This window comes from Mirounga leonina, unplaced genomic scaffold, assembly GCF_011800145.1.
Source record: "Mirounga leonina isolate KUSES-001 unplaced genomic scaffold, KU_Mleo_1.0 Mir_168, whole genome shotgun sequence".
Lineage (NCBI taxonomy): Eukaryota > Metazoa > Chordata > Mammalia > Carnivora > Phocidae > Mirounga > Mirounga leonina.
In genome coordinates this window covers 20156060-20226766 of record NW_023270426.1, presented here as the reverse complement: position 1 = coordinate 20226766, position 70707 = coordinate 20156060, and the positions used below count along the sequence as shown (strand labels likewise).

The window sequence follows — 70707 nt, the reverse complement described above, 5'->3', positions numbered from 1 at the left end:
TTGTTGAGTGTTTGAGTCTAAGAAGACCTCCCAGTGGGCATTGAAGATAAAAATCCAAAAGAAAAGAATAGCAAAATGAATGCAGCATTTTTTTTTTAAATGGTGATGTAGTATGACCAAATAGAACTTATTGCAGGAATGTAAGGATGGTTCAACATTTGGTAATCTATTAAAATAGTTTATCACATGAATTACTGAATAGATAAAAATCATGATCCTGATGGGAACTGAAAAGATACTTGATAAAATTCAGCTATCATTTCTAATAATTTAGTCAACTAGAAATTCAAAACTATTCCCTAATATGAAATCAATAGCAAGCATGATATTTAAATGGAAAACATTGAAAGCATCCCAGTAAAATGAAGAAAATGGCAGCAATGCTTGCTACTATTAAAAAAAAAAAAAAAAAAGGAAAGAAACAAAGAACAAAAGAAAGAAAAAAAAACAAGATATACTATTCTAAAGGAATTGATTACAGCATCAGGGATCAGCTAACTTGGGCTGGCTCCCTGGTTTTTTTTCATTTGTTTGTTTTGTTTTTTGCCTATTTTTCTTTTAAACAAAGTTTTATTGGACAAAGCCATACTCATTGAATTACATTATGTCTATAGCTACTTTCCTGCTACAACCAAAGAGTTCAGTAGTTACAAACAGACACCATATGGTCTACAAAGTTCAAAATATTTACTATTGGATATTTAAAAATATTTACTCTTGGATATATAAAAAAGTTTAAAGAGGATCATTATTTTCAAATGAAAACATCCACTTAAGGAAAAAAAACAAAGAGAATCAGCTGAAAATCATTAGAACTAATAAGAGGATTCAGTAGTTGGTGGGTATAAGATAAAGATATAATATTAATAAATCTTTTGTGTTAGATTGCATCATTTGGCCCTAATTCATCAGTCCTCCCCATAGCCAAGTTCTTTGCCATTTAACTGTTCAGTGTGCCCTCACCCTGGCAAGGTGACCTGCTTTGCTCACTGATCAGTTCTATGGCTTGCTTTGATATTGGGATGTTGGCAGAAGTGATGCCAACAGACGCTTGAGATGAAACTGAGCACTGGCCTTATTCCTCTTATACTTCCTCCACTACCATAAGCATAATGTTTCTGGATTATCTCACTGGTCTTGTGTATGTGGGAGCTGATATGCTCCAATCAATACAGCTGATATCTAGAATCTGCCTTCAGGCCTAAAACCGTACTTTCATATACTGATTGCATTGAGTGGACTTGAAATATAGTCTATGTTGTTGGGTCAGCAGAAATAGAGATCAATATATGGCATAGCAGACGAGAGCACAGACTCTGGGATTAGATAAATCCAGTTCAAGTTGCTAGCTGTGTGATTAAGGCAACCCTCTTAGCCTCTCTGAGCTTCAACATCTGTAAAGTGGGGCTAATAAAGACTGTGCAGAAGGCAGAGGGACATAATATATATAAAGTGTTTAATATATTACCTTGCATATAGTAAGGGTTCAGCAAATTCTAGTGCCTTCCCCAATGTGACCCAAAACAGGAGTTCTCATCCTTTCTTAATTAGATGTACACCAATAAATTGTCCACTGTAAGGGGTGGGAGTGGGTCCCTCAGTCTCTAAGAAACATAGGGGCAGGTTTCAGCTAATAATGGGTTGTATCAGTGGGGGAAAAAAAAGTGCATTTACAAGGATGGCCTGGATTATTATTCATTGATGGTGAGGAGAAGCAGAAGCCGAAAAGAGAGGAATGGAGCCCAGATCTTGGAGCTCTGGAAATTGCTTAGAAGCTAAACTTGGAGCAGTGCACCCCGGGTCCATGAGAACCAGAATGTGTGTCAGAGGAATGAGAGGGGAGAGGTCCAGAGCACCACCTAGAAGTCACCCTCCCTGGGGGAGAATCCCCTGCAGGGATAACAGTATCCAGTGGGGCTTGCCCCTCACAGTTGGTTGGGAAACAATGACTTAGAAATAACTATTTGATTAAGAAATTAGTGCTTGAGGATTCTCATAACTAGTTATCTCTTGGCTGTTTAAAGGAAAAGGCCAAATGGGTTTTACTTAGAAATTTTGTGTCTTTTTTGTGTGTGTCATTTCATGCTGTGGCTTCCTAGAACAAATAACCATGTTGTTTTATTCCTAGAGCAATAATCCATGACACATGGGGGTTTAATCACAAAATAAAAATGTCAAACTTTATCTTTGAAACAAAATAAATGGTTGAGTATTGTCTTTTCTCATTTATTGTAAAATATGTTATCTACACTAAATCTTGGTAAGCATCCCACTCTCCAATCTTCTTGATATTTAAAACAGGTGAGTAAGTAATTTCTCAGCTTGGTGTATTTCCTCTGAAGGAGATCATTTGCTTACTTACATTCTGGTATCACAATAAATCCTAAAAGCTAAACCTCAAAAGCTGTAGACTTTGCTAGATAAACATCTGCTGTTGTAACGGTGTTTTAAACTGCAGAGCTGCCATTTGAATATTCTTAGTTCTTTTCATTTTTATAACCGAGTGGCTGGGAAGATAGAAAAGAATTGTAAAGAATGGTCACCTCTCTCTCCCTGTTTCTTCATCTATAGAGTCAGAGTTCCCACACCTGACATGCATTCCTCAGGTAGTGACTATGAGAACTGGAAGGGAGAAGAAATTAAAAAGCTCTCCAAAGTTCTGAAGGGACTGCCCTGCAGGAGGGTGTATTTTGTTGATTGCTTCCTCACTCTTCAAATGCTTTCCTTGCTCAGGTTTTATGAATGTTATATCTGTTCTTTGTTACTGATATACTGGGAACATGTCTTGGTCATTTCATAAATAATATACATTAAATGCATTTTTACAAAATTAAAGTTATTCGTCATTCATTCACTTAACCAGCAATTCCTGAGCACTTAGTATAGACCATGCCCTGGGAATACAATAATGAACCAGACTCCAACCTCATATCCTTCTCATAGAACTCAATCCCACTTCGAGGAATAGACACAAGACAGGATCATGCAGATTGCAATGACTGTTGTGGTTATGGAGGGCATCATGGAGAAAGTGGCATTTGAGTAGAAGCCTGAAGGATGAGAGCAAGCCATACATGGAAGAGCTGAAGAAGAATATTCCAGGCAGAGCTTAGTAAGAACAAAGGCCTGGAGGCTGGAAATAGAAAGCAACCAATGTGACTATCAGGTGGGAGCTAGGAGGAAGAGCAGAATATGAGCAGAGTCTGGACCAGACCAGATCACATTTCCAAGTGGAAATGTGGTTCCCTCTTGAGGAAGCATCCCAAATTGAATACTTCTATCCTTCTATGAGGTGGGACTGAGTAATCCTTCCCGTGTGGGTGAGTGTTGGTGGTACATGGATGCTTGGAAAGGCTAGGTAACCCGCCCAAGGAGCACCCATGTCCACTGACGACATTTCCCTGCAACAGTACTTGGGGGTAGATACGAGGGTGGGTGACCCAAGGCCAGTTGGTCAGGCCAGGATTTGGCCCAGAGAGAAAGGAATGTCAGTTCACCCACTTTTCTCCTGACCGCAATATGTGGGGCTCTTCCCCTAAACTAGGACCTACCTGAGATACCGTTGATGGTAGGTACCTGGCTACACCAAGAGAAGACCTTTGGCTCATGGGGCCAGGAAGCTCACTCTACAGCCCGCTGCAGAAGATGATGGGCCTCCAACATTTCAGAGAACCTGGCAGCTTCCAGAGCTTCCCCTGCCCTCCCCTCTGTACAGAGCTCTGAGCTGAATAACCGGAAGGGCAACGGGAAAAGAGGCCCTGAGGCCACCAACTCCTAGCTCGACACTTCCGGGAGGGGAAGATCATAGATGACGTCTACTGAAAATGTGGAATGTGCCATGTGAAGTACACCAGGGGCAGGTCCTGTGTCTGTAAAAGACCAGACAGTAAGTATGTTATGCTGTTCCTTGTTAATTATTTTTCAATCAACCCTTCAAAACAATTCTTGGTTTGTAGGCCTTCCACTGCATCTGGCCAAGTGGGTTATGGTTGGTTGACGTCTACACCAGACTACATTGTCCCATCAAACATCAAACTTAAGCACTGAGGAAACATTTCTTTCACTCTTCACAAGACTCTTCTGAGGTAGGCCTTACATGACAACTGCAATCCCATCCTCCTCCCCATCCTCCACATCCACATCTTTGTTTTACAGTCAGGAAACAGAAGGATGGGAGGCCAAGCAACTTGCCCACGTCCATATGGCCAGCAAGTGACAGAAGTAACATTGGAACCCAGGCAGTCTGATCGCAGGGTCACAGGTGTTAACCACTACACTCTCCTATGCCCCGCTGGTAACTGAACAAGCCCACTTTTCCTCCATATAGCCTCCATCTGTACAGTGAGAGGGGCAGTGTAGTGTTTTCCTCCGGGTGGGAGGCACGGCTGAAGCAGTGGGAAATGACTGCCACGCCTCAAGCGCGCACGGCGTTAAATAATACTGATCTACACAATGGGAAGGTGATTGCCTTTTCAAGTCTCTTTTAGGTCTTCTAATGATGTTAGGAAAAAAAGGTTCAATCTGATGCTGACACATCTTTGACATTTCTCTAGCTCGTGCCACTTTCCGTTTTTAGAAGAGATTTCCATTTTTACTGAGCCTCAAGCCGCAGGGTCTTCCGTAGGCAATGATACCTAGCTAGAATTTAGTAGCTCCATTGTAGTTCCATTGTAACCTTCTACTGTTGCTCTCATGATCTTATTTTTCTTGTTTTTTTAAAGACTATTTCTTTCTGTAAAGTGTTTGTGTTGCAATTGCTACAATTCTCTTGTCCATTCCTGCATAGTTATGAGATGGCCTCAGAAGCTCTTGCCATCACATCCACTCTCAAATTGCAATAAGGGGGTAAAGGGCAGGTCTCAGCTACTTTTGCCTCCTGTTAACCAGAAAAGCTAATGAATTCTAGGGGCATTGCATTGATCAGAACACGTCACCTGCCCCCCTGCAGCACCGCAGCAGAGAGACTGAAAAAGTGGGTGTTCGGCTGGGTCCATTGCCACCCCGAACTAGTGAGGGTTCTATCAGCAAGAAAAGGGCATCGCTACCAGACTCTGTAATAAAAGTGTTTGCCATAGGCTGGCGGGCCTCTGTAACTTCTCCTTACTGCCTGCAGGGGACAGGCATGGAGCTCCAGGTGGGTTTGGGGAAGTTAGCAAAAAGCCAATTTCCCTTGTCTGCTACCAAGAGACCTCCCTTCGCCATCGTCCGTCACCCCTCCTAAGGAATGGCACGAACGGGAACAGCAGGAATACCACACACTCTGACAGCGCTGGTCAGAAAATCGTACGAATTTGTTCCACTCGCTAGTATGGCTCAAAGGGCTAAGCCAAAGGGTCCCCACTTTCTCAGTCTCTAGTGTGTGGAAGATACATTTTCTTAAGCCCACACACCTCCAAATACATGCTAGATGTATTTGGGAAACTAGATGGGAAACTAGAAACTAGATGGGAAACCTTATAAAATCATAGTTTTTGTGTACCTTTCTTACTATTTCAAAAACTGCTTTTCACATTAATGTTTTGATTCAACAAGCATTTAGTGATAGCCCACTGTTCCTCAGGGGCCTGCCCAGAGGCTGAGGATATAAGGGTGAACCAGACACACAGGGGGCATATATCCCGGTGGGAGAGAAAGATAACAAACACAGAGAAGCAGGAGAGCAGGATTATGAGCTGAACCTGGGAGCCAGACTTCTGGGCTTCAGTATGAAATTTGTTGCTACCTGGCTGTGTGGCTTTGGGAAAACTACTTGCGTCTCTGTGCCTCAGCTTCCCCATCTATAAAATAATGGGGGTAATCATAGTATTTATCTCATAGGGTGACAGTGAGACAACTTTCTGGCTCATAGTGATAAAAACAGCCACATCAAAGGGCCAGGAAGCTAAGATACAATGTTTTAAAAGATAAAAAATGGGCTCAGGTCATGATCTCGAGGTAGTGAGATTGAGCCCCGTGTCAGGCCCTGCACTCAGCAGGGAGTTTACTGGAGATTCTCTCTCCCTCTGTGCCTCCCCTAACTCTCTCTCTCTCTCTCAAATAAATAAATAAATCTTAAAAAAAAAAAGATAAAAAATGGGGATGACAAATTAGTATCTACCTCATTTGGTGGCTTCATGTAGTACATGGCTTAATTCCCATCAAGCTTAAAATGGTGCTTAGTAGGTAGTAAGTGCTCAATAAATGTTAGCTGTTATCCTATTTCAAGCACCTAGTGTTGACTGGATGCTGTGCAGTCCTACATAATTTCCCGAAAGATACCAAGGAATCCTCGAGGCCAATTCTAATAGCCACTGTTGCTAACATTCTTGCTGGTACAGTTGAAGAGTTCCTCTTTCAGACACCCATTTAAAGGAATACTCGCACAAAGATGCATTGGTATGAGGTGGAGGATCTGGCCCCAGATATGAAGAACACTGTTAAGATTTGAGAAGAAAGTATAGTAAGATTAAGGTTGCAATGACTTCACCAGCGTGACCTTGCAAAACCCTGACAGAGCAGCTCACAGGCATGATTTCTCATTCTCCCACCCCCTCCTGGCCCTTCATTAGAATACCCATGACTGGCTAGTATATCAGCATTTCCAATAAAGTAAAAAGGGGAAAATACAGACCTGGGCTGTCATGGAAAATATTCTAACTCTCACAACTAGAGTATCTGCCTTAAAAAAAAAATTATGGTTTTAAGATCTTTAACTTTTCCTTCAGCATCTCTGTACCCAACTTTTTGAAAAGCATCTTTTCTGGGGAATGACATTTCCTAGCACAATGTCACATAGTCTTTGCCAAGTGACTCAGTTCGATGTATACATATTTTTTCTTTCAATGTCAAGTGACCCAATCTTACATAGAAAAAGTGGGCACCTGGTATCAGTTTGATGTCAGGGTTTTTCCAGGTTTGCAAGGGAGCTTTAAATACGACTCGATTTCAAGGCATCGGCAAGCCAACTTGCACCTCCGTGTCAAAATGCTCCTGCCCTCAGTGGTGCTTGCCTCTGCCCTGCTCCTCTGCTCCGTGATGAGCCAGGGGTGTCTGATCCTTATGGGGATCAGGGATGTCACGTACCTCATTGACAAACTGCAGGTAAGCTGCAGAGGGGGGGTGCCAGTGGGGAAGGCGACATAACGTAAGAATGAAAAACTCACCACCCATTATGGGTTTTGCTTTTCTACTTACTTTAGGAACATCCAGCTTCAAAATGCACCTGCAGCAGTGCCAGTGTGAGTCAATGCTCTTTTAAGACCTTTCCAAACTTATTTCCATGTTTGCATCCGGCATCTTCACTCTGGAATTTTTCTTTTGCAGGTGACCGATTGTTTGTGTCTGCCCATCCCTTCTGTAAGTATAGTGAAACAGTATAATCTTGACGTTGTGTTCTTTAAAAGTTCTCAAGTAAAAATGAATTGCTCTATTTGATACTTTAAGTAAGAAAATGTTACTCGATTGTAATTGTTACTGCTCAGTGTTTCCTTTTAAAAGCAGGCTCCTGAAATTCTATACCATATACATCACTTTGTATTTAGTCAGCTTTATGCCCTCTCAGAGGTTTGAACACTATTCAATACTTTGAAACGAATCTTGTATGTCTTTTTAGATTAGTGGCCAGGTGCACAATTAAATCACGCCGGAGCTGAGAATATCAGAATATAGCTTATATCATATTGCTTACTGACTTATTTCCTAAAACTCTAGGGTTGCAAAACAAGTAAGTAAAAGTAACTCTTTTTCTTTCCTCTTGCATAAACTCTCCAGGTGCTATACCTTCTCTCTCCTTCCCTCCCTTCCTATCTGTCTTTTTGGCTGATTTAGGTTGTACAGTTTGAATGGGGGGAGTTTAGGATGTCTAAGGCAGAGGGAAAGTGGAAAGGGCTTCCAGAGGGTCATTCATTCCCCACATAGGCAAAGAGGAAGTGTGGCAGGAACTTTCTGGTTTAGGTGAGGAGGGAGGTGCCTCCTGCATTATTCTCCCCCCAAGCAAAGCCTGGGAGAATCTGAACTGCTCACCCTAGCTGGGGTCAGATATCACATCCCATCAGGGTACATCCCTTAGATGAGACGAGTGTGGGGTGCCTTCTGAGGACAAATCATGCATCTAAAGCCCAGGCCAGCCCCTCAGTTTACATTGCATGATTTTAGCTACTGCTGAAACACCAGCTCTATTCAACTGACACATCCCATCAGACTGGTGTGATCTCTCTACTTTGGAACTTACTGTCACAAGACATAGAACGGAGGAACATCAGGTGCAAAGGAGACTAGAACTAGTTGTTTTCCACCATCCATAGGCTTTGTGTTCCTTGGATGGAGCATCTGGAAATCTCCAAGGAGTGTCACTGAGGAAAAATGGTCTTGCCTTGAAAAGCTAAAGATCATCTCCTAGACTGGGAAGGGACCTGTCTAAATATAATACCAGTTTAGGTTACATTGGATAAATTAAAATAGTGTCTGAAAGCATTCTCTTTGCGATTCTTCTCAAAGTGGTCCTCAGAAGGTTTCTTTTAATAAATTCTTTTTATTTACCAGGACAACTGTACCACAGCATGCTTCCAGGAAGGTCTGTCCCAGATGACCAACTCCACAGTGGAAAAAAGATACCCTCTGATTTTCAATCGAGTAAAAAAAACAGTCCAAGTCCTAAAGAACAACAAGGGCCAGGTGAATTTGTTTTTATCTGTGATACACTCTACTTAGTTGTTTTCATGTGAGGGTCAATGACAACTCTATCGGAATGAAAAAGGATGGTAAAGTTGGAACTGGTAGCTCAAGGTCAATAAGAGACCTCTAAGAAATTTATTCCGAATGACAAAATTAAAGTGAGATCTGCCCCGGATAGCTCATTATTCCCTCCAGTTTTAAAAAATACTCACACCCACGTTGCCATTTTCTTCTTTCCACCCTATTGAATAAGGAAAGCATCTGTCCTGATTGTAAAAAGAAGCTGAAATCTAGAGGATCAGAGCTGTGCCTCAAATGATGCTAAATTATACGAGGGCACCTTCTCTTCTTCAGCATATGCCCTGGTCCCTGGAGGGAAAGGAGGGCGCGAACTCTTTGGGAATTAGCATCCCCCCAGGTGTCCCCAGAAGGCTGAGAGCCCTTCCCTCAGCTACTTAACTGAGCTACTTACAGTCAACAGCGTGTAGTTCTAAATGCTTAATATTTATTGCTTCATTACAATAACAACTGTTTCAGTGATCATTTATCACCCTCACTTTATGGAAGGAGGGAACATGCTCAGTGAGGTTCACCAAACTCCCTAAGTGGCAGAATTGAGATTGGAGGTCTGGTCTATCTGACCCCAAAGTCCCACTCTTAGCCATAGGGCTATTCAAAGACCTCAAAAGGATAATGAAATGTTAGGACTCGAAGAATCCCAAGAAAAGTTTTCCTCTAATGAGGAGATTTAGGACCACTTGATAGGTGTCCGTGTGTGTGTGTGTCCGTGTGTGTCTGTGCGTCGTACCCCTGAAATGGCAATACAAAGCCGCTTACACTGTCTACACAACATGCTAGCCCTGGACCTTCCTGTGCATTCGCTGTTTCAAGCCCCTGCTGCCTGCACACCCCGCCCCACCGCACCCCTACCCCACCCAGGGCTGCAAGCAGGGTGGTTCCTGGTTCACACTGTTTTCGTCACTCTGTCTTTGCTAACTTTTCTCCCCACAGTTTTTTTCCTGTGAACAGCCATGTAACCAAACTACAAGAGGCAACACACTGACGTTTCTGAAGAGTCTCCAGGAAACTTTCCAGAAACAAGGGGTGATGGGCAAAGTATGAAGATGAAATATTATTTATGCTATTTATTGAATGAAAAAGCCTCCTGTTCAAGTTGGGGCCATTAAAAAATCAAGTAGAGCCATGCTAAATCAAAATCAGTTATAATTACCTTGTTTAAAATTGTATGTCTTTATTTTGGAATAAACATATATGAAGGAAAAGAATACAATCTGGTCTCTGGGTGCTTATTCACTCCTTGCTGCTCAGAAAAAAGAAAGCTACAAACACCGTTAAGGGACTGAATAGATCAAGGACTCCTGTGATAACGAGATTCCTGATCCTGAACAGACTGGGACCACTGGCTATGCCTGGGGACACAGAGGGCACAGTTAGGAAGGGTGTGTGGGGACAGTCTGAGGGCTGCTCTTAAGGAGGCTCAGGGCACCCTACTTGTGGGTGCTGAGGGAGGGATACTCAGGGCACCATCAAGGAGTGCAGGGAACTGAGAAACCACCTGTGCACCTGAAACGGGAGAAGGCAGTGTGGTAAGCCCAGGAGGTGGGAGCCTCCCCAGGAATGTGGGCACCTACCCACAGAAGACAGCAAAGTACTTGAAGTCAAGCCAGGGGAAGACCCACAGGGGGGACCCTCTGAGTTAGAGCCACCTTGGGATCAATAGTCACCTATTCACTCCCAAAGACCTTCCGCCTGTACCTACCCCATGCCAGGCAGAGTGCCCGGCTGGGGCGCAGAGCCTAATGGGCACTCTCCCGCAGGGATCCTTGGACTAGGTTGTTGGCTTGGCGTGCTGTGGCTGTCTCTGATGGTACATTTTATATTCAGCTTGACTAGGCCACAGGGGGCCCAGATATTTAACTAAACATTGCTTCTGGGTGTGTCTGTGAGGGTGTTTCTGGACGAATTAGCATCTGAATGGGAAGACTGCGAAGCTCAGCCCAGGGTGTGTGGGCCTCCTGCAACTCCACTGAGGGCCTGAAAAGGCAAAGGAAGAATTGGCTCTCTGACAGCGTGAGCTGGGACATTCTTCTACACTTGGACTGGGACTTACACCATCAGCTCCCTGGCTCTCTGGACTCGTATTATTACCACACCAGCTGCTTTCCTGGGCCTGGAGCTTGCAGACAGCAGAGCATGGGACCTCTCAGCCTCCTTAATCACCTGAGCCAAGTCCTTATTATCTACCTGTGTATCTATCGCTCCAGCCTATGGGTTCGATTTCTCTGGAGAACCCTAAGTAATAAACTATCCATCTGACTTTAACACTCAACCTGCCACTTCCCCCAGGACCCCAGATCCTGTCTTCTGTTCCACCGTACTTACTACCTTCTAAGATGCTCTGGCATTTCTGACTTTACCACGTCTATTGCTTACTACTGTCTTTCTCTCCCTGCCCAGATGCCAGCCCCCTGAGGGCAGAGAACTTCATTAGCTCACTGGTGTAGCCCAGATGCCTGTCCTGAGTCTGTACCCCTCCTGTACCAGAGCAGAAACTCCATAAATACGGACGACTGAATGAAAGACCTTCGAGAGGCAGAAGCAGAGTATGACCTGGTCTGGAGCTCAGGAATGTGCTCACCTGGAGAAGAGAGGGCAACACACTACAGGACTCAGAGAGGTGAGGTCCCTTCCCAGAGCTCCAGGCTGGCCCCAGGCTGGGGGTTCAAATGACCTGGCCGCGTGGGAGGGGGCTGCCCGCCAGCAACTTCCTGCCGGGCCTGTCTGGCTCTGTGGGATTGGCAGGGTGGAGGCAGGGTTAAGGCGAGGGTCTTGGGGTTGGGCTGGTCTGACAATCATAATCACCCTCTCCCCCACGACCTAAAGGGTTAGAGGCTTGGGAAGAGCTTACAGGAATCTACCGTGGGGAGCGTTTTTCCAGGTACTGTCAAAATTAGGATGGCTTCCCCTCCCTATTGAGCTGGACCAGCCTTGGGTCCTTTTGATCATAATAATACAGAAAGTTCAGAGCATCAAGAATTCCTCAAGGAGCTTTGCTCGGCTTTTCTTTTTATCAGTTATGATGTCAAGCAATATCAGAACTGACCTGAACTTTATTTCATTTTTTTGAAAAAGGTTTATTTATTTATTTTAGAGAGGTTGGGGGGGACGGTGAGGGGTAAGGACAGAGGGAAAAGGAGAGAGACTCTCAAGCAGACTCTTAAGAACCAAGAGTCAGATGCTTAACCACCTGCACCACCCAGGTGCCCCAGAAGTGACCTGTCCTTTAAACAGCTCTTGGCCAAAAGTAAGATTCTTTGATAGTCTAAGTAGCCCTGATCCCCGGAGTTGTGCAGACCCTTTAGGGATGGGGTGGGCACCAGCTTGGTGCTGCACGGCAGCCAAGCCCCTCCTGCCTGGCGGAGATGGAGAAGGAGTTTTAGCGAGGAGTGCCTTGGCCAGGGGAGCCCAGGTTAACTTCTGGGGTGCAGAAATTGTGGGTCCATGGGGACATCCAATCATAATTGTTTTCATCTTAGTTTTCACAGAAAGAAACAAGTTTCTCAGTGATTTATTTACAGTGACACAAATATGAAAGGGCAAAGTCAGATTTTCTCAGTCAAGAGGCTTTCAGAAGGGGACCCATGGTTTAGCCTTTGTCCTCTCTCAGTGCCAAAGGCTGTAAGCGTTTTGTAGTGGACGCAGACTTTAAGACAAATAGATAGTCGTCACAGCCTGTTGACCCACCTGCTTCCCAAGAGAAGCGACAAGCATCATGTGGTAGTGGTGGGTGGGCAGGCCGGGGGCATAGGTTCTGCCAACGAGGATTTCTGAGCATCTCCCGTAAGAGTGGGTACCAGACTCGGTGTTCCACTATTACTGTTTATAGTAGTATATCCCAGCCTCTCCCACATGATTTCTTCCCCGACACTGGAAGTTCTGAGCACTAAGTGTCCCCCGCGCCCTCCCTCTTTCTGCACAGGGCTCCCCAAGCTGGGTCTTGCTCCTGCGAGGCACCCTGAGCACAGAATCCAGGGGTGGCTGTCTTGCCTGGCTCCCTAGCTGGTCTGGGGGTCCCAGTGCACAGGGCACTGAGGAAAAAGGTCTATCTGGCTAATACATACATTATTATCTATTCATATTAAGCATGTAATTACTAAGCACTTACTCTGTATGCCATAAGCATGCATTATCTCATTTAATCCCCTAATAAGCACAGGAGGTAGGGATTATTATTTCCATTTTATAAGTAAGGAAATCGAGGCTCTGAATGGTTAAAGACCTTCCCAAGGCCCTATACCTAGTGAGACCTAGAGCACGACCCCTGCCCCAATGTCTCATCCCAACCCTATTGCTCTCTCCACTCTGTTCTTATTTTGTGTATTTTCAGGTGTGTTTCCTCTGACTACAGTCTGAGGGTAAACAGATTCATAATAATATGGGTCCGCACTCCCTGATTCCAAAACCCGAGGACCAGATAGTTTTCAGAATTGAAACTGGCCTTCTAGAAAGGGAACACATAGCTCAGATGCCTTAAGTTACGTAAACCCCAGAGCAGAGCCTGGGGCAGGATTCTGTGATGAAATACATTAATATTCTGCAAAAAAAAAAAAAAAAAACCCACATGAGCAGTCACAGAAAGTAGTCAGGTTTTGCAGCCAAATGAGTCTCAAGAAATCTTGGGCTTGGGGTGCCTGGGTGGCTCAGTCGTTAAGCGTCTGCCTTCGGCTCAGGTCATGATCCCAGGGTCCTGGGATCGAGCCCCGCATCGGGCTCCCTGCTCCGCGGTAAGCCTGCTTCTCCCTCTCCCACTCCCCCTGCTTGTGTTCCCTCTCTTGCTGTGTCTCTCTCTGCCAAATAAATAAAATCTTAAAAAAAAAAAAAAAAAAAAAAGAAATCTTGGGCTTTCAAGACTGTTTGGATTTCAGAATTGTGATAATTCCCTACTCCTGGCCCCACTGACAGAAGGTGGGGGCACTCCCTCCCAAGGGCTTATCGGGGGCCAGGCTGGGCATCTCCAGAAGGGACCGAGGCTTCTGTAGCCCCCTGGATGGCCGCCACAGGGCCTCCAGGGTCTTGGCCACAGGGCCTTCTCTCGTCTCCTCCACTTGGGTTTTCTGAATGCCCCCCCACACACACGTTTCCCAGTGCAGTTTACAGCCTGCAACAATGGGAGCTGTCACCTCAGCAGAACTCCGCCCGCGCGGGGCTCAGAGCGAGGACAGATGCTGGTGGCTGGTGATGATTTCTGAACACAGCCTGGGAGTACAACCAGCTGCCCCAGAAGATGGGCTGGGAGATGAGCTGCAATCCACTGTCACAGATGAGTCACCGCTGTGGCCTGGTGGTTTCCCTCAGCTGTTCTGCAAAAGTCACATAACCCACAGGATACACCCCTGCAGGCCAGCTCAGCGTAGAGTTCTCAGGGCCTGTGATGAGGTGCGCAGTAATTACTTTCCCGCCTCGGTCAGGAGAGTTGAGATTTATCTCAAAAGCACCTCGGAGAAAGGAGAAGAAGGAACATGTATTGAGTGTTTACTGTGTACCAAGCGCTCTACTAAGATGTTTTATGGACTATCTAGTTGGATCTTTACAAGAACCTCATGAGGTAGAAATATAATTCTTGTATATAATTATTCCTGGTGCGCAGATGGGGAAACTGAGGCCCAGAGGGGTTGGTATACCTTGGCCAGGGCACACAACTCACAGGAAGTGAAGCCAAGGCTCGGACTCAGGTAATTGGCTCTAGAGCCACATCTTACATCCAACCAGCAGGAGGGTGGAAACTCTCAACACAGCCATCTGCCTTGTCCAGGTTACCCAGCCCCAGTCCAGGGTACACTGATGCTGACCAAAGCCAAGCCCACAGGTTACTGGCCGTGACCAGTCCCCCTCTGTCTGTCTGTCTATTTGCCCATCCATCCAATTTGAAGCAGGAAGATATGGTGAAGGCTCAAGCCTACCATTCCTTTCCGAGCCTGCTCCCCTCACCTAGTCTAGGCCAAGACCTCTCTTCTGCTGCAAAGGGAGCCCTCGGAAGAAATGTAAAGACCACCCACCCACTTCAAGGGTACAATTCAGTGGTTTTTAGTGTCATTATAGGGCTGTGTGACCATCACCGTGGTCTAAATTCCAGAACACTTTCTTCACTCCCAAAAGAAACCCTGTACTCATGAGCGGCCATTCCCTATTCTCGCTTCCCCCGGCCTTATCAACCAATAGTCTACTTTCTTCTCTATAAATTTGCCTCTTCTGGATTTTTCCTATAAATGGAATCATACATTATGTCTTTTTCTGTAACTGGCTTCTTTTACTTAGTATGATGCTTTCATTCATGTTGTAGCATGTATCAACACTTCATTCCTTTATTGCCAAATAATACTCTGTTGTGTGGATATACTGCTTTTTATTTATCCACCCATCAGTTGATAGACATTTGGGTTGATTCTACTTTTTGGCCATTATGAATAATGCTGCCATGAACATTCACGTACAGGGTTTCATGAGAACATATGTTTTCATTTCTCTTGGGTATACACCTAGGAGTAGAATTGCTGGGTCATATGGTAATTTTTGTTGTTGTTAGAGAGGAAGAGAGAGAGGGAGGGGAGTGGAGAGGAGCAGAGGGAGAGGGAGAGAGAGGATCCTAAGCAGGCTCCATGTCCAGTGCAGAGCCCAATGTGGGGCTCGATCTCAAGACCCTGAGGTCATGACCTAAGCTGAAATCAAGAGATGCTTAACTGACTGAGCCACCCAGGTGCCGCTAGGTAATATGCTAACTCTTTTTAACTTTTTGAGGAACTGCCAAACTGTTTTCCAAAGTGGCTGCACCATTTTACATTTCCACCAGCAGTGTATGACGGTTCCAATTTCTCCCCATTCTTGTCAGTCATTGATATTTTCTGTCTTTTCAATTATATCCATCCTAGCGGTTATGTGGTGGTATCTCATTGTAGCTTTGATTTGTATTTCCCTAATAACTAGTGATGCATCTTTTCTTGTGCTCATTGGCCATTTGTATATCTTCTTTGGAGAAATGTCTATTCAAATACTTTGCCTATTTTTTTACTGGGTCACTTGTCTTTTTATTGTTAAACTGTAAGAGTCCTTTATATATCCTGGATAGAAGTCCCTTATCTGATTTAAGATCTGCAAATATTTTCTCCCATTTTGTGGGTTTTCATTTTATTTTATCGATGGGATCATTTGCAGCACAAGTTTTTAACTGTGGTCCAAATGGTCTATATTTCATTTTGTCTCTTGCACTTTTTTTTTTTTGTCACTTGTGCTATTGGTATTCTAAGAAACCTCTGCCAAATGCCAGTTCATAAAGATTTATTCCTATATTTCCTTCTGTGAGTTTTATAGCTTTACCTCTTACCTCTAGGTCTATGACCCATCTTGAGTTAATTTTCATATATCGTGTGCAGTAAGGTCCCAACTTCATTCTTTTGGTATGTGGATGTACAGTTGTCCCAATACCACTTATTGGAAGGACTCTTCTTTCACCATTGAATTGTCTTGGCACCCTTGGAAAAACCAATCGGCCGTAAGTGTAAGGGTTTATTTCTGGACTCTCACTTATATCCCATTGATCTACGTATCTCTCCTAATGCCAGAACTACATTGTCTTGATTACTGTAGCCCTGTAGTAGGGAAGTGTGGGTCTTCCAATTTTATTTTTCTTTATCAAGATTTCAGCTATTCCGGATCCTTTGCATTTCCATATGAATTTTAGGATTAGCTTGTCAATTTCTGCACCCCTCTCCCCAAAGAAAAAGCCAAGTGGGATTTTGAGAGGGGTTGGATTAAATCTATAGATCAATTTGGAGAGTCTTGCCACCTTAACAATATTTAGTCTTCTGACCCATGACATAGAATACTTTTCCATTTATTTAGATCTTTAAAAGTTTCTCTCAATGAGGCTTTGTAGTTTTCAGTGTACAAGTCTTGTACTTCTGTTAAAATATGCCTAGATATTTCATTTTTCAAATGGTATTGTAAATGGAATTGTTTTCTTAATTTCATTTTTGGAATGTTCATTGCTAGGGTATAGAAATATAATTGATTTCGGTTGTTGATCTTGTATCCTGAAATCTTGCTGAATGTGTTTATTGGTTCTAATACTTTTTCAATGGGGTCCTTAGGATTTTCTATGGACAAGATCATATCATCTGCACATGAGGTGGTTTAGTTCTTCTTTTCAACCTGGATGCCTTTTATTTCATTTTATTGCCTAGTGGCCCTGGCTAGAACCTCCATGCGATGTGGAATGGAAGTGAGAGCAGCCTTCCTTGTCTTGTTCACGATCTTCGTGGGAAAGTATCTAGCCTTTCGCCACTGAGTGTGACGGTGGCTGCGGACTTTTCATAGATGCCCTGTATCAGGTTGAGAAAATTCCCTTCTCTTCTGTTTGTTGAGTGCTTTTATCACCCACGAGTATCAGACGGACGTCGGAGAGGAGAGGATGACAGCAGACACCGGTCCTGGCAGGACTCCGGGCAGGGGTGAGGACCTGAGAATGGAAGCCTTCTGGATTGCTTGTCCTGGAAGACAGCAGTCTGACACGATAACACCTCCTGCCATTAGCACATGGATACGGATACTGATGTGGTTCTTCTGATGCCTGGGATGTCTGATGAATCACGGATGCAAGCCCTTCAGGATGCTGAATGAAATCTTGCCGAATGTGTTTATTGGTTCTAATATTTTTTCAGTGGGGTCCTTAGGATTGTGGTATGGTGTGGCAAAGGGTGTGGCATAGGGAGTCCCAAAGATGTGCTTGATGTAGGCCCCTGAGTAGTTCTGATGGAGAAGCCAAGGCTTTCCCAGAGGACAGAGCGGGGCCCGGGGCTGGGCAGATATGGCTGTGCATGGACTGCGTGGCCACGACCAGACAGGAATAAAGATGCTTCCACAGGAGTCCCCACGGAGGGAAGGCTGTGCCCCAGGACGAGATGGGAAGGACGCCGGCATAGGATGGAGCACCTCCCAAGAGCCAGGAGCCTCTCCCTGTACCCCAAACCCCCCCCCCAAGTCATCCCCAGGAGAGGGAGGAGAAGGAGAAAATCCTGAACTGCCTGACTTGAAGTTTCTGGAGTTTTACCACGAAGCGGCAAAATTACTTTTTACTGCCATCAGACGGAATGGAGGCCTGAAAAAAACTAAACTTAAAGAAAAAATTTAAAAGGCTTTATTTCTTTGTTGTACCCCTGAGGGTGTGGTGGACTCATTCAGCAGACACCCGTGAAGCATGTGGTGAGTGCCAGGTGCTGGGCTCAACACACAGGTAGGATGCAGGGGTGCGTCCAGGACGTATGGGTGTGGACCCACAGGCCTAGCTGGTCCGTGCTGCTGGGACGCAGGAGGCACAGGAACTGCGGACGGGTCCTACGCCTGGCAGGGGTGACTAGTCTCAGAGCATGTTGGCCCCTCCCCACTCTTAGCCATGGGAGAGAAGCAGCGATTCTCTGGATGGTTCTTCTAGCTCCCAGGTACTCATGGGCTGGGCTTCTCTGGGGGATCAAATGTTTACAGGAAAGCCTTTCTTTGATGTCAGCCTGGCAGCAAGGGGCACTAGAAGTCAGCATCCTGAAGGGCTTGCATCCGTGATTCATCAGACATCCCAGGCATCAGAAGAACCACATCAGTATCCGTATCCACCCTACCCCGAGCGTGTTCACTGCATGTCCATTTGGAGGTCCAAAGGCCTAGGGCCCAGGCACCTGTAGTTCTTGGGGTTTCACCTGTAAAGACAAGGTCCAAGGAACACCACAGCAGCCACCCTGTGTTGCAAACAACCCAGACTCACAGAGAGGAAAGGAGGTCAAAACAAGAAACCAGAAAAATCACATAAGTGATCCCCTCCCCTGCCGTCTCAAACTCCTGCTTTTTTACTTTATAGTTTACAAAACCACGTTTACATTTGATTCTTACTAAAGCCCTAATAGGTAAATAATGGAGACCCATTGTTAAATACCCCATTTTACAGATGAGAAAACTGAGGCCCAGAGTGGGCCAAAGTTTGCCAAGCTCACGAAGGTAGCTGAGGATAGCCTGGACTGGAACACAAGGCGGAATTCTCTCTCGTCTGAGGTTCGTTCCACCACAGAGAAGTATAAGGACAACAATAAGGTAGATGGTGAGATCCCGAAAACAGGAAGAGAAGTGTCATGGGGCTCAGATACTCTCACCACGGAGGACCCTGGTCACGAGCTACCAGCTCACATCTCTGGATGGTTCCGTTGACCTCTGCTGCCACCAAGTGGTGATTCTGCAGTTCATGAGCTGAGGGAGGCCTCTGGTGACTGATTTTTTTTTTTTTTTTTTTGTACTGCAGCAGGAGGGAACAGGGAAATCAAGGAAAACAGTCTCAAAGGGGAAAGGAAAAGAATCTAAGGATATTTTCCCCACTGGGATTTAAGCTAAGAATGGCAATTAATCTATGCCAGTTCTGCTGGCTGCTGGTGGCTGCCCAGGGCCCTCCGCTGGGGATTCTCAAGTGGCATTCAGCGCGTCAGGAAAAGGCTCTATGACTGATTAGGGGCACCTGTCGTTGGCACAGAAGGGAGAGTGGCATCATGGACACATGCCACAGCACAGCCAAAGAGCAGTGGCCTTCCCATGTGGTTCTAGTGAGAGAGAAAATTCAGAATAATGAAACCATTCTGGAAACCAGACTGTGGACAAAATATTTTATTGGGCTTTGTTCTCCATGTGACCACAAGGCCCAGAGAAGGCCCATCCCAGCACGCTCAGCGCCACCGCCTCCCAAGTGCCTCATCAGCCCTTGCCACTGCTCAGATGGGGAGGCCCTCACCAGGCTTCCTCTCCTTCCGCCGCGCCCGCCCTGCCCACCTGTCGCAGCTGGGCAAAGAGAAGCCTGACTGCCATCCTTGCTTTCCTCCTCAACTGCGGGGAGGGGTTCTGTGGGCCGGCGCCACCCGCAGAGATCTAGACCGAGAGGAGGGTGCAGATCTCTGTAGAGATCGCTGTAGCGATCTAAAGAATGAGGGTGGTCAGTGTCCCTTGGAAGCCAGGCAGAAACATCTGATTCAGAAATGACCCAAAGAGGTTTTCGATGTTTTTATTTGGAAACGTGGAGACAACGGCACTCCTCTACGAACTCCCAGCGAGCCCACAGCAGGCGTGGGGGGCAAGGTCGATGTTACCCAGCTTTGGACCAGGAGCCAGTACGGGTCGGAATTAGCTGGTGCCAGTCGGCGGTCCACCGCTCCCTCCGCAGGCAGCTGCTGAGTGGCCCCAGCCAGGAGGTAAGGAACAGAGTCCTCAGATCGGGGAAAGAAGGGATTCTGCGGTCAGCGCCGATGGCCGAGTGCCCACCCGGCCCAGAGCATGGGTGGAGGGGAGGCCCTCTTTCTCTTCCGTAAATCCACTCCCATGGCTTTTCTGGATGGCCGCCTCCCGCAGTAGCCAAATGAGGCTGTGGGCAGGCGACACCCGCTCTGGCCAGGTGACGCTGGCTCTGGGGGAAAAGGATGAAAAAAATAAGGCTTTCATCTAACTGGGGTTATCAGTCAGCAAGATCTAAGGGGCAGCAACCCATTGAGAAAATCGTTTCTGTGAAGCAACCGTTGACAGAGGATCACCAGAACAGATGTGAAGTGCGAAGAGGTTGTCTGGGGTTATTCCTAAATGTTCAAAAAAAGGTATTCCAGGAAGAATGTATCTGCTTTCCTTGAAATTGGATTTCTCAGGAATTGAAAGTGGATCAGTGAGGTTTGGAGCAAGAAGGTCACAGCAGGAGGCAGGCCAGCATTACTCCGGGAAGCTTCTGGGACAGCGGATCCTGGTCGGTGGGTAGAGATGGCCCAGCTGGAATCAGGGGCTTCCAACAAGTCGAACAGCTGACACCTGACAAGGTCGGGACCCTAATTCTACCAACAAGGGTCATCTTTCTCGTGCTGAGTCTGGTATCTCCCTGTGAACAGATAAAACTAACCACATCCCAAACTACCACCTCATGCAGCATTCACTGGGTTTCACACAGCCCTTGGGTCACTCATATGTGTGATCCTGGGGGAGAAATAACTGAGAGGATGAATGAAAAGTCAGCGTTCTTCCTCCACGGAGCTGGTGGGGGTGAGGGAGGACTCTGCCCCTGCTTGCTGGAAGGAGGCTGGAGGAGTCGGGGGTTGGACTCTGCTCGCTGCAGACACCGGGAACAATCCCGTGCCTTCCCACCACCTACACCCAGGGACGAGAGAGAGTCACCCTCCCACCCCCTCGCGGGGACCGCGGGGCTCTGTGGCTCTCCGACATACATCATGTCTCACCCCGTGCCCAGTCTGGACTCCCAAGGGAGGCACAGGTGTCCACGTCTTCAGAGACCGGGTGCTCCTGCCGCCTAGAGCATGACCTGCCCATGAACTCAGAGCTACTTGGTAAATCCAAATCCAGGACTTGATAAAGGGCCTCGGAAGTTGTAACTCCTTGCATGAGACTTGTGCAGGATGAGGCTCCAGAAAAGTCACCGGGGACCCTCCTCTTCCACCGGAGAGCCACAGCCTCCAGGCCCACGCCTGCAGAGCCAAGGCCAGCACCCATCTGTGCCTCATGGCCCGTGAGAGGACTTTCAGAAAGGGGAGCTTCCGACTGGGGTGCTCACTGCTCTGAATGGCCCAATCCAGGACCATCAGAATTTGGCTTGCTAGAAACTTCTTCCTTCCTCCCGAAGTAGCCAATCGGCAGGCTGGTGACAAGTGGCTGGTGCGACATCTCAGGCAAGCATCCAGCCACTCCGGGTGCCGCCAGGCCTTGCTTGGCCCTCCAGCCACCTTGCTGCTGAGTATTTAATCACATAGACAGATGCTCCTGAACTCTTAAATGGGAAGAATGAGTAATAAGATACTGCATAAAACAGGTATTGTATTTTGTTCTGTTTATTTATATGTTCGGTTTTTTTCCCCACAGTAAAGAGGCACTGATTTTATTACAGGATTTTCTGGAAAGCCACTTTCATCTGGTTACAGGGGGGAGTGGCTGGTATCTGAGCACAGCTTTGAGAACCAGACCATTCCTCTGCCTTGCCCCGGACAAAACCCAAGGACAGTTGTGCTTCACTCAAGATGTTTAAGTATGCAAAATGTGTTACTCCTGTTTCCCTTTTGTAAGAGAGGGCCAAGAGCCAGGCGAGCCGTGAAGGTGGGTGCTTTAGTGAAGAGCTGCAGTATTTGATGTAAAAGCCGGCGTTCCAGGGCTTGCCCTGGGCTCAGTCTTGTCAGCCTGATCCATCACGCCCTTCCCGGGGTCTAGGGTCTGGCCCCATCCACACATGCCAGCAGGCCCCTGCTGCCCCAGGGGAGGCAGCAGGGCGGTTTGCTAGACCTTTCTGACGAAGACCATCCTTCTTTTTTTTTTTTTTTTAAAGATTTTATTTATTTATTCATGAGAGACAGAGAGAGAGAGAGAGGCAGAGGGAGAAGCAGGCTCCCAAGGAGCAGGGAGCCCGATGCGGGACTCGATCCCAGGACCCCGAGATCATGACCTGGGCCGAAGGCAGACGCTTAACCATCTGAGCCACCCAGGCGCCCGACCATCCTTCTTGAGAGAATTTGCAGTCACCAAGACTGAAGCGAAATGGTTTCTTTTTACCTAAAAAATTCAGTGACTCATCCCCCTTGATCTTCTCAGCTCTGCAGGTTACCAGTGTGGAGCCAGAGAAGGAGAAACAGTGGGGGAAAGAAGAGAAGGAGCTGAGAGGATACTGGAAGCTGATCGTCCATCTTCTCAACAATGTTTCTGAGTGGCCATCTCCGTGTGAGGCACCAGTGATAAAGAAGTGAAGAAACAGTCGTAGCTCTCCCGGGACCTTCACGCCAGCTGGGGAGTGAGGAAAGTCATCAGGCAGTTATGATGCAAAGGGGATGTGGTAGGAGCTGAGCAGGGGCTGTGGGGGAGAGCCTACAGCAGGCACAGCTCATCTTGGCTGAGGCATAAGGGCAGGCTTCCTGGAGGAAGAGACTTCTAGACTAAAGCCTGGATGACAAAGAGGAGTTGGTGAAGCCAAGGACAAGCGGGGGGAGGAGGGGGGGCGGTTAAAAGATGGTGTCAGGCAGGGACAGCATGTGCGAAGATCCAGAGGCAAGAGCGAGAATGTTATTTTCAGGATGCTGGTGATGTTGGGGTTGATGACTAAAGCTTTACCTAAAGGGCAATGGGGAATCACTGAGGGCATTTAACTAAGGGAGTCACTTGCTCAGATTGCTTTTCTTAGAACGCTGGGACCGCAGTGATCTTTTGCAATGAGAGAGGGACCGAGAAAGGATATGGGAGGCAGGGAACGAGGGCAAAGGCTGTCCCTTCAGGGCTTTGAGAGCCCATTGATGGCCCTCAGACTCATGCTCTGAGTCCACTAGGGAGGTGGGGAGATGGTGCCCTGTAACAGAGGGTGGGCAGTGTGCTTTAAGTCCTCATTTCTGGGCCTCAGCCACTGAATTTGTAGAGTAAAGTGAAATACACTTCTCTCCAAGGGCTGTTGAAGCTGCTGGGTGGGAAAACAGATCGGTGAGCTCACTATCTACAGGCATATTCTGTGCCGATCTCAGTTCCTGAGTACCCGGCTCACCACCAGTCACGGGTGGGCATTTCAGAAGGGCCTTCTGATGACAAGAGGGGTGGCTACTGTCGCCCCAGAAGTGACACAGATTAGATAGGAAATGAATGACAGGGACGTTTCAGAAAGTCACGATGTGTCCATGGCAAAGAAGAGGGTGTCAAGCCCCAGGGAGGTGCAGCGGGCTGGGAAGGAAGCACACTGACCTGATGCTCAGGGGCTGGTCACGGTGTGGTCCCCACGGAGCACCTGCAGCGAGAGCTCATACCCAAGGAACATGGCGGCGCTCATGGGGAAGCCGCGCAGAGTGTTCACCATGATGCCTCTGAAAAACACCTGTGACAGGAGGCAGCGTTATCAGAGGACTGACCCAGACCCTCCGCAGCGCCACCACGGAGGCGCAGAGGACGGACTGGGGATGTTGGCCACTTGTCCCAGGCTGGACTCTATAGAGCCCAAAGGACCCTTGCAAGCCTAAACCACCCCGGATGCCGCAGTCATGCCCCTGCCTCGACCCACATTCCCTGGGACTGGGCTTTTCCTCCCAGGCCTGGTGCACATACACTAAATACTGGGGGCAAACTGTTGACCATGAACACCCACATACACTTGCTTAATTGCAGCTCTTTCTCATGTACGTACCCACACGCACATGCACGCACACACAAGATTCTCTGGAACCTGGCCGTCCGAGCTCTCCACTGCACTCACTCTGCAATGGCGGACAGAGCAACCAGGTGCTTCATAGGATGTCCCCCAAGGGGCAGAGCGGGGAAGAACTCAGGCCATACTTTTAGGCATGAAGTGGAGACACAGCTTTGGCATTCAATAGCTGTGTTACTTGGGCAAGTGGCAAAGTCTCTGAAACTCAACTTCCCAACTGCAAAATGGGGTAACAATACTACTGAGCTGATATGACTGCTGAAGGAAACGAGATGATGCTTTCAAAGCTCTTACACCGGGCCTGCCATGCAGCCAGCGTTCATGAACTGCTGACGGTCCCATCACCCTCATTGTTAGCAGGAGCCATCCTTACGCCGAGTGACACTCAACCTTCGGTCATTAGTATGAGTTCCGAGGGGACTGGCCTGTATCAATGAGCTGCTTAACTCAGCCATTCATACGAGAACCCTGTATTTGTCTTCTATCCCTCCCATCACTAGGGCATATGATAAGATGCTTCACTTCCTCCTTGAGTCGTCCTGCCTAGTGCTGGGTAGAAACTGGTCAGTGTAATGTGGTTCCAGCCCTTGCCCAGTTCAAAACCTACTCGGAGGAGATAAGCCCCATGTGGGGATAATTACAATACAATCTAGAATGTGATGAGAACAGATCAGGGCTTTGGGGGAGGAGGGACCTGTCCTTACATGTCTTCCCTGGGAAGAGACAACACGTCTAAAGGAAACCCTACCCAAGCATAAACAACCCAAGAACTGTCAGGAATACGACGTACACCTGTTTGCCGACTCCTGTATATTTACTAAGTGTAATAAATAGAACCGGTAGTATAATTTTGAGGAAGTAGAAATCCAGCCCTTTTACATTTCCCCAGTTTCCTTGGTTGTGAGGCACTGTGGTGTCAGGGTAGGAAGAGGCCACTGTCGTCGGCCAGGATGTCACGGGGTCTTCAGGAGGGGCACCTGCACCTTAGAACTCCATAGCAGCCGGCAAGACACAGCCTGGTTGTGGTGGGGGGAGAATGGCCTCTGTGGGTTTGGGGGAAGCCTTACCCCTTACAGGGAAGGGAGCTGATGGACAAGGACCCCAGAGGGGAGCAAGAGGTTCAGCCAAACCCTGGAGTGACTCAGGCAAGGGGCAAGCAGGACATTTGTAACATCTAATGTCTAACCTTTCTGGAATTCCCCAGGCTCACCCAGAGTGACTGAATAACAGCAAGGAACTGGCCCAAGCTCCAAAAGGAAAATTCCACACTGGGTGCCCATAAACACTCCCCTGTGGGCCTGGGCTTGGCTCTGCTCTATGAGGTCACGCCAGGCAGGGCCCAGCTTGGAGTGTGGGCCGCCTCTCCCACAGTGCTGGGCCCTGCGGGAACCATGGAACACTCCAGACATACAGACATGACCTCCCTCCAGCAGCCCTGGCCTGATCTGCTGTGAGGTCCAAAGATGGCAAAGTGCAGACCTGCTGGCTCTTACCCTGAGCTTTTGGAACACAAAACCACCAGACCTAGTCTCTCCTCATGAAGCCTCGATGGCTCCCCACTGCCCAGGGAAGTCTACACCCTTCCCTGGCCTGCCAAGACACTTTTGCTCGGGCCCTGCACTTTCTCTGGGCAGCCTCTTACACCTGACATTCTGGGCATGTTAACAACCTGTCGTTCCTCCAGGGAGCCAGCTCTCTTCCACCACTGGGTCTCTTCTATTCCATCGGCTGGAATGTTCCCCGGCCTGGCTGCACTCTCCAGCAGTCTTCCCAGGGCCACCCCAAGCTGGACTGTGACTCGCTGTCTTCTGTGCACTCAGGATTTCTGCCATCACAGCACTTCTCACACTGTCTCTACCCACCCATCATTTGTCTGTACCCCCATTAATAACCTCAGGGCAGTGAGAGCAGGGCTGTGTGTGGTTTACCTTAGAACCCCCAGCATCTACACCTCTGAATCCCCAACATCTACACTTCAGAACCCCCAGCATCTAATGCTTTTCTTGGCCCAGTGGGCCCTTTGTAAGTCTTACTAAATGAATCAGTGGATGGATGAATGGATGGATGGAATGAACAAATTCCTTGTTGTGAAAAGGAAACAGTCTCTGAGCTGAAAGAGTCCTGCTGGTGTTAGTGGTAGTGGGGGATTCCGGGAGTGGAGGGGTGGCTCCAGTCCCCAGATGGCAGAACCAAAGGGCAACCAACTCTGCTGCCTCAGGAAACGGCTCTTCCTACAAATGTTCCTCTCCACCTCTCCTTACTGTCATTCAATCTCAAGCCACTGTCACAAACCCCCTCCCAACAGCCACCTCCATGCAGCTGAAGGATACCAAGTCCCTCCTCTGGCCTCCTCATCTCAGACAGTAACCCTCCCAGTGTGAGCAATGGCCCAAGTGGCCCATGACGAATGTCACAGCAGGCAGAGAACGGACTCACAGCAGGGAGAGAATGGACTTCTTTTTGGATTCGGGGATGCCCCCAAAGTCCTAGACTTCTAATTCCCTTTATCAAAAACGCTGCTTTCTCAGTAATCATTAAGCGGGTTACAAGGAACTGCCAAACTTGGGTACCATCACCATTATTCTACTCTTTCCCAAGTCTTCATTCCCACTGAGTTCTCCGTCCATAGTGCAGCGGGGACAGGTGGGCTTACCCTGCCTCAATGAGCCACAGTACAAACTGTTTGGGAATGATGCTCCACAGAGCCGGCCGCACAGTCAGCTGGGACGGGAGCCATCCACTGGGCCCCCAGAAAACCCATTCCTCCTGCTGCTGGGAAGGGCTATGAGACAAGCCAGCTGTCCAGGGCTATGTGGGATGTTTTCTTCATGCTGTCGTTTATGTTTACGTGCAAACACATATACAAACATACAGCACAGTCCGTGAATATTTTTGGAATATGTTATAAGAAACTCACAACAGTGATTGCCTTTGAGAGAAGACTGAAGACCAAGGAGGGACAATTAGACAGTATATCCTCTTATATCTTTTGAAACTTCCTATGTTCATGTATTATCTATTTTTAAAACCAACTAATAAAAAAATTAAAAATGACTTTCAGTCAGTGAGTGGTTAATCCAAGCTGAATACTGCTGCCATTATTTAAAACCTGTCTCTGGGGCGCCTGGGTGGCTCAGTTGGTTAAGCGACTGCCTTCGGCTCAGGTCATGATCCTGGAGTCCCTGGATCGAGTCCCACATCGGGCTCCCTGCTCGGCGGGGAGTCTGCTTCTCCCTCTGACCCTCCTCCCTCTCATGCTCTCTCTCATTCTCTCTCAAATAAATAAATAAAATCTTTAAAAAATAAATAAATAAAAAATAAAATAAAAAATAAAACCTGTCTCTGAATATAAACTATGGACCAACGCTACTGAGATTAAAAAATCAATCCTCTGACTTCAGTTGCCTTCCAAGACTTTGTTTTTAACAGAGCACAGTAATTTTTGGAGGAAATAATATCAGCAAAATATTTAGCCTCTATAGACTTTATAGAATTAGGACACATTAATATTTTGACATTAATTTGAATAACTTGACACATTAGTATTTTAATTAATAGTAGACAAGAATATCTCAAATAAAATAGCATCTTTTTTGAATCTTTCTTATGTGTCCCTCTGTGCTTGTTGGTTGAATCACAGTGCTCCTGCTAAAACAATAAAAAAGACAAGTGAGGTGAGGATTCTAGAAATGTGGCAGAATGGGAAATGCCAGCAATCTGTTTCCTTACCTAGATAAAAACTGTGCTGACGGAATCTGTCTGATGTAACTATTTTGGAATTCTGGGGTTTATTGAATGCTTACAACTTCAAGGAGAAGGTTTGGACAGTAAATCTGGTTAATTTCAATCCATTTTAGCTCTTAGCAAGGTAGCAGCTACCCATCCTCCACCCCCAGACCTGTGGCAGGCAGGTAGGTGCACAGACGCTCTGGGAGCAACCTGCACACACAGCTTGTGGAAGCCAGAGTTGGCAATGAGGACCCTGTCTTGCAAATACTGGAGATCTGTGTTTTGATCACTGATTGCTGTTTCTGATCACAGAGGTGCAAAGAGGAAGTTAGGCTCTGCTTCTTCCTCTACCCCACTGATGCAAGTCCTTCCTCCTCTGGCCAATGCCCCTTTCCCCCTTCATTTTTCTCTTTTTCTCTTTTTCCCGTCTTGGGAGCTAGATGTTAAAGACTAGGACATTCAAAAGCAACGGCATGTATGGGGAAAGTTGGAAAGTAACCATGCATGTGCAGAGAAAGGCTCAGAAAAGACCTGAGAAGACCTTAAGTTTACACTTCAGGCTGATCTTTGGCATAGAGACAGCCTACAACAATCAAAAAAGTGAAGCAATAAACAGTAACAAAAGACACTAGACACTGGGGAAGGAGGGGAGAAATCTGATTTCCAGAGTTACCACATAATTCAATTTAAAAGTCTAATTTTCAATAAAAAATAACAAAGCACAAAAAGAAACAAGAAAGTATGGTCCATTCAAAGAAAAAATAAATCAAGAGAAACTATCCCTGAAAAAGACCTGATAGCAGATCTACCTAACAAAGACATTCGAACTGTCTTAAAGATGCTTGAAGAACTAAAGGAAGATATGGAGAAAGTCAAGAAAATGATACATGAACAAAATGAAAACATGAATATGAAATAGAAAATCCAAAAAGAAACCGAACAAAAATTCTGCCACTGAAAAGTACAATAACTCGAGTGAAATATTCACTACAAGAATTCAAAGGTATATTTGAACAGGCAGGAAAAAAAAAAAAAAGAGCAAACTTAAGAATAAGACAATGGAGGGCGCCTGGGTGGCTCAGTTGGTTAAGCGACTGCCTTCGGCTCAGGTCATGATCCTGGAGTCCCAGGATCGAGTCCCGCATCGGGCTCCCTGCTTGGCAGGGAGTCTGCTTTGCTCTCTGACCCTATCCCCTCTCATGTGTTCTCTCTCATTCTCTCTCTCTCAAAATAAATAAATAAAATCTTAAAAAAAAAAAAAAAAGAATAAGACAATGGAGAGTGCCTGGGTGGCTCAGTCGTTAAGCGTCTGCCTTCTTTAGGCTCAGGTCATGATCCCAGGGTCCTGGGATCGAGCCCCGCATAGGGTTCCCTGCTCGGCGGGAAGCCTGCTTCTCCCTCTCCCACTCCCCCTGCTTGTGTTTCTGCTCTCGCTCTCTCTGTCAAATAAATAAATAAAATCTTAAAAAAAAAAAAAAGAATAAGACAATGGAAATTATTGCGGTTGAGAAAAAGAAACAAGCCTAAGGGATCTGTGGGAAACTATCAAGCAAATCAATATATGCATCGTGGGAGTCCCAAAGGAGAAGAGAGATGGGGCAGAGAATATTTGGAGTAATAATGGTCAAAGACTTCCTAAATTTGGTGAAAGACCTGACTATAAACATCAAAGAAGCTTAATGACTCCAAGTAAAATAAACTCAAAAAGACCCACACCAAGACACATTACAATCAAACTTTTGAAAGCAGCAAGATAGAAGGAACACATTACATACAAAGGATCCTCAGTAAGTCTAACAGCAGATTACTTATCAGACACTTTAGAGACCAGAAGTCAATAGGCCAACATTTCAAAGTGTTAAAGAAAAAATGGTCAGTCAAGAATCCTGTATCCAGGAAAACTATCCTTCAAGACTGAGGGAGAAATGAAGACGTTCCCAGATAAACAGAAGCTGAGGGAGTTCACTGCCACTTGATCTACCCTGCAAGAAATGTTCAAAGGAGCTCTGGAGGGTGAAATGAAACAGCACTTGAATCTGTATGAAGAAATAAAAATCTCAATAAAGGTTAAGACACGAAGAGAGTGACATCAGCATCTGATGGTGTACATCTGAGTGGAAGTACAAAATGTCCCTATCTTGTCCCCACCTCAACAACAAAAGTTGGGCATCCATCCACCCATACAGGTGCCTCTGTGGGAGTTGTGGGATCCAGCACCACATGCTAAGGGACCCAAAAGTCCTGCCCACCTGTGTATCAGGTACTAGGCAGAGAGCCTATGAACTGGCTCCAGCCCCTCTCAGCTGCAGTCTGGGAGCACTTGGAGAACAAGGACTTGGCCAGTATATACGTGTGTGTGTGTGTGTGTGAGAGAGAGAGAGAGTTTGTGAGTTTGGATGCACTGGAGCAGGGAGGGCGGGGGATGAGGCAGCCATGTGAGGAAAGGTCCAGTGTTCAGTAGTAAGATTGACACTAGTAAAACTACTAATACTAATACTAAAGCCAATGACAAGCAGCTCTTTGTAAATATACTCTGTGTGTTATGCATGAAGCTAAGCACTTTTTATATGCCTAATTTAATCTCACTAACAAATATCCCTGTTGTTCATGGTGAGGATGATTATCCTTGGAGAAATTGAGGCCCAGAGGGGAAACAAGTTGCCTGGATTTCCCCACCCAGCTCATGAGTAGCCAGGCTGGCTTTAACTCAAGCCTGCTGACTTGAAGGGGCAAGCCACGAAAGCTGGGGGCCCAAGGAGGCAGAACATGCATGATGGTTTCTCTGAAGGGTACTAGGGGGTGTCATGGGAGGCAACACAGACAGGGATGATTTTGTTTATAGCCTTGGATGCCAAACTTGGAATGCTGTTCGTCATCCTAGGACAGTTCAGAGACAGGAAGGGGCTTGGATTTAGACGAGCCCTTTGGGTGCAGGGAGGAGGAAAGAGAAGGTAGATAAGGCCAGGTTGCAGGCTGCCTCATAGCCAAAACCAGAGGTGACGGGGTGTGGACTCGAGTGGGGTGAGGGAACAGAAGACAGAGCGGGGGACTGGATGTTGTGAAATGCGATGACTGACGTGGCTTTAGGACCCCCTACTTGGAGGAGGGCGAGGCACTGAGCAGTGAGTGAGGAAGCTGTGCCCCCAGCCTTTCCTGTTGAGAAGGTAAGCTTTGGTGACACACAGATGCGGGCCCAGGTCCTAGCTCTGCCATGCACCAGCTGTGTGACCTCAGGTAGGTTACCAGTCCTCTCTGAGCCTGTCTCCTCCACCAGCCTGGGGCATGGACTAGACGAGACAAGGATTGAAGTAGGGCTTGATATGGTAACCTCCAGTACTTTGGTTTCCTGATTCCCCTCTGTAATCTCACATCCCCCCAAATGTCTGGCCCACCTTCCAGGGACTGACACCGACCCCACATCACTGCGGTGGGGCTTACTTTAAGACCTTCCTTCTGGTAACTCTGGGAGATACAATCCAGGATGCCTTTGTATTTGTTTAAATAAACCCCATCAGCTTGGAGTCGACTTTTCACGACATCCATAGGAGTCGCTGTCCCCCAAGAAATTGCTCCTGTAAAGAGAGAGACAAACAGGTGTCAGGGACTGGCTGGTTGGGGTCTGGAGGGGACGTGGCTCCCTGCCCCTCTCTACCACTGACAGGCTTAACAAGCTGCTGGGGGAAGCGGGCAGAGCTCAGGCAGGACCTGTGAAGGCCATCCCTGAACTTCCCTCACCACTCACTGTGGAACTTTGTAGAAGTCTCCTCCTCTAGGCCTTGGGTCTGCCATCTGTAAAATGGGGCAACAGTACCTACCTTCATTGGGTTCCTGTTAGGCCAAATAAATGGATGCACGTGAAGCATTTAGCACAGTGACAGGCCCACAGCCAGCGCTTTGTCAGTGGACACCTTTATTAGCAGCTTTTACTGGAGACACAGGAACAGGCCCCACCAATACTTCACAGTGCCTTTCCGGGGCACCAGGGGCGAGAGCCCAAAGTGAAGGCTGGGGCAGAAGGCTTGCAGCTCCCCAGAGACAGAAGGGACTCTGAATACAGAGAAGCTAAGCGAACACTTGCAGACGGCTACTCGCCAACGGAGGGCCAACTAAGGCCTGAAAAGAGCAGGAAGGTCTTTACAAATCTTGCCCCTTTTCCAGACATCTGAAATTGAAGCCTTGGAACAATGTAACACTAGGTCATCTTCATTGGAGAAGCTCAGGTGCCCTAGTTTGAGCGCTTTGATGACTTTAAAGGACTCTCAGAAAACAATGCCAGGTTACTGTAGAAACACTAAAATTGGCACATCCTTAGACAGGAAGAGAAAAACAAACTGAGGCCAAAGTCCAAGGCAGCTGGTTTGCAAGGTTTACTGATTGCTGCCCAGAGACTCCCAAATGAGGCCTTAGTCTGTCCTGGACCCTCTGCCCATCCCAGCCTCCAGCCCCCGTGGCCTCCTGCCCATGATCCTCTGGGAATCCTCTGCACCTCCCTTCCCTCTTGCCCCCTGCCGGGATAATGGGGCTGCTTCCCCTGGAGACTGTCCAGGTGCTGCCCTGGCATACTCGCCTGTTCCTCAGCCCACGGGCCAGGGTTTTATAAAACGTGGTCTGCCTACCAGGCCACTCAAACCTGCTCTCACCAGAATCAAGAACGAATGGGGCCTCGTGTGTCTTCTCGGCCAGCAAGTGCTTACTAATCACTTACTAGGATCTGGCACAGGCCAGGCCTCAGATGCATGGGGGCAGAGGGCGGACATTGGCGTTTGGTGGCTAAGACAAGGGCTTCATTATATGCTTGTGGCGTTTCGAGCCTAGCTAATGATGATGGGGGTGGGGGGGAGGAGGAGGAGGAGGAATGATCATTTTCTTCTCTCCAGAAGATCTTTCCCGTCAACATCACACATGCCATGTTATCAGCCTTCTTAAAAAGCAACGCTCTTTTGACTTCCCTACCCCACTCTGGCTACAGCTGCATACCTCTCTTCCCCATCACAGCCCAGCCAAACCCCAGACATGCCGTGTGTCCTTGGACTGTCCAATTTCTTCCATCCCATTCTCTCCTGATCCCACTTCAGTTGGGTGTTCACACCCTTCTCTTTGCCAAAATGGGTCCTGTCACAGTCCCTGGTGACCTACATATTGCTAAATCCAGGCAGCAGGCATAGCAAGTACAAAGGCCCCGTGGTGAGGAGAAGCCAGGCATGATCAGGGTGCAGCAAGGAGACCTGGGTGGCTGGAGCAGAACAAGCAAAGGGAGGGGAGCAGAAAAGGAGTGCAGAAGGGTAACAGGCAGCTGGTTCATAAAGGGACTGAAATCCACTGTAAGAACACGGATTTTTTTACCCTAAATGAAGTGGGGATGCTGTGTGATTTCTGAGTAGGGAGAGTAGGTAACCAGTCCATGGTCACCGAATGAGTAGATGAGGATTTGAATTGGGATCTTGCTGACTGGCGAGCCCCTGCTATACTGTCTTCATTAGCTGTGTGCCCTTGGGTCGGTCACTTAATCCCTCTGAACCTCGGTTTTCTCATCTGAAAAATGGGGAGACTGACTCCTCCCTTACAGAGTTAATGACATTCTCACATTAGAAAGGCTTGCTGTGTCAACATTCAAAAAAAGGTGAACCGCAATAACAGATTTCCTCTTCAAAGCTCAGTAATACCTGACACAAAAGAAATGGTCAGAATACATCTTCTGACTGAAAGTCCAACGACCCTGAAGAGGGACTTGCCACTCCCACAGGTCCAGAGGGAAGGAGAGGCAAAAAAGAGGGAGACCATTCCCCATACCCAGGCTTTCCTGTGTCTGGCCAGGTCTGGCACATAGTGGGTGCTGAACACAGAACTGCTGGACGAGTGACTGGATGAATCGTGCCCTTCCCTGGGCTGAGAAGGGTATGATGGGCTCCCCAGGCATCCCACTACAGGCATCAGCCCAGGGACAGGGGTCAGTATGGCGGTCCTTACCTGCCAGGCCGCCAGCCAGCCACACGGCCCAGGGGCTGGGGCCTGCGCAGGCCTCGGGTGTGATCCAGTCGTTCAGGAACACATAGGGGATGAAGTAGAGACAGTAGCCCGGGACATCCCTCAGCAGCATGGCGCCAACACCTCGGTACATGCCTGCCAGGCCCTCAGTCCGCACGATGGTTGCGATGCAATGCACAGCTCCCTGGTAGACTGGCTGCACCCCAAGAGCCACGGCCCTGGGTTTCAAACCAAAGTTGCCTGCAAAGACAGGGGGGAGAAATGGCAAGGGACACAGGGGACAAAAGACAGGCCAATCTCCAGCACTGGAGCCAGCCCGGCCCACTGACAACTTCCACTCGCATGGCCTGCTGGTTTTTACCAGAACTGCTGACCGTAGCAGCTCACACCAAGATTCTCAAGTCCCAAGACGAAGGCCAACACATGCAGCCAGCTGTGCAGCCAGACTGGAGACAGTGTCTGCCGGGAGAAAGCACCAGGTGCCTGAATGGTTTCTGGTCAACCATCACTATGTCTTTGTGAGCAGCACCGACTGCCGATGTCCAAGATCAAAGATGAGCAAGCTGTACTCAACTCTTTCCTAAAGCAGAGGTTGCAAATTCAACGTACTCCGTGTTCGTGTGTATGTGTGGGTACTTGTTCACAGTGTGGTAAAAAAGCATATGAGGTTTGGACCTGGACTGCTCTGGTTCCAAATCTAGAACCCTCTACTTAAAAACTCTTTGACCTCGGTAGGCCACCTTTTTTGGCCTTTGGTCCCTTAACTTGGGCGCCTGGGTGGCTCAGTTGGTTAAGTGACTGCCTTCGGCTCGGGTCATGATCCTGGAGTCCTGGGATTGAGTCCTGCATCGGGTTCCCACCTGCTTCTCCCTCTGACCCTCCTCCCTCTCATGCTCTCTCTCTATCGTTCTCTCTCTCAATAAATAAATAAAAATCCTTAAAAAAATTATTTAAAAAAAAATAAGAGAACAGGCCAATAATTTATTGTATACAAAGTTGCTAAGAAAGTAGATCTTAGGGGCGCCTGGGTGGCTCAGTCGTTAAGCGTCTGCCTTCGGCTCAGGTCATGATCCCAGGGTCCTGGGATCGAGCCCTGCATCGGGCTCCCTGCTCAGCGGGAAGCCTGCTTCTCCCTCTCCCGCTCCCCCTGCTTGTGTTCCCTCTCGCTGTGTCTCTATCTGTCAAATAAATAAACAAAATCTTAAAAAAAAAAAAAGAAAGAAAGAAAGTAGATCTTAAAAGTTCTCTACACACACACACACACACACACACAGTAACTATAGGCTATGACAAATGTATTAACTAACCTTACCTTGGTAACCACTTCACAATACACATGCATATTAAATAATCAAGTTGTATACCTTAAACTTATATGTCAATCATATCTTAATAAAGCTGAAAAAATTTTAAAGGAAAAAGAAGAGAACAGGTGAGTATAGATAAAATAATACCTATAAATTGCTCCACATGGTACTGGAAATGCTGTAGGGGGAGAATAAGTTATCCATAGGTTATTACTGAGACTGAGGTGACCAGCATGAATCAGGAGGATACATGGGCTGGAGAGCCATCTGTTCTGTCCCTCCAGCCTTGGCCAGCAAGCAATGGCCCTGTCTCTTCCTTTTAATCCTTCCTCCAGGCTCCCCTGTCTGCTTCTCTGATGCTCATCTCCCCTGCTACACCCTTTAGCTCAGCTCTGACTCATGACCAGAGAGGCCTCCCAGTCCCAGTGCAGATATAGTGGGCTCTTATTCTCAACATTCCGTTCCCGAAGAACTAACGTGATATGACTAGGAAAGAAATAGAACGAAGCTTGCCTGTGACACACACCTATTTTACCACCTGGGTTTCATTCCCTGTATGTGGCATCTCACTTTGGTTTTGCACTTTGCTGACAAAGAGGCAGTAACTTTCATTACCGAACAGCTGAATTTCCAAGTTCCCCAAATAGTCCCATCCTTAAGATGAAAGGTTAGGAGCAAAGATTCAGCTTCATGATTCCATAGTCCAAACTGAAGGTTTGAGAGTCAAGTGCAACCTGTCCTTTCGCTTATCCCAGAAGGAGGTGAGATAGAAGGGGAGCTTTCTATTTGCCTGGGGAAGTGTGCTTGAACCAATGAATCCTGTATTTTCTTTTTGTGTAGGGGGAAGAGACTAATCACGGCCATGTGCATTCAGCCAACTACAGTGTGGGCAGGAGGCTGAGTCCCATTCACTTCCACAGCAGATACCCCCAGGAAGGGAGTAAGGGCGGTGGCCACTTCTGCGGGCAAAGGGCCCTCTGAGCTCGGAGCAAGACCAGACCCTATGGTCTTTGAAAGCCCACTGAGATAGCACTGCACACCCCTTCCTTTCCCAAATCCACTATGATGCTGCCAGGGTCACCCTGGGAAATTCTGGGATGAGACAGAATAGATATAATTGTGTCAGCATCTGAACTTTACCTGGGTCATGCTCATGTCCAGATAACAGTGACCTGACCCAGGAGTCAAGGTTTTCATGAATCAACTACGGGTATGATGTAGCTCTCAGAAGTTACTGATTGAAGGAGAGTGTCCTGATAATATTCTGCTTGGGTAAAGGTATAGATGTTGAAAAAAATACTTGCCCAATCTTCAAGATGCCCTGTCAACAAAAAACCTGTACTTTTTTTTTTTTTCCTTTTCTTCCCAGGATAAGCAATAAGGAACTTCTCTCATATTCTACCAGGTTTGTTACATAAGCAATCTAGTTTTTATTGCTTGAGAATTATCCATTTATGGCTGTTAGAGCAATATAATTGTCATGGGGACTGGCATCCTCCGGAATACTGACATGAATCTAACTAGCAGCCAGTTCCTTCTGGACACAAAGCCCCTGGAACTCCTTCTAGCTCCCTCATCCCCAGTGTTAAAGCACGCACACACATACACACTTATTTGGAAATAATTTTCGATTTGCAAAAAAAGGGCAAGAAAGAGAAATTATACAAACAACACCTTTATATATCCTTTCCCCAGATTCATCTATTGTTAACATTTTACCTCATTTGCTTTATGGTTTGTGTGCACTCTCTCTCTCTCTCCCCTCCCTTCTCACTGAACAGATGCCCCTGTCCGAGTGCATAAACTTTGCCTGGGCTATGTTCATCTCCAGGTAACAGTGACCTGACCCGGAATCAAGGGTTTCATGAATCAGCTATGGGTATGATGTAGCTTTCAGGAGTTACTGATAGGAAAGTATCTGATAAAAATCTTCCTTGTTTGGAGGTGCCAATGTTGGAAAAATATTTGACAAACTTTGAACCGGCCATGTCAACAAGACCCAAACTTGTGCTTTTGGGTTTTTTTTAACCTTTTTTCCCAAGGTAAGCAATAAGAAAATTCTTCTGTACACACATGCATATTTTTTTCACATGTACATACATATTATTATTCTCTGAACCATTTCAGGGTTAGATACCAAATGGTCCTTTACTCCTAAATGCTTCAGTAAGTGTTGCCTAAGAATAGGGATATTGCCTTACCTGTCAGAGTAGTTATCAGTTTCATAATCTACATTAACAATAACTTTACCTAATGTACTGTCTATACTCAAATTATCACTTGATCTCATACTGACCTGTATGGCATTCCTCCCCTCAGGAGTGCAGAATCTAGTCTAGCCAGTTTCTGCATTCAGTTGTCACAATTCTTCAGCTTCCTTTATTTATTTTTGTTTTTAGTAAGCTCTATACCCGATGTGGGGCTAGAACTCACGACCCCAAGATCAAGAGTCACACACTCCAACGACTGAGCCAGCCAGGTGCCCCTAGCTTCCTTTAATCTAGAGCATTTCTACAGCTTTTTTGTTTGTTATTAATGACACCAACATTTTTTTATGAGTATGCTGCCTCCCTCCTTATGAATAAAACCTTTCTCATTTGGGGTTTGTTTGATGTTTCCTCGTTATCACACTGAGATGATGCATTCTTGGCCGGACTTCCTCCCTGTTCTCACCTCTCCTCCCATGAGGACTAATGACGCTCAGGAGCCCCTGGTCTTCTTCTCCGGCCTCCTATCCTAGTTTTTATTAGCTTTCTTTTTAATTTAGATATAATTTGCATTCAATAAGAGGTGTAGCTTGTACGTGTACAGTTGAAGAGTTCTGACAACTGCACGTACCTGGGTCACCACACCCTACTGAGAAAATGACGTCTTATTCTTTTTTTTTTTTTTTAAGATTTTATTTATTTATTCATGAGAGACAGAGAGAGAGAGAGGCAGAGGGAGAAGCAGGCTCCCAAGGAGCAGGGAGCCCGATGCGGGACTCGATCCCAGGACCCTGGGATCATGACCTGAGCCGAAGGCAGACGCCCAACCATCTGAGCCACCCAGGCACCCAATGACGTCTTATTCTTGAGGCAACCTGTTTTGGTCACAGCTCACTAAGACACAGCGAAGATTCCAAGCCTACCTACCCTCTCCTGCTTGCCTTTCAAGGTATAAGAACTCTGCGACATCAGTGATGTGTCACTCAGTGAGAAGCAAATCTTTCAACTGGTCGATGGTCGTTACGGGCCCACCTGCATTAGCAACAGTGGCCCCGGGCGATTCAAATGGGACCACAAAGCAGAAAACAGCGGCAACTCTTATCAGTTGCTCCAACCAAGAGATGCCCCGAGGCTGGGCCCCGGAGGCGGGAGGTGCGGTTTGGAAGGCGTAGCCCAGGAGGCGTGGCCCAGAGAGCTGGGGCTGGGGGGGGGGAGGCGTGGCCTGAGAGGCTCAGCTTAGGAGGCGTGGCCCGGGGAACATGGCTTGGGAAACAGGGCCTGGGGAGGCGTGGCCTGAGAGGCGTGGCCCCGGGGAGGCACGGCTTAGGAGGCGTGGCCCAGGGAGGTACGGCTTGGGCAACGTGGGGCGGCAGGAGGCGGGGTATGGGAGACAGGGCCTGGGGAGGCGTGGCTTGGCAGCTCCACTTAGAGAAGGGCTGAATCAGAGTTCTTGGTAACTCTAGCTGTTTAAAACAAACTTTGGTGACCTTTAAAAATGGACTTGGGAGGTTGCCGGCAAGCAGCTTTTGGAAATAGGCACAACTCCCATCCAACTGAAATCCATGGATCTGCATGTTGTTTGTGCAAGGAACCCAAGGAAGGTGGTGAGGTGCTGGGTGAGTACTCTGCTCACACTGAACCACCAGCTCTCAGCCTGTTGTTCCTGAACCTTCAGGGCTTGGCTTGGAAGTATACACGTGCATGTAAAGGGATTCATATAGGGCATATTTTCTTCTGGCACAAAATGAATTTAGTTTCTCTAATTAGAATTTTTTGTCCTAAAATGAGGATTAAATTACGAATCAAATTTTGATTTTTCATCATGAGGCTTTGCTATTGACACCACTTTTTTCTGTACTCTAAATGAAGACCCTATACCTTTTCCTATGATACGTATGGATTAAAAACCTGAAACACTCAAGATGCATGTGGTTTTGTTTGTTTTCCCAAATTCAGCTAGGACCAATTCAAGCCCCCTATATCAAGACAGGCAGGATGCTCAGAGTCAATGAAATTGGCCCCTACCCAGCTCCTAATCTTCATCCAGGAGCAGAGGAGAGCCTACACAGTTCTAAACCCCCCCCCTCCTCCAAGCTCCCTCACCTCGACCAGCTGGCCTACCTGGTCCGTGCTGCTGGGAGGCAGGAGGCACAGGAGCTGGGGACCATCATTCCTTAGACTACATGGTGTGGCTGTTTGACTTCACTGCTCTGCACCAGGGGAAGGTATCTTGCTCACTGGCCCCTGCCTGAGCAAGGAGGAGGTCCCTCTGGAGGCAGGTGCCTCTGTAGGGCGTAGGAGTTTCCAGGTTTGGCCAATCCTAACAGGTACCCACACAGCCACGTCTTGGGAGTTCTTCCACTTCAGAGGGGCTGAACCAGCCTAGATGCAGGCTGGGTCCCCACAGATTGGCCTCTCAGAAGCCAGGGGTATAGCCACAACATACTGCTGGGCCCTTCCCAGATACAAGCATGGAGAAGTCTCATCTCTTTCCTTTCTCAGATATTGCTGTTCAATTTCTTCAATGGGCCATAACTGTGGAAACAGGAAAGTCAGCCGAAACACAATGGCTGGTCACTGATCCACTGCACTGAGAGGGGGCCGGCCCTCAGAAACACAAAGGCCTGGCCACTTTTTAGAAGGGAGAGTGCCACGAGACTTCTCCTGTGTATGTATAGTCAGACGTGGAATGAAAACACAGCATTACTTCTCAACAGGTCACTTTCTACAGAAAATCCTTAATAACTAAGCCATCCACAGGTGAGGTCCTGCACGTCCCCAGTCAGTGATGTGCAGGGTTACCATGTTTTCTGTGCTCAAATACTTCTAGGCCAGTGGGCTGTCAAATCGAAGTTGGGAGCATGGACTTATTTCAAGGGACCCACAAACTGGCAGGCATTACAGATTCACAGGACTCCTAAAGTAACTCACATACACGTGTGACCATTTTTCTCCTATGTGTAGGTGCTATTGTGGGGAACACAACAAAAATTTACTTAAATATACTAATTATCTATAGTAACTTCTTACCGTATGAGGTTTCTTAATCCAAAGGCACTTAATGTACAGCTGCTATTATATGGGTTGGACCCCATTTAATGTATTTAAAAGGTTTTCTTAGGAAAACCTGGGACCCCCCCCCCCACCAGCCCATGCCAGAGGCTCTACCCCTTTTATAAGGTCTGTTCTGGATGCTATTGTTTTCTGAGCATGTTGTTTTACCCTAACCCATGCAGTGAGTTTCCTGATGACATGAGTAACACACTGTGGCTTTTCCCAGAGTACTGGGACCCTGCGCCTGACACCATGTCCCGTATGTGCCTCAACATCCATTCAATAAATACGTGAGCATCTGACTGGTTAGCTCTCAGGACTTGGGCCTCCCAAAGGTTCCCTCCCATGCCTGGCATTCTTCCAGGCTTGGTCCTATCTGGTCCTTGTGCCAGAGGCTGCAGATCCTAAAAGCAACTCCTAAATCATGGTCCCAGCTACCGCGCTATTCCAAAATGCCATGGAAGCTCTGTGATTTGGGTTTGAGCAGGTTGGTCAAACTGCTCTCAGTTCCCTCTAAGTGGAGCTTCCTCAGAAAATTACCAACCAGGAAGCTCTTGCCCAGTTCCTATTTCCAAAGAATCCAGCAGTTTCCTTATGATCTGAAGGAATCATCATAGGCAAATGGTTTAGCAGAAAGAGCCCTGGATTAGAAGCAGCTGGGGTTCGCTTTGCTGCTCATTTTCTATTTACTGTTCAACCTGGTACAAGAGACTCCACCACGCTGGCCCTCGGTTTCCTCCACCACTTACAAAAGGGGAAGAATAAATAGCCTGCCACCTCTTTTGGCTTTTGTGAAAATTGAGTGACAATGTTGGCAAATGTACTTTACTTGAGGCAAACAGTCATTCCTATTTTTATTATCCCTATCCTGATATGACTCCAGATTCCGGAAGTGCTAAAACTGCCTGCAGCCAAGCCTACTGTGGAAGGCTGTGGATGCCCACACAGGGCCAACAATTACCAATACTAGTGCTGAGTCCCCAAATCAGGACAATACCTGCCCTCATCAGTTGATTGAAAGACCAAATGGATGTGTCACCCACGTACGTAACCTCACAATGGTGTGTTACACTGTATGCACCGTCATTCATTTCTGCTAGCTGTGTGGGACCACAGTTTGGGAAAGATTCAGCCAAACCATCCAGAATTCAGGGACTCCTCTTGAACTACATGGCTCAATGCCTGGCCTCTTCACAAATTTCCTCCCTTCACTTTTGGGCTGCTATGGCTCCAGCCCTCACTTCCTATTGGCAGCCCACAGCCTACTTGACAAGAAGGTTCAGGCTGTATGGTCCTGGCTTGTCTCCAGTCCCTTGTCATGCTCCAAGGATTCCTCCTGTCCCCCCACACAGACTCTCTTCTTCAGGAGTTAAATGGAGCAACATTCAGGGAGCTTAGCATCAGTTATTCTTGTCCTGCAATGGGAAAGTCTTGAAAAATCTGCTGTATCAGAAGCCTGCTCCTCCCCAAGGCCAACCTGCCTAAAGAAGAGTGTTTTTCTTGGCAGCCACATATCTTTATGGTAGCAATAAAACTATGTTGCCAAAGAGACAAACTGATGTGGTGAGGGCCTCTGAGGCACAGTTGGCGACCTTCCCAGCCAGACACTGCTGAAGATTCAGAAAAATCAGAGAAATGGTTTCACCGCATTTTGTCATCATGTGGATCCTTGGGCTCAGACGGCCTTTGTGTTCTGGTGTGTGGCTGATGATCTCGTTCAGCCAGGTCCACCCCTCCTGTGGCCCTCTCTGATGTTACCATTCCAGCCCTATTTATCTTGCCTAGGCATGCTCAGAAATTAGGACCTTCTCCTCAAATCCTGGCCACACTCTGTCCCCTTCATTCTGTTCAGGTCATCTTGAACACGCTAGTGCCAGGCCTTGTGATAAGGGCTCTCCCAACCTCCTTCCTCCTGCCCTCAACATTCTCTCTGAACTGTCTGTTTTGTTCTCCTCTCCCGGCCCAGAAACAAAAGGTTTTTCCTGCCCAGCCCTTGCTCTCTGTCCCTAGTGTCACCTCCCAATTCAGCCATTCATTCTCCCCTCTTGATTCCCTTTTGCCTACTTTGGTGACAAGAGTTTCCCAGGACTCTGCCTGCGGGGGCAGTGGAGGTGGACGGCCCGGGGCCATGCCCGGTTGCAGTGAGTCCCACCTGAGGGAGCACGGACCCGAAACCCAACCTGAGCTTCAGGTTCCCCATCTGGAAGAGAAAGAGAATGACGGCACCTCTTTTACCCAGCAATGGCAGGCATGCGTTAGCACAGTTCACATGGCATGGGATCAGCCAGGACCACGGCTGCTGGTGCTGCGGGAGCTCCTCCCCGAGTCCTTCCTGAGTCTTCCCCTTCATCTCCACCTCTTCCTTTCTGCAGCTCACCTGCATGTGCACCTCACTCATGGCCTCAGCTGTCCCTTCTCTGTCACAGCCCAGACTCCTCTTCCAGCCCTGATATTCCAGCGGCGACACCTGGCACACAAACCAAGCCAGACTCGGCATATTCTCGCTCAAGCCTGCCCTCCTGCCAGGCTCCAAAACAGCCGCACTGACAACAAGTGTGTATGGATCACGTGCCCCACACCAAGTGTTGCCTCACACACTTCACCTGTCATTTCATTCCCTGGGGGGGCTGGGGGGGTGGGGAGGGACTCCTCCCTCACAGTCACCCAACTGTGCAGTCCTGGGCCATCTCAGACACTGCCCTCTCTCCTGCTTGGCCCCACTGATTCTCCACCACCGATACCTCCAATCAGCCACCCCCTCCATTCCCAAAGCCCAAGGCCCTGGGGCCCCTGTTCCCGTTTCTCACCTGGTCTGCGGCAGAGCCCCCAAAATCAACCCGCCACCTCTACTTTCCCCACCCCTTCTACCTCTCCTGAAGGAACCACCTTCCTCCCACATAGCTCTGCTCGGGTCATTCTGCTGCCCAAGATGCCTCACTGTCTGCTGAAAGGCCACCTAAGCCCACCCTCAGCTAAGAAATCCAAGCTCTTCACAACTCCCCCTGCACCTTCCCCTCCCCGCACTGTAGTCAGAACTCCGACCCTGTGCCTACAGTGCTCCTCAGTCCGAAACATCGCTCCATTCCCACGTGCCCATCTCCAAAGCCCAGCCAGTATTCCAACACCCCATCAGTGGCCGCTTCCTCTCTGGAGCCTTCCTGACCTGCAGAGCCAGACTCTGAGGTTCCAGAGCCTTCCACAGGCCCTTCTCATTCTGCTACACGTTTGATTCCCCACCAGACTGTGCGCTCCCTGAAGGCAGGGGCTGTGTGCCTGATACCTCTGATTTATCTACTCTGCTTGGCTCCGAGCAAGAGCTCGGGAAAGGCTTGTGAATGAAGGAGCCAGAGAGTGAGTCCCAACAGGTGGCACACTCAGCACTCTGTCTCCAACGGGGCCTGGTGCAGTCATAGGACGGTCGGTCGGCACAGAGTTAATGCTGAGTTCTCCTCCAGTTCCCAAACTCTGCCCTCCCGGGGTGTTGAGGCCTTTGTGATTTGCACATTAATGAGGCTCTCCATGAAAACACAGACCAAAAGCTCCCAGACTGGGGAGAAGTAAGTGTCACTGGCCATCGGCCTCCGGGATGTGACTTGGCCCGGGCAGTGGAGGGACTGCCCGCCTCCAGGACCACAGCCCTGAATTCCAGTTCGGGCCCAGCAGGGCACCCAGGGAGGCTCATGCCCACACAAAGGGCGAGGATGACTTCCAGAGGGAGGGTTTTTCCACCGGTGCCTTATAGTGCAGGCCACAGCCAACTGAACCCAGGCCAGCCTCTCTTTGCTGCCAAGCAGGGGCGCCAGGAGCAACCTCCGTGAAGTTGCAACAGTTTTCATGAGGGCTAACTGCTGTTTAGTATGCAACCCCAGTGGGGGCCACATGGAACTTCCCTCCCAACTTCAGCAACTGCTGATGGAATGTGGTTAAAAAAAAAAAAACAAAAACAAAAAAACCCTTCTGTATAACAATTTCACAGTATGGGCCAAGAATCTTAAAAATGACCAGACCCTTTGACTCATTCATGAAGCAAAGAGCCCACATATTTAGGGAAATAATCCTACAAGGAGGGCAACTCCGTATGGACAGATTTCCCGATCACATCACTATGTTTAAAAGAGGACGAACCAGCAACAATGTCAATGTCCCTCACTAGGAAGGTGGCGACCTAAGTGTAGTACAGCAAACATTTATTTTAGGTGTGCGGGGTGCCAGGCACGATGCTCGGATCGTCACGTGCAGTCTGTCATCCTGTTCTCTCCCAGTTACAGGGAGCTACTGTGACGACGGCAGGTTTGCAGATGAGTCAACGGAGGCCTGGTGACGTGAGGGGAATTATCTAGAGTTCCCAGGTTGTGGTGGAGGGAGGACCAGAAGCAGGTAGCCTAACTCCAGAAACTGAATTTTTGCCACACTGTATCATCCCTCTCGATACGTGTGTGCGCACACAGGCACGGTGATGGAATACTGCACGTCTATTTTGAATATTAGTCGTCTCTTGCCAATAATTTTAAATGCCATTTTCATAATGCCATAACATTATGGAAGATGTGTGTTATAAAACTGAGTTAAAAAGAGGACATGAAACTGTCTGAGTACAACTTCTTAACATATTTAATCTATGTATTTAGAAAAGGAAAAGGAAACACATTTATGTATTAACAGTGACTGGATTTGGGTGGATGGACATTTTCTCCCTCCACATTGAATGTTCTAGCTTGTGTACATTTTCAACGACTGGTCACCATTAATAGATCATCAGGATGAGCTCAGTGGCTTTATATTTGCAAGCCTTCAGGTAAGCTCACCTCTTACCTCAATGCGGCCTCCATTCTCCCTGTCACATGTCCCAAAGGAAGATGCCAGAGGCCTCCAGCCCCCTGCACAGTATACGGGCGCAGTCCCTCACAGCCCATCACCTCCACCCAGGAAGTGGTCAGGCCGTTCTGGGGTAAGGCCACAAACCACATGCCTGGCCCGAGGCTGCCTGGAAATGCCCATCTCAGCACAATCACCCTGCAGAGCAGGCCTGACCCAGGACCGAGACCACAAGTTCGCAGCCAGGACCAGCCCCACACTACCCGCCCACGCACTGCTTTGGGCTTCATGGTGTGGTGTTTGCATCTGCTTTTGTTCTTAATTAAATTATCTGGCAATTTCCAATCCCGGCCATGTGGCAAACATGAGCTGGAACAGAGTCGAAGGCACCCCTCGGACAGGATGTGGGCTTGCCACAGTCCCCACCACTCCCTATTACTCCCCTGCACCAGAGTGGACACGGGCTGGAGTTGCTGCTTTTGTAACAGCAGAGTGATACGGAAAGTGAAAGATGTTCTGTGTCCAGTTTCGATCAAAAGAGGAAAAATGAAACATGGGTTAGCAAGGCTGTGGGTGTCAAGATAAATGGAAGAGGGTACCTTTTCCAGGCACCTCTGCTCGCTTATGTTACCTCCCTGGTCCCAGTGAGTCTTTGAGATTCCATCTCTGGCCTAGAGGGTCTCTGAGGTACAAGTAGAAGGAAACCGCATCCTCCTCCCTTCCTGGGGAGATTCCTGGCAGAAAGCACTGCCTGCCTGCCCTGCTCCAGCCCCAGTAGCGATCCTGCCCAGCCACCAAGGACCTTCCCGCAAGCAGCTGGGGTGGGAGGTGAGGAACGGTGGGCCAGGCAGAGAGGGGCGGCCCAAAGCCACGGAATTCAGACCCATCCCTGGGAATCCATGAGCTGTGCCCATTACTTGAGCAATGTTATTTTGGAGACATGCTCCCAGCCCGCTTCCTCCCTCAAGTTTGAAGCTAGATTTGTGATGAGTCTGTGCAAAGGCCCAGGTGTTATCAAAGCTGCTGTCTTCTCAGCTTCCACAAAATCCCAGGGCAGAAACAGCAACAGAGCATCAGTGGGCCCTGAGTCAGAATGCCTGGGGCTGCATCCTAGCTCCACCTCCTACTAGGAGAGTGACCCAAGGCCAGCTACAGAAGCTGCTGAGGCCTCAGGCTCCCCTTTGTTAACCTCTAGGAATTGGGTTGATAGAAAGATAAAACACTTGCAGAGCTCTTAGACTAGGCCCTGGCGTAGGAGAAGGGCTCAGTAAATACTGGTTACTCTGCCCCCACCCCCCATGCTGGGACCTGGCTTCGCCCAGATCAGAGGCTTGAGGAGCACGGCTCAGACAGACCCTCCAATCTCGGTTTCTACCCTGCCTGCACTTGCTCAGGTAAGCTGCCTGTCTCCTTTATCTCTGCACTGCCTGCTAAGTCCCCAGGCCCAGGTGCTAATGACCTGGAACTTTGCAGGGCTCAGAAACATTGGCCTGCAGGAACCTCCCTTGGCTTCCCATTGAGAGCCTTCTCGGGGTTCACACAAGGCCAGTTTCCTGGCACACTGAAAAGGACAGAGTAAACACATGCTCACTTTCTGTCGCTGCCTCAAGGGATCGACTAAAGCGAACAGGTTTCCTTCTGGCACAACAATGAGCTGACAACCTCAAGCCGCGGAGAGCTACACCTCGGGCTCTCGCGGCCCTGGCGAGCAGGCAGGGATAACCCTCAATGCGTCCCTGACCAGGTGCACAGCCCTGATCTGCACCGATCCCTCTACCCTCCTACTACCTGCCTCAAAGCCCTTCCTGACCCCCAGCCTGTCCTGCTCCCTCCCCACCACCACATTTGGAGTGGCCCAATTCCTGTCTGCTGGAAAGAACATGACAGGAGGATTAGGATGTAGACTCTTGTTCAGTGCTACGTCCCTAGCTCCTAGCTCTGTGTCTGGAACATAGCAGGTGCATACGTAGCATGTTGGGTAAATGAACAGGGCTAGCAGCCATATGGACATATGGACCTCACAGTACTATGGTGGGTGTTAAGTAAACGGGGCACACACGGTATCAGGCATACGGTGAGTGTCTTGGCAGCTTTAGCAGCTGCTGATGGGGGCTGCTCCCATCCCTAAAACTGGCTGCCCCTGCACACCCAGCTTTGGGAACCTTCTTGGGTCTGCCCATTCCTTGACTGCCTCCCATCCTTCCTCCAAGCTCCAGAGGCTTCTCGCCTAGCCTCAGCATCCCTTGTAGTTCAGGCCTTGGCTTGCCGAGTTAGTTACCATTCTAGCACCCTCTGCAGGGAAGGGAGGGGTGGAGGAGGACAGGACAGAGGATGGAATCAATTCATTTGCTTCCAAGTGTCCCAGGTGTTTCTAAGGAAGGCATTTTTCCAGAAACAGCTCCCTGGTGTCCAGGCTGGCTGTGCCTCCCCTTGCCCAATAGAGAAATGCACGCCTCACCCCTCCTCTTCCCCTTCCTCCTCCCCTTCCCGGGTCAAAGTGCCCAAGTTGTGAAGGAGGCAGGTCTGCCCCCAGGAGCAGAGGAGACCCATCACTGGTAATTCTGCCAACATCTGGACCCAACGAGTTTGAAGACTTAGGGAGAGAGGTTTCCTCTGCCCCTGGGACTGACACAAGCTGTTCTGAGAGAGCCCAATGCCAACCTGGGGGCCAGGCCTCCTGGTTCTCAATCTGCTCACGATGCCCTTCATTCCTCAACATGTTTGCTTTTGTCTCTGGGACAGGACCAGATCGGCGAGCTTCAAACGCTTCTGTGAGACGCCACCCTTTGCTGAAACTAAACTGTACCAAGGCATGGCTCAGTAGGTCAAGTAGATGGAGGTGGGCTCCCCTTGCCCTGTATCTCTCTGAATGGCCCCAAGGAGGGTAGGCTGCAACCCTCAGGATGAGCCAGCCTGCTGTGGTCCTGTATCACCCCACATGCCGACAGTGACCAGGGGCCCGCGGGCACTGAGCCTCCCCCAGGCATGACCCAACTTCTTAGGACAGCTGGTCCCAGGCTCTCCATGGGCCCCAGTGAGGATACCAGCATCATGCTCAGGGGATGTGCAGTCTTGTCCTGGATACCTCCTGGGCTGGGCAAGATGTGCAGACTGAATCAAGGCGCCGGGACTGGGTGCAGGACAGCGGCTGGGCTGGACAATGCTCCCGAGTGCACTATCGGGGCTCTGGCTGTGGAGCCCAGCTGAGCCCAGCCTCTGTGGCAGAGGGCTCACATGCAGGCCATTCAGAAGGCTGCCAGGGAGAGGGGTCTTATCCAGGAGAGCTGTCAGCCCAGATCAGATATCTGGGGTGTCAGGAAGGACCACAAATCCAGCCCTTCCATTATGCAGGAAGGAGACAGTGGCCCGGGCAGGAGCAGAATCTTGCCTGAAGAGACAGAGTGGCATCGGAGCCAAGAACCAAACCTGGAGATACTGAAATCTGTCTAAGACCCGAGCTCATCTTTCCTCGAGAGCTGGTACTTTCTACTCTGCACAGCAAGTGCCTTCCCATTCTTTCCATCCTCCATTATCCAAAGCACAGCAAAGACACACACATTCCTTTCTCGGGCGGGAGGAAGTAACAGACTCGGCAATGGGGCAGGAGGGCTGTCTAGCACACCGAGAAATGAAGCTCAAACCAGAACGTCGAGGAGGGGAAGAGGAGCGACCCCTTCCCCCTGCCGCGGGTGGTGCAGGGGTGAGGCCTCGTGGCGGCACTCCCTGGTGTTGGGGATGGGGACAGGTGTGGCTTTGAGACCTCTGAGTCCCTCAGGGCCCCGGGCCTGATTTAATGTTCTGGGTTGCTCTTCTAAAATTCTTAAATTTTGAACAAGGAATCCCCCGTTTTCCTTCTGTGCTGGACACTGCTAATGATGTCGCTGGTCCTCACCTACCAGTCATTCAGTGCCTGTGTGGCCCTGTCTAAGTGTCTTCACCTCTGGGAGCCTCAGCTTTCTCCTCTGTAAGACGAAAACTGTAACAGCACCTACCTTACAGAACTGTTAGGAAGACAAATTAAGAGAACGTACCCAGAGCTCTAAGCAGGTGCCTGGCACGGAATTGATAATTAATGACAGTGTCTACTATAGATCAAAATGCTAACTGCAGACTCTTACATGACAATGCAGATGCTCTGCTCAACGAAAAGGAGATTAGCAACCACATCCCAGATCTGGTGGACCAGGAAAGGGCCACAGGTGCCCAGACGCCAGGCCCCCTCCCCTACTCTTACCTTCCTGAAATGGCTGTGTTTGCATCTGCAGCCGGATCTTGATGAGGTCCACGGGCGTCCCCAGGCTGACAGAGACCACACCGGCCACCATGCTGGCCAGGAGAAGGTCCGACAGGGTGCGGGACCGGCTGGCCTCGGACTCCCTGGCGTGGTGCTGGCTGAGGAACCTCTGCGTGTTACTGAAGACCCCAAACACCACCGAGTTATAGACTGCGATGCTGGCAAGGGGAAAAGACATGCCCTTGAAGAAGCCAAACACCTGTGGGAAAACCAGGGGGCAGGAGCATGAGGGCCCAGGGCCGTCTGCAGGCCAGGCGCCGGGCTCCCCGTGTGGTCCTGGGCACAGACCCTGCCCTCTTGAAGGCTGCAGGCTGGTGAGGTGACACCACGGGAAAAATAAATCATTATGTCAGCGACAAGAATAAAAAAAGGATGCTGAGGTGATTGACGGCGGGGACCAGGTGGGTGAGGAGTCGCTCTCCATTCCCGGGCAGGGCATATTCTGGCCCAGGGCAGAACCCGCTTCTGTAGGCAGTTTTGTTTCCTGAGTCAGGGTGCCCTGGGCCTGGAACCCATTTTTGCCAGCAGAGTGGCAGCGTTGTTGGGCTGGAAAGATACCAGGCTGCATGGAGCCCTCGTGGGTAGTGGACTTGCGGGGCACCCCATACCCTCCTCATTTGCCACTCAACCAAAAGCATTCTCTAAGGCACTTGCCATGTGCCAGGCCCTGGGGGACAACTGTAAGAACGAAATACTCGCTGCCCTCACTGAACCCACACTCGGGGGAGAGGGGGCAGATAAACTGACAGGTGATGAAAATTCAACGTGCTAAGTGTGTGGTGAGGGTCTAAGGGAAGGGGAGCTCCCACAAGGACAGCACCAAGAGGCTTCTTCTACACATAAGCAGAGACCACAGCAGAGGGTGCTGGAGGCTGAGAGGAGAGGGTCCTTTCCACATTGCACTCTCGGGGGAACATCACAAACACTCCTCTGAGATCTGGAATATTCCACAGGCCCTTGGAGGAGTCAGGGCAGCATTCACTTTCAGCCCTGTGCCAAAAATGAAAAAGTACCAGGAAGCTGTTGTCCCAACTGCAGGCTGCACACAAACCTGGGTCTGTGCATCCTATTTGCCAGAGCTAGGACACCTCGCAAACACACACACACACACACACACCCCACCTCAGGTTCTTCTTCCAAAACAAGCTCCCTCAGATAACGTGGGGACACCACTTAGCCCTGAGGGGCTGTGTCTCCAAGGAATGCCCACAGTCCCCACAAAACGCCCCGGGGTTGGGACTGTGGCTGGCAGGCACTGTGGACAGAATCAATGGCCACCTCTCAGAGAACTGGGGAATCACACATCACCCTGCACAGCTTGAACCAAGTTTGCAGTCCATTGTAAAGCAGCCCAGCAAGAGAGTTCGAGCAACGCCCTGACACAAAACACACCTCTGAGGAAAAAGTCCAGGAGCAGGCAGGAGGCTCCTGAACCCCAGGGTAGTCGCTAGGATGGAGGCTGTGGAGACGGTGGTCGACAACGGGGCCACATTTCCAGGGACTCAAGGCAAAGCCCAGGGCTGCTATTGACCATTTCTTTAAATTGTCAAGTCATTTCATCATTAATTAGAAAATGTATTTTAAATTCCCCAAGGCAGGGCCTTAGAAAGTCTTCCGAAAGCATATCCTCATTCTTAAGAAGGGCACCTGATACATCTTCCACAAAATATTACTCAGGTTTTCCTCTTTGGAAAGGAAAACCTTGGGTCCCCTGGTTTTCAGCAACCTGAGGGACAAGCCAGCTCTGGGCATCTGGAATCCCAAGTGCCTGGCTCAAAGCCACCCTGGATGAAGGGAAGCCTGTGAGCGCACGGCTTACCGGCCTCGACTCTGGCTGTGAAAACTGACAGGTCCCCTTGTTTCTGCAGGAATTTTCCACTCTGTGATTCTAGATTCCTCAGAATTTCTCCAGAGAGGTTCCACAAAATCAGTTTTCCCCCCCAGTAACAGTGCACAAGATGGCAGGGTTAAGTTTGGGTGACACACAATATTTGAGGTGTGGTGTGAGATGAGGAGACAGGAGGCAAAACCGAGCCAAATGTGATGAGCAGGAATGAACAGGCCTCCGGCCTGACGGGCTGGGGTTGGGGCTATGGCCACGGCGCCCAGGCCCCGGGCAGGCTTCGAGCCTTCTGCAGGAGTCCCGGAGGGGTACTGCTCCAGCGCCCACCCCAGAGGCACTTACACTCTCCCTCCTATACACTGTGCGGATGCAGCTGAGGGTGCTTCCATAGTTGGTGCCGGCCTGCAGGCGAGTCTGCGGAGAGATGCAAGGAGGTGAGGGCCCAGGCCGAGATGATTCACGCCCTCACTGCCCCAGAGATGCTAGGCTTGTGGCACTGAGGCCCAGAGAGGGGAAGGCCCTGCCCAAAGCGACCGAGCCAGTAAGGAGGGCTGGCTTTCTGTCCCCTCCAGGCTGGTGCTCTGTCCTCTGCCCACACTGCCTCCTTCAGTGTCCCATTCCAGCCTTGCTGAGTGCGGCAGAAGTCGTCTTGGTCTGAGAGAAGAACAAAAGTCCATTTGTTGTTCAAAAATGATGCTTGTTGGGGGACATGTGACCCCTGTCTCTTGAGTACAAGCACTACTCCGGGGCTCTGCCCCATCTGCTGCCCATCACTCTGCCATCCTAAGGATTCCCTTCGTGGCTCCAGAGCCCCTTCATCTCTTACCTGGACGGTGGGCTATTTTCGCCACTGGCCTCCTGCTTCCCTCTCAGTCCCTGGCCTGCGTCTACACAACAGTCACACTGATCATTTCTGACAACAGCGAATCGCTATTTACAGCTCACTGGTGGCTTCCCATCAGACTCAGAGTAAACCCCTCACTCTCTACCAGTGTCAAAGAGGCCTGGGTAGACACCGAGCCTGCCTCTCACCCCTGCGTGCCCCTTCCTCCATGGCCCTGCCCTCTGTGCCTACCATGTGGCACATCCCCCAGTCCCTGGCCTCGCCTTCCCCCTCCCCCTCCCTGCCTGAGCTCTCCACTGGCTCTTCCTTCCCCCAGAAGGCTCTTCCTCCAGGTCCTGCTTATCTCTGGGGGCTGAGCTTCAATGTTGCAATGGCGTTATCTCTCTGTCTGTTTACTTTGGGTTTATTTGGGCCCCCTCTCTATGGCAGGGCTGTCTCATATTTCCTTCTTGTCCCCACGCTGAGCATGGCCCTGGCATATGTCCCCTTTGCACTGGCTAAATGAGGGGCTGGAGGGGAAGACATGTGTCCCCTAATGGAGGCTGGCTCTGGTAACAGACGGCAGACAGCCACAGAGGGTCTGAGGAGCCTCACAAAAGTGCCAGGGCACCCCCCCCTGAATCTGGTAAGAAGGAACTCTGAGAACCACAGAAGGGGTGACCGGACCCTACCCCCTCGAACCAGGGTCCCATGAGGACTAAGACCCAGGGTGCAGACTAACACGTCATGCCAACAGCCTGAGCTCAGTGTGTAGACAAGGAGCGAAGACTCTGGCAGAACACACATCATAAAAGTGTTGGTCTCTGAGGTGAAAATCACGGGCGATGTTTTTCTACACTGAATGGTGGTTCATTTCCAACTTTCCTATGACAGACAGGGGTCACTTTCATTATGTTCAATTTACGTAATTTAAAAATAATTTTAAGTACACAATAGGAGAATAAATTTTCTGAATAAAAAAATTCCACATTCTCCCTCCCTGACCCCCAACCCCAAGCTAACCACCTTGGCTAATAGCATGGCTGAGAGCTTCATTGGCATTCATCTCAACAGGGTTAGAGACCCAGATATCCATGGGAAATCTGTAGCACTCTCACAGGCATGATAGGTAAATGGTATATGTTTTTATAAGTGTTACTTTCATAATCAAAGAAATGTAGCGGTTGACTCATTCAACCTGTATGATTGAAGGCCTGTTTTCCAACAGCCACTGTTCCACTCAGGAGATTCAGCAGTAGAGGAAATCAACTTCCTGGCCTCGTGGAACTTAGAACCAAGTGGGGATGAGGAAAAAAAAGAGTCAAAAAAAGGCAATTCCCAAGCAAATATTTATGTCTGATGATGACAAGTACCATGGGGAAAAACAGACCTGGGGGTCAGAAGTGTGGGCTGCTTGAGGGAAAATGCAGTATTTAATTGTCTGGAGGTGAAGACATGGGGGAAGGCGCAGCGAGATGAGAAGTGGGCTTTCACGGTGGAGCAGACCCACAGAGCTCTACCTTGGGGTGGGGTATCCCCAACCTGGACAAGATTATGGGCGAGGGGACGTGGGCACAGGCCTCCCTCTCTTCCCCCATTTAAGGCTGGCGTGGGGGTGAATGCTCTCTCCACTGGCCCCAGCGCTGACAGGGCTGCCTCTGGGGACTGAATCCACAGGTTGAGGCCCCAAGAAGGATCAAGTTCCACTGAAAAACTCCAATGCCTGAGTCACTCAAGCAAACCGTACATGAGGAAACTCAACCCAGGAGTCAAACCCAGATCACACAAGAGTTTCAAAACCATGGAGCAACGGCCCCCCCAGCCATGCTGAACACTTGAGGAGGCTGCCACGGAGGCCAGCCACATAGCACACGCCTCCAGGGCCTCCTTACAATAGGGGCTGGAATTTAGTGTGTGACAATTGCATTCTTGGGGAAGTACTGGGCCTCTTCCAGAACTTATCTCGCAGAATCCCACAAATGCCGCTCGGCCTGGGTACTGTCCCCGTTTTACAGATGGAGAAAGCTGACTTCTTGTATTAGTTGTCCTATAGCTGCTGTAACAAATTATGACAAATTTAGCGGCTTACCACAACGCATATCTGTTCTCTTACAGTTCGCTAGCTGGTCTAAAGGCGGCTGAGCCCTGATCAGGAAACCCTGGTCACACTGCATCAGGCATACACCTGAAATGCACCATGTGGGCAGAGAGTCAGGTGAGAATCCGGATCCCAGCTTCACGGCCACCAAGCAGCCAGGGCTGACTCTCCCACCAGTGATGGGACATCCACAGGCAGGGAAGGAGCCTCTGACCTGGGTTAGCAGCCCAGGTGCTTTTAGCTCGGCTCTTCCCAAGGCAAGGCCTGGGACCTTGGACAAGTCACAAGTCCCTCACAACACACAAGCATGTGTGTTCATCAGGGTAGGAATGGCTCACTCATGGCTCTATGCTCAGTGCCACAGGGACGATCTTCACAGCAGCCCTGTCGGGAGGTGCTCTTTACCCATTTTTCAGATGAGGAGAGCAAGGCTTGGGGAGGTAAAATGCTGCACCCTGGTCACAGGAGAGTAGGTAGGCAGGCTGAGACCGCACTCCAGATTATTCCAACTCTAAAGCTCTTGCCCGGACCTTTCTCAGGTAGGGACTCCAGAGAAAATGTCAGCCAGAAGAAAGGAAGGAAGGAGCATGTTTTGGGGAGTAACAAGGGCCCTGAGCCACATCCCTGGGCTGGGCCCAGGCCAGCCATGAAGGCTGGCATCACCAGGCTGGTACCCTGAGCGAGGAATTTCTCAGGCTGGGCAGACACTGGATTTGATGCATCAGGAAGGGCTCTCTCAGAGGCTCAAGGGGCAGAGTGGACAGAAGGAGGGGCACTCCAGCCTTTTCAGGCGGCCAGACTTGCCTGTGCAGGGAGGGGGCACCTCCAACAAGCTCCACCAGCCCCTGGCCAAGCTGGGGGTAAGGGAAGGATGTTCTAACCAGGGAGACACAGAGGTTGCCTGTGCTGGGAATATAGCTGGAAGGCCCACAGGGGCAGGGATTGGATTTGCTTTGTCTACAACTGATGCCTTGCTATCCCCATACCGTCTACACACAGAAAGTGTCCGGTATGCATTTGATGTATGAGCAAAAAGCAGGGCCCATACGGGGGACACAAAGAGCCAGGAAAGATCTTAAGCTATTTAAGACAAATAGGCTGATCCCCCATCAAGAAGAAAGCAGGCCTCGTCTCTGCCCTAGGAGGGGCCCACTGTCATACAGGGAAGAAGACGGGGGGGGGGGGGGGGAGTGACTATAGCAGCCACTTGGGAAAAGCCTGAGCGGTTCCTCTTAGTGCACGATCCAGGCAAAGCTTTAGATAGAAATGTGCAAGTCAGGGGTGAGAAGGCACTATTTGGGACCAGCTGTGCTCCCAGGGTATGGCTCTGTAGTCCTGCTCACTCCTGGGAACAGGGGGCGGGGATGGGCGTGGAGTCAAAGAATGTCCTTTCGTAGAGCTCCTCACTCCCTCACTCCTCAATGCTTTAACACCTGGCATGACCTCAGGCAAGCCCTTTCCCCTTCCTGGGCCAGTTTCTCCATCTGTAGAACAAGGGGCGTGGATGACCCCCCCCCCCCACCAGATGGCCCTGTTGAGTCCTCATACCTCCTGCGCTTCCCAGAGTTATAATGGCTTCCCATTCCCAACCCAAGTCCGCAGTCCTAATCTGATAGTGAAGGCCTCCCAGGGTTGAGTGCTGACCCACCTTCCCTGGATTCTGCTCTATAGCTGCTTTCAGAAACCTGATGCATCAGCCAAACCGGCCATGCTGGCTTTTCCCAAGCATGACCCCCACACAGCGTCCCCACCTTGGTGCCTTAGCTCTTGCTGCTCTCTGAGCCTGGAACATCTTTTTTCATCACCTGAAACCCAACCTTAAATTCTGGACTCAGATGCCACCTCACGCCAGAAGCCGTTCCCGGTTCCTCAGTTGCTGAGACTGGCAGGGGATCCGTTCCATTGCCTGGCCCTCCCCCACAGCCCCTGAGAACCTGGAGGCAAAAATGCGGCATTCACAAAAACAAACTCGCTGCCAAGTAACGAGAGGAGAGGGATGATTCCAAACCAGTCCTCCAGGCCCGCACCCTCCGGGGTTGGCACAGAACCTCGGCCCTGGGCTGGAGACTGTCTTGGGATCAGAAACAGCAGATATATTGCTGGAGGCAGACTCACTCCAGGCCGCTTTCCAAGAAGTAATGGCAAACATGGCCGCAGTACCTTGACCGTGTCTAGAGGGTGGCCGACGATGACGCTCGCTGCACCTGTTGATCAAAGAAGACGACCTGGTCACTGAGCCCCTGGACTCCTCACGTGCACCGGCTGGCTCCTGGGATAAGACAGACGGCTCGGGCACTCACATCCCCTCGTTCAGTCAATGCCCAGTTCCCAGAGCCCTCCCATCCCCCAGCAATGTGCTAGGCACCAGCCCAGGCACTGGGGAAGGCATAGAAAATGAAGTAAAATGTGGGCTCTGCCTCTAGAAACAAGCACCCCCCAAAAAGGACAGTGAAGGTGCTGGGACAACTGGGTATCCGTATGCCTAAGAATGAAGTTAGACCCCTTACCTCATATCATATACAAAAATGAACTCAAAATTGACCAAAGACCTTAATGGAAACACTGAAACTATAAAAATCATTTACTAAAACACAGGGGAAAACTTCTTGATCCTAGAATGGCAAGAGATCCTTAGATATGAAACCAAAAGCACAAGTCACAAAAGAAAAAATAAACTGTGTGTCATACCAATTAAAAACCTGTGTGCACTCTGGAAAACTGTACGGAGGTTCCTCAAAAAGTTGAAAATAGAGCTACCATATGATCCAGCAATTGCACTACTGGGTATTTACCCCAAAGATACAAAAGTAGGGATCCGAAAGGGTATGTGCACCACGATGTTTATAGCAGCAATGTCCACAATAGCCAAACTGTGGAAAGAGCCAAGATGTCCATCGACAGATGAATGGATAAAGAAGAAGTGGTATATATATACAATGGAATATTATGCAGCCATCAAAAGGAATGAGATCTTGCCATTTGCAACGACGTGGATGGAACTGGAGGGTATTATGTTGAGTGAAATAAGTCAAACAGAGAAAGACATGTATCATATGATCTCACTGATATGAGGAATTCTTAATTGCAGAAAACAAACTGAGGGTTGCTGGAGTGGGGGGTGGGGTGGGAGGGATGGGGTGACTGGGTGATAGACACTGGGGAGGGTATGTGCTCTGGTAAGCGCTGTGAATTGTGCAAGACTGTCGAATCTCAGATCTGTACCTCTGAAACAAATAATGCAATATATGTTAAGAAAAAAAAAGAAGAAGAAGAAGGTAGCGGGAGGGGAAGAATGAAGCAGGGGAAATTGGAGGGGTAGATGAACCATGAGAGACGATGGACTCTGAAAAACAAACTGAGGGTTCTAGAGGGGAGGGGGGTGGGAAGATGGGTTAGCCTGGTGGTGGGTATTAAAGAGGGCACGTTCTGCATGGAGCACTGGGTGTTATGCACAAACAACGAATCATGGAACACTTCATCTAGAACTAATGATGTAATGTATGGGGATTAACATAAGAATAAAAAAAAAAACCTGTGTGCAGCAAAGGACACTATAAAGAAGGTGAAAACAACCTATGGAATGGGGATAAATATCTGCAAATCATATAGGTGATAAGGGTCTAGTATCCAGAATTTATAAGAAATACTTAAAACTAAAAAAGTTTTTTTTTTTTTAAAGTAGGCTCCACACCCAACAGGAGGCTTGAACTCACAATCCTGAGATCAAGAGTCACACATTCCACCGACTGAGCCACGCAGGTGACCCCCCCCCACACAAATTTTTTTTTTAATGAGAAAAGGACATGAAGAGACATTTCTCCAAAGATAATATACCCATGGCCAATGTGTACATGAAGACATGCCTAACGCCATTAGTCATTAGGGAAAGGCAAATCAACATCACAGGGAGATTCCCTTCATACCCACTAGGATGACTATAATTGTTTGTTTGTTGTTGTTGTTCTGTTTTAAAGGAAAACAGTACGTGTTGGCAACGATATGGAGGGACTGGAACTCTTGCATGTTGGGATGGGAATGTATAATGTTGCAACCACTGTGGCAATGGCTTGTCATTTCTTCAAGAAGTGAAACAAAGAATCACCATACAACCCAGCAATTCCACTCCTAGCGAGAGACCTAAAAGAAGAGACCACAGGCACTGGAACAAGTGCATGAACACGTATGTTCACGGCAGGACTATTTGCAACGGCCAAAAGGTGGAAACAGCCCAAACGTCCATCAGTGCGTGAGTGGGTAAATGCCATGTGGTAAATCCCTCTGATGAATCTTGTTGGACATCAGTGGGGATGAACGAAGCATACTGCAGTGCGGATGAAGGTTGAGAACGGTACACTAGGTGCAAGAGGCTAGACACAGAAGGGTCCCATTGTGTCTGATTCCATCTACTCAAATTATCCAGAACAGGCAAATCCACGGAGACAGAAACCTGGTTAAGGGTTGTCAGGGCTTGGGGGGAGGGGAAACGGGAGTGACTGCTTGATGGATCCAGGGATTTCTTTGGGCATGAGGAAAATTTGGAACTAGACAGAGCTGACAGATGAACAACACCGTGAATGCACTAAATGCCACTGAATTGGATGCTTGAAAATGGTTATTTCTAGGTTATGTGATTTTTACCTCAAAGAAAAGCGGGGAAGGTGTGAAGAGAAAACCCAGAAACTTTTCGGTTACCTACAGGTTACTTCACTTTTTCTAGACCTCACTTTTAGCAGGTGTAGGTGGGAGTCATATTAGCACCTACCTCACAGTTCCATTGTAAGAATGAAATGAGCTAATGAAAGTCAAGTACCAGCAAAGTCCTGGCTCTTATAGGCTGTTCAAAAAGAGATGCTGTCACTATCCAGTTTTTTTATTATTATTATTTGTTTGTTTTTTGTTTTTGTTTTGTTTTTTTAAAGAAGCCCTCTTTAAATTAAATTAATTAAATTAAATTTAAATTTAAATTAAATTAAAGAAGAATTTTTCTTCTCACAGAAAAATGCCCATCCACACAGAGTCACAAGGCCCAAACAGCTTCAGTGGGAAGCAAGACTGCCCTGAGGTCATGTAGATGAAGAAGCCCTTGTTGTCGAAGTTGGTGACTGTGAGGTTGAAACAGCAACCAATCCTCTAGAATAAATTCCCTGCCACGCTGATGAGGAATGAAGCGTCTCTGCTAGCAGGGGTGATTTAACCTGGTAAGGCAGTCCTGGAATATGAGACAGGTAGAGAGAGGGGCAGAGGAACCAGCTAACCCCAGAACAGACATGTGTTCCATCTAGAACCACCAGACCTCTCTCAGCCCCTCCTTCCCATGGAAGTGGGCAGAGGCCGAAAGGTGACAAGCAGAGGGAAGCTGGAGTATTCACTCTGTAGGAGCCCCTCCCAGCAAGGGAAGAAAGGACTTCTGGTCCCCAGACTCTAGTTGCTTGCTCACTAGTGAGTGCCCCCTTCATTGTGGGCATCCCTTAGTCCAGGGAAGCAGCCTCAGAGCTCACCTTGGATGTTTATCTCCCTGGTCACTCATTAGCCCACACATCTGAAAGCAGGGAATGCAAAGATCAGAAATGGGACAGTCAGGTCACTGGTTTCCAGACCTGAGGACCTCACGGACCAGTAAAACTTCAAACAAAATGTAAAGGATGTCATGGTGGAATTTTATTCTGCAAGTTCATTAAGAAAGAAAACACCTAGAGATGAGTACAGGGGTTAAGATGGCCCTGGAACCAGGCTGTCTGGGTTGGAATCCCAGGGCTCAAGCTAGATGCATGGCCTTGAGCAAGTCACTGAATGTCTCTGTGTACCCATTTCCTCGTCTGTAACATGAGGATATAATCATTGTAGCTACCTCACTGGGGCTACAAAGAAATATACATCAATAGACATGAGACCAAGGCTAATTTATAGAGCCAGAAAGTAGATTCATGGTTGCCCAGAGGGAGGAGGGGATGGAATTTAACTGTGAATGGGCATGAAGGATCTTACCGGGGAAGAAAATGTGCTAGAACGAATTTACGGACATGGCTGAAACACTGGTAAGGTTGCTAAAAATCACCGAATTGTATACTTGAAATGAGTATATCTTATGATGCATAAAATAGCCTCAGTGAAGTTGTTTTAAAAATACCTGTGGCACTTCAACAGCACCTGACTGAGTATTGTTACGACGCTCATCCTCACTTCATGGAAGCAAGAAAACCCCCAAACCAAAAGACAACAACAAAATGTTAACATGAACAAAGTGAGGACGATCGCAGAATAAAGGACAATCCACTACTTACTGTGTGACTTGGGGAGGGCCCCGGAGTCATCAGAGACCTGCAGCTACTCGGACAGCCTTACCCTCAAACCCAGCCAAGGACAGCCCGACTGAAGTTGGTCTGGCTACGTAAGGGGATAGCCTTAAGTACGGAAGGCTCTCCCCCAGAATGGCTGATAGTTAGTTGTCCAAAGAGGGCCTGAACACAGCTAGTGGGTCTCTGGGTACAGCCCCCCGCCCCATGGTAAAGTTAGGAGAGGAAGGTCTAGAAAGCCTGTGCCAAATAACTGCTTATGGTGAAAGGGACCTCCTCTGCTCATGACAGCAAGAAGCAGGGGCCCTGCAGCCACCTGCTGGGGGACAGAGGCAGGAGCAGCCCTCAGAAAGGGATCCTGGAACGCTATCTGATCTGTTGCTCTTTTTATTTGTTTCATTTTCCTATAAATCTCCTGGTCTTCATTCCTAGAACACTCGGTGGGGCACAAACATATTAATGATAGCCTCTGTCTCAGCACCTCAGGTTTTGGTTTTGTTTTTGCTTTTGACTTCGGGCAGGGGTTGCATTTGCCAACATCCCTTTTCTGATGATTCTCTTAGATGGCCAAAAAGAAAGATATTTTACAATACGTGCTAGTGCTTCTCAAACCCTCCCCACACCCCGTCAGTAGCTGACAAAAGTAGAGAAATAAACCTACTGTAAAGAGACGATCAGAGAAGCAAGGAAATGGATGCAACTGTTGCCCAAGCCGACCCATCCCGGGCCCAGCAGACAGCCGCTCCAGGAGCGACTCCAAGGCAGGAGCGGGTCCAAGAGTGCCGCGAGCAGTGACAGTCCATAAAGGCTGAAAACAGGAGGGGTTCCTCCTATCTGGCAATGGGCACCTGCAGCCAGGCGCTGGGCTCCCAGCTCGGCGCGCCCCGCACCCTCCAGCCGGGGCGCCCCCTAGGGCCGGCCTGACCGCGAAGCCGGGCTCCCCATCCCGCGCCCGGGACAATCGCCACCCTCACCCGCAAGTTCTTGCAGCCGCGTCCCCCCACTCAGGCGCACAGCCGGCCTCCGGAGGGTGTGTGCGCGCCCGGGCGCTCCATTGGCTGTCGGCTTCGACGGCCGGTTTAATAGTTACCGGGGCCAGGTCGCCCGGTCCTCACGCGGAGGCAAAGCCGCAGCTCCGGGGGAACCCGCGACGCGGGTGGGGCAGCGGGCGAGGGGCAGCGAGGCCAGCAGCCGCGGGGCGGCGGGGCACTCCGGTAGCAGGCGGCGCGCACGCTGCGCGCGTGGTGGAGGCGCACGGGTGCGGGGCTCCCAGACCCACCACGGCACGGCCTGAAAACGCGGCCGGTCTCTCTTTCTCTCCCGGGCACACGCACCTCCCGGGACGCTCCCTCCCGTCCAGGGCTGGGCTCACCTCCGATCCAGCCCGCCGCGAAGTCTTCCAGCTGGAAGCTGCCCATGGTCGGAGCGGCGGCGCCCCGCGCTCCTGGAGCCGGGCCGGTGCCCAGTCCGAGTCCGCGGCGCGTGGCCCGCCGGCCCGCGTGTCGGGGGAGGAGTTGGGAGCCTCGAGCGCCCCGCAGCTCCTACCGCGAGCCCGGTCTCCGCGCCGCCGCGCGCTCACCTCTCCGAGCGCCCGGTCTCCGCGCCGCCGCGCGCTCACCTCTCCGAGCGCCCGCGGCCGCGGCTAGCACGCCCCCAGCGGACCTTAAAGGCGCCGCACCGCGCCGCTCGGGGACACTGGGGCCCGGGGACACTGGGGCCCGGGGACACTGGGGCCCGGGGCGCCGCATTCCCCGCCCCCCCCCGTCCCCCCGGCGCCCACGCCTGGCCCCCTCACACCCTCTCTCCAGGCCTTGAGGCGAAGATGCCGGCCCTGCCTTGTTCACACTTCCTCCGGGACACGGCAAGGGATGTCAGGGAGAGTTTTGCCAAGTTCATCACAAGAGGTAGAAAGGGCGGCTTCATCCCGAGTGGCAAGAACGCGATCACAAGCCCCAAGAGCGCGCTGTGATAGGATCGTAAAACAGCGCTGAAGGAACGCTAACTGAAGGCGCAGCGAGCAGCCAGCGTGGCCGCAAGCCCCTCGTTTTCCGAGGGGCTGATTGAAAGCTGGGAGACGGTTTCACCATGAAAGACACAGGACACACAGTTTTGCAGGTCCTTTTTGGAGGTTAGGGACTCTTTCTCGGCCACAGCCTGCACGCCTCTCCGGCTGCAGAACCCTATCTATTCAAGAGTAACTCAAAGAGTGGGCGCAAAGTCCCTAGCCCAAAGTAGGCTCCAAGTCAGCTCTAAATAAATACTCGCTCTCTGGAGGTCTTCAGGCCAGAGGCTGTGCCCGGGGCGCTGTGCAGGGTTCCACTTCCTCCTTGCAGCGGCTGTGAGCAGGCCTTCGTTATCAGCCCTGCCGCGGGTCAGGTCTATGTGTCCGCTCGGCGGCGACAGTACCCAGTGATTCCATCAAACACTAACCTAGGTGTTTGATATAGAGATAGGAAGCTATCTCTATAGATACGGTTCGCAGCCCAAACCAGGTGACTTGAAGTTTGGGAGATTATCCTTGATCGCCTGAGTGGGTCCCACCCAATCTTTGCTCTAAAGGCCTTAGGAGCAAAACGGAGGGGCACCTGCCTGGCTCAGTGGGAAGAGCATGCGACTCTTGATCTCGGGTCTTGAGTTTGAGCCCCCTGTTGGGTGGAGAGGTTACTTAAAAATAATTAAAAAAAAAAAAATTAGGAGTGCCTGGGTGGCTCAGTCGGTTAAGCCGCTGCCTTTGGCTCAGGCCATGATTTCAGGGGCCTGAGATCCAGCCCCATATCAGGCTCCCTGCTCAGTGGGGAGTCTGCTTCTCCCTCTCCCTCTGCTGCTCCCCCTTGCTTGTTCTCTCTCGCTCATGCGCGCTCTCTCTCAAAAAATAAAATTAATTTTTTTAAGAATTAAAAAAACTTTTTAAAAGAGCAAAATGGAGGCTTCCCCCAGGGAAAAGAAATTTTGCCTGTGGAATGCAGTGCCAACTCCTGCCTGGATATCTCCAGCCTTGCAGCCTGCACTCCAGGTTTCAGACTTGCCCAGCTAAACCCCACACTTACATAACATACGTATATCCCCTACCGATTGTTTCCCGGGTGGGACCCTGCGTTCACCGGACACCACTCTGACAGCACTGATTCCAATCAGCTGTGGGCTTTCTCTTCCATCTCCCAGCCCCGGGAACTGATGCTAACTGGCATCCCTGTCATGTCCCACTCAGCACCCACGCAAGCAAGCACCTGGACATTCAGGGTCCTATCTAATCTTCAGGTACAGCTCTCCAGGGGCCTAGCTCCCCTCAGATCCAGGCTCAGCCTACACTGTCCGCCCTGGGCCACCCAGGGAGGCCGAGGGGTAGTCCTCTGTCCCTCAGATATCCTCTCTGTAGGGAAGCTCTGCACCCAGCCAGGACCCAGCCGGAGGTCCACGCTCACTGGGGCACATGGCCTGGCTGTGTGCAGGTGCTTTTGGCGCAATGGGAGTTCCCTGACCTCCTTCCAAGAAGGAAGGTGATTTGATGCTAACTTCCAGCAGGACCCCAGCCTTGGCACCCCCACATCGTGAGGGTATGGTCTAGAAGAAGGGGCCTCTGCTGGGCCCGCTCTTCTCCCGCTGACACGTCCATATCACCTCACCCAGGCCATCATGCTGCCACCACCCAGGCCGCCTCCTTCCAAAGCAAGACGAAGTCTGACCACTGAGGCTTGCTGAGAAGGGCCTAGAAGCCTGCTGAGGAGTCAGGGCTCACCATCAGCACTGACCCCCAAGCTATGCCCCGCCTACCAGGTCTGGGGTATGTGCTGGGACAGTTCTAAGAAATGAAAGGTCTCCCAAGAGTGGCCTTTCTGTGAGTTCACCACTGAGCAAGTCAACAGGTGGGAAGGCCCACTCTCTTGGAGGACCCCCAGGCCGGTTGTCATTCCTCAGTCCCATGTCAGCAGTAACTGGCAGGTCCTGAGGTGGCAGGCAGTGGCCCCGAAAGCTACTGCTTAAACTGCTAATGAGTGCAACAGAATGGAAGGTGTGGGCTCCTTTCCAGAATACACCACTGTGCTCCATTCCCAAATGTGTGCCACCAACCTGCGCATGAGGCACCTCACCCGACAGGCAGGGGGAGGACCCAGGTCTAGTGGCAGTCAAGGGGCAGGCCTGGAGCATCCCAGACCACTAGGCCGGGGGACCTGGCCGAATGCTCACTCTGGGGAGGGGGTCTGGTCTGTGGCTGACTCCTGGCTTCCCTGCTTGGGAGCATTTGGAATGCTGCCATACGCATTTATATTCTACCCTTGGGAGGGAGCGGGTAGGGAAACTGAGGCACAGAGCGGTCAGTTCCCTGGGTTGCTAGGGCCAGAAAAATCCCCATTTCCTCTCTCCCTCAACTCTTCCTGAGAGGTACCCTCCTGGAGCATTTCCTGCTGCCGTGGGGTACACACGCGGGACGGGCTGCTAACCTCTGACCACCTGCGGCCCACTTCCCACCTCTCCTTCGCCTTTTCAGGGGACGACTTCCCTGAGCCCCAGCTATGGGCCAGTCTCCGCTCTTGGGAGCTGACAGAGAGGAGGCAGTTTGGGTTGCCCACAGGGAGGTGACGGTGAGAGCCCTGGGAGGGAGCTGTGTGCCAGGCAGCTGTCAGGGACGGCCTCCAGGCCTCAGGCTCTGGGCGCCTGCACTGCGTCTCTCCAGCCTCACGGCTCCGTCTCCTCAAGGCTCTCCCAGCCAAGCCCTCCCTCCCCACGGGCCTTGCCTGAGCAGCGCAGTCCTGGGTCAGCGGACTCCTGCCCCATGGCCTGCGGCTGTGGCCCCGCCTTCTGGAAGCCCGCCCCCCCCCCGCTCAGCTCTTCTCCCCTTCTCTGCTGTCCCGCTCTCCCTCCTTGGTGCTTCCTCCCCTGTGTGGCCCTCCGTGCGGGGTTTCTCGGGGCCCTCATGGACCCCCTGTCCCAACCACGCCCGCGCCTCTCTGCTCACAAGAGCCACATCCCATCTCCCACTCAGACTTCACACACCTTTCTTTACTCAACTCCGCCACCTGGGAGGCCCCACATCATCTCTAATGTGACACGTCCCTTGAACTCTGTAACTCCCAAAGTATTCCTCTTTCCCCACCCAGCCGTCACCCAAGCCAGACCCTGGATGTGGTCTGATTCCTCTCTCTGCCCCAGGCCTCATGCCATCAGCCATCTCCTCCGTGGCCCTGACGCCCAGCCCTTTCTGACCTCTCCCTATGTGGCCGAGCTCAGGTCTGTACCACTGTGTGCCTGCATCAGGGTGACAGAGATGCTCTGCCCCGTCCCCTGTCTAGCCTCTAGCCACTACCGCAGTGAAATTCTGAAACCTTCCATCTGCTCCAGCCCTCCTCTGCTGAGGGACCTCCCATGACTCCCCATGGCCTTGAGCATAATTCCAACACCCCAGCTTGGCATGCAAGGGTCTGCGGGCCTGGGTCTGGCGGCCTTTCCACTTCTTACTTCCTACCACCTCCCCTCAGGCTGGAGCCCCAGCTGGGCAGTGTGCCCCCCAAACCCCACCTGCTTTCTGCATGCAACCGTGCACACATGTTCTCCTATTACAAACACCCTCTCCTCTGCTTCCCTGGCTAACCCCTGTACCTGACTCCTTTGAGACTCAGCTCAGCCCCCACCTTCTCCTGACATGCCTTCCATGAAGCACTCACCACCCCACTCCACACTGGATCTGCTCTCTCCCCGGTGTGTTTCCAGAACATCTCGGGCATATCCATATCACGGCTACCACCCTCTAAAGATTAGTCTGTCTTCCTGAGAACAGGGTGCTGCCTTATTCTCCTGTAAGCCTGCAGCACCTGGCACAGGCCCAGTGGACAGCCACCACTCAGTGGGCCTTAAATGGGGAAGGCTGTGGAGCAGAAGTCAGAAAGGCCTGCTGACTGCCGACAGCTTAAGACAGGGTCCAGATACAAGGCAGAGCAGATGAGGCCCTGGGCCTTTCTTGGCATGTCACAGAAGCCTGGCTCCTTTCAGGCCCTCAAAGCTACCAGATGTTTTTCCACCTCAGGACCTTTGCACTAACCACTCCTGCTTGTGGCTCCCTCCTCTTGCATTTCTGGAGGAGAGCTTCTACTCCCTTCAGGCCTAAGGTGAAACGTCCTCTTCCTAGAGGCCTCCCCAGACCCCTGGGCCAAGGTCAAGCCCTTGTCCCTCTTGAGGCATCCCTGTTTCTCATTCCACCCCTTACCATGTTGGTCAGTCCTCGAGCAATGCCTGGGACGCCTGGGAGCATAGGACTCTTCTGACTCATCCACCGCCACGGCATCCTAAGCCTCGGCCACGGAGCAGATGAATAGGACTTCCTGACTGCTGAATGCAAATGAATGGAGTGGAAACACATGTGTATGTTGTCTTTTTCTTTGGGCATTTGCACCTGTTGCATCCATCCTGTACTGGCCTCAGACAGTAGGAGCTCTCTGGATCCCTCCCTGACTCTAATGGAAAGAGAAAAGAGCCCCTACGGTGATTTTTAAGGTGCTGTTCGAGCTTCTCATTTGGGGCAACGTTCCCTCCTTTATTGACAGTTCTTTGAGAAAGTCTATTCAGAGCATGTTCAGACTGTATTTGGTCCAGCAGCAATTCAATTTGACTCCAAGTTAAGAAACAGAGTTGCAGGGCTGTGCAGGGGGGCAAAGCAGCCACTGGAAGACTGGGTGGCCTGGGCTCTACTTCTGGTGCTGCTGCTGCCTCCCTGGGCCCCGTGGGCAAGTCCAGGCCTCAGTTTCCCCTTCTGTCTTTTGGAGAGTACAGATGACTTCCGTCTTAGGCAGTATCCAAAAAGTATGAAATTCTGGGCCGCAGCGACACCAGCTCTGGGTGTCTTGTCAAGATGTGCCAGCAGAGGGCGCTGCCGTCCAGCACTTGGGATCCCGGGAGGAAAAAACCAGCTTGGCGGCCCCAGGGGGAGTTTCTGGGCCCAGATTCCTCGGCCCGGGGCTGGCAGAGCATACACTTGGGCAGTGAAAGAGGAGCTGACCTGGGAGGCTCAGAGGAATCTGAACGTGCCAGAGAGGACTTCTGAGAGGACTGAGGAGGATCCATCTGAGGCTTTTCCAAGCTGACTGTTCTTGGAGGGAGAATGCCCCAGTTATCAAGACCTTGAATATACCAGGGTCTTTTTTTTTTTTTTTTTAAACCAGGGCTCCAAGCTGGCCCAGTACTATATGCTCCACCTATAACATCTCATTTTATTCTGTGAGGAAATTCCCCATTTTATAGGTGAAAGGAGTAAGGTTCAGGGAGGTTACGCAATTTCCCCAAAGCCACACAGCCAGTGAATGGAGGATTGATTATACACCTGCTGTATGACTCCAGGGCCCAGCTCTTAACCAAGGTGCTGCCTCTTGGCTAAGACTCAGAAAGTTGAGGTGACTTTCTCCAAAGCCCTTGCTTGCCCCCATCCCTGCCCTGGCCCATCTGCATAAATGTCCTAACTTCTGGGCTTTAGTTTCTCCACCATCAATAAGATGGTATGAACATTTGCCAACCACACTCATATTCTTAGGGCTTCTGGAGCAGATGCCCCAGTAATCATGGGGAATGCCCTGGGATACCCTCTGTCCTGTCCTCCCTGACAGACTCCCATGGGCCGAGCTGGTTCTGTGCGCCTCTGAGAGCAAGGAAAGCCTGGTCCACCTTGGGCTTTTCTTCTCAACTGATGGACATCAGTGGGCTGGTGCCCAGGACAGGTGGAGGCTAGGCAGGTCAGGGGCCCAGGTAGATCTAGAGTGGACTGGTTTCTGCAAGAGGAAAGGGGCATGGGAGGAGGGGTGGAAGGATCCAGTACAGCAGTTGAGACCACATCCCAAAGTCCCGGCTAAACACCTACTGGGGACCAACCTGCCGGGGATGCAGAAGGCTTGAGCTGCTGACTCAGGAGGGAAGTTTGTGTTGAAGACGTTTGCCCCAGCTCTGCCATGTGGGAGGGTCTCCCCTATCATGCATTCTTCAAACATCAGCTACAGGGTCCTGGGGGGAGGCCAGGAAACCCCATACTCTGGATGACCTGTAAAGAATTCAGGCCAGGAGGGACAGAAGAAAGTCTCGAGGGCAGACTCAGAAGCCGCAGGAAGGAGGTGACATCTGAGCGGATCCTAAAGAGACAACCTGGGTTTTGACCCATGAAGGTAGTAGAGAAGGCAGGTGGGCGGAGGCAAGAGCCTGAACAATGCCAGTCAGGGAAGGCAGGAGACCCTGAAGAGGCTCCTTGCTGTGGGAGGGGAGGCTGAAGGCTGGGGGTCTGATGGTGGAGGACCTTGGCCAGCAAAGTGACTATAGGTGGTCCTCAGGCTTTGTGCTGCTCCCTGTGAGTGGACAGAGGACCCGTCTTGCAGCCATCTGCATCTCACCGAGACAAACCTCCCTGACCCACGCTGAGGAGGGCTTGGGCTCCTTGCAAACCAGCTTCTGCTCTCAGCGAGGACCTGCTCATCTTGTCCAGGGAAAGCGGAGGCCTGTGCTGGTCAAGCGTCTCAGAAGGGCTGTGGTCTCCCTCTCCACACCTGCCTGGGCAGTTCACCGTCACCCCAGGACACGCACAACCAAATGCCCTCTGCGTGAGGGTGGTGGCCAGGACTGGGGAACGGGGCCAGGGGACAGGTGGGCAGGGATTCGAACCCAGGGACAGCACAGGCCTTCTTACTTGCTACGCATCGCCTTAAGGAAAGACACAGGGTGTGACCAGACCTCCAGCTCTGAACCCACCCAAATCCCATTGTTCTCTGCTCCAGGGTCCCTGTGAACGTGGCAAAGAGCAGACTTCTGGTTGTTAAGAGAGGAGAGATTTTAAAGGACTCCAAAGACATCTCAATTCTGTACAAAGTACAAAGGAAAACTTTAAAAGAACAAAATCCCAAACCATATGGATTATATTTTCTCTAAAAGAAAGATTTGCTAAGTGACAAAACCTGCGGCCAGGGAGGAGGCTCAGGCCCACTACAAGGCCCCTTGGGGCCGGGGCAGCAGGGAAGCCACCCACTGGCCCACACCCGCGTGGTCCTGCGGCAGCTCCCCTGTGACGTCAGCCGGCCACAGCCCCACCTTCTCCCTCCTGCACACCGGCCTCAGTGAACGAGCTCGCTCCCCCTGTGAGTCACCAGGATCGGGCTCTGGACCTTGTATGACAGCATTTCGGTGGCCAGTGTCCAGGAGGACCCCCAGCACTTACATTCATGCCCTTGTGAGGTCTCTTTCCACACTGAATGACAGCTCATCTGCGTGACCCACAGAGTATGCCGAAGGTGACAATCCGGGACTCGTGAGGCTAGGTGGGAAGAGTCCAGCTGTGAGAGCGAGCAAGCAGAGCCTCCAGCCCCCGTCAAGCCTTCGGGTGACCACAGCCCTGGCCGATACCCTGACCGCAACTTCACGAGAAACCCCAGCCAGAGCCACCCAGCCAAGATGCTGCCAGGTTCCCGACCCTCACAACTGGGAGAAAATACAGGTATGTCATTATCTGAAGCCACTGAGATGACTTATTACAGAGAATTCGAGATCTAATAGAAGTAACGTAAGCGTAATGTAATGTTCACTATGGTCTAAGCATAACGGTCAAACGCATGGGGTCCAGCTGAGATCTGTTCACAGCCTGGCTCTACTATTTTCTGGCTCTGGGTTCTTCACTCGGCCATTTAATCAACCTGCGCCTAGACCTTCTCATCTGTGAAATGGGAGCGCCAATCATGCCTAAAAGAATCATTCTTTTTTTTTTATATTGTATTTTAAGATTTTTTCATTTATTTATTTGAGAGAGGGGGAGCGAGAAAGCATGAGCAGGGGAGGGGCAGAGGGAGCGGCAGACTCCCCCGCGGAGCAGGAAGCCTGACTTGGGGCTCGATCCCAGCACGCCGGGATCATGACCTGAGCCGAAGGCAGGAGGCTCAATGACTGAGCCACCCAGGCGCCCCTAAACGAAATCGTTCTTAACTCCTCCTCATTGCACGTGAAGTGTTCAGCCCCGGGCTGGCACAGGGTAAACAACGGCAGCGAGGTGGCGCTTACCCTTGTTACGGCCTCTGTGTCCTGACATGTGTTCGTGCATGTGTTTGTGCCAGCACAGAACTCCCAGCCGATGCCGGCTGGACTGACGAGCAGCAAGCAGACTGCTCTTCCAGATAAGCCCATTCCCTCACCCTGGTCGTCTCTTGCCCCAGATCCTTCCTGCAAACTGCTCACTCCAGAAAACTCTCCGTCCCGAAACACTGGCGGTTTTCTTGGGCACGCGAGCCACTCACGTTCGTCCAGCTCCTTCGGGAGCACTGGCGGGGGGGCCCTGCTGATGCTTGGGAGGCCGCCCGCGTGGGGACAGGAAGCCACACGGCCACCCCAGCTTGGACTGGCC

The 70707-nt window shown here is 50.0% G+C and overlaps 2 protein-coding genes across 2 annotated transcripts; one reads left to right on the top strand and one right to left on the bottom strand.

Annotated features, from left to right (window-relative positions):
• Positions 1 to 6963: 6963 nt before the first annotated feature.
• On the top strand, positions 6964 to 9774 carry IL9 (interleukin 9). The gene is made up of 5 exons (XM_035015042.1): positions 6964 to 7080; positions 7179 to 7217; positions 7303 to 7335; positions 8521 to 8652; positions 9664 to 9774. The coding sequence occupies exons 1-5, from the start codon at positions 6964 to 6966 to the stop codon at positions 9772 to 9774; spliced, it is 432 nt and encodes a 143-aa protein (XP_034870933.1).
• A 12377-nt stretch (positions 9775 to 22151) lies between these two features.
• On the bottom strand, positions 22152 to 61822 carry SLC25A48 (solute carrier family 25 member 48). Its single transcript, XM_035014176.1, has 8 exons — positions 61729 to 61822; positions 56224 to 56267; positions 51485 to 51556; positions 49240 to 49498; positions 33605 to 33862; positions 31076 to 31209; positions 23452 to 23581; positions 22152 to 22512 (listed from the first exon to the last, which is right to left on the bottom strand). Exons 1-7 carry the CDS (start codon positions 61772 to 61774, stop codon positions 23459 to 23461), a joined length of 936 nt encoding a protein of 311 aa, XP_034870067.1. The 5' UTR covers positions 61775 to 61822; the 3' UTR covers positions 22152 to 22512; positions 23452 to 23458.
• Positions 61823 to 70707: the final 8885 nt, after the last annotated feature.

Coding starts and splice junctions, on each gene's coding strand:
- IL9 (XM_035015042.1), top strand. CDS start 6,964: ATGCTCCTGCCCTCAGTGGTGCTTGCCTCTGCCCTGCTCCTCTGCTCC. Junction 7,218..7,302: donor GCACCTGCAGCAGTGCCAGT/GTGAGTCAATGC, acceptor TTTCTTTTGCAG/GTGACCGATTGTTTGTGTCT. Junction 7,336..8,520: donor TGTGTCTGCCCATCCCTTCT/GTAAGTATAGTG, acceptor TTTATTTACCAG/GACAACTGTACCACAGCATG.
- SLC25A48 (XM_035014176.1), bottom strand. CDS start 61,774: ATGGGCAGCTTCCAGCTGGAAGACTTCGCGGCGGGCTGGATCGGAG. Junction 56,268..61,728: donor CGCGGCGGGCTGGATCGGAG/GTGAGCCCAGCC, acceptor TTTGATCAACAG/GTGCAGCGAGCGTCATCGTC. Junction 33,863..49,239: donor AACACAGCCATTTCAGGAAG/GTAAGAGTAGGG, acceptor CTGTCTTTGCAG/GCAACTTTGGTTTGAAACCC.